Genomic DNA, 72,089 nt, shown 5'->3' on the forward strand with positions numbered 1-72,089 from the left:
TGTTAAAAAATCCAAATTAAGTAAGATAAGCAACCCCTATTTAAGGACTATGCTAAATGTATGGTGTAAATATAAAAACATTCTATGCACCCTTAATTCACCATTAAAGTTAGTAACTGAAAAAGAAAAAAAAATTCTGCTAATCTGAAAGCTCTTGAAAAATTATTTAGGGAGAAGCGGGTGAGTAGATTAAAAGACTGGATGGAAAAAATGAGAAACAAATGAAACAAATTCTTCAAAGTAAGGATTTAACTTGTTTAAACTATGAACAATTAAAGAAATGGACTAAACAATGGATAAAAAATAATAATAAATGTAGAGAATATACGAAATATGAACAATTCCTTTTAACCAATGAAGATATACAAAAGGATGATTCAGTGAAAGGTGTAGTAAGTAAAACCTATAAAGTAATTTTGGAGTTAGAGGAAGATGAGATTGAGGGTGAAGGATTGAAACAAGTATGGGAGCAAGACTTTAAAAAAGAAATAAAACAAGAAGATTGGGAAATGATATGGAAAATGAAAATTTTACGATATATGTATGTCAGTGAGAATAAAAGAAAATTTCTATACAATAGTTTTAAGATGGTATTTAACATTGGTTAAATTGAGTAAAGTGAATACAAAAATTTTGGAAACTAATTACTAAGGAATTAAGAGATATTTTTGATAGAGTTGAATACAGAAATGGCTTTGTTATCAATATTTGATACGAAGATTATGATGTTACAACTAGAGAATTGCTTACTAATTTATTGTTTGCTGTGAAATTAATTATAGCTAGGAATCGGAAATCTAAAGATTAATTTCAACTGGAAGAATGGTACAATGAAGTTTGGAATCTTACTGTAAATGATAAATTGACTTGTATTTTAAAAGTTTAAAAAAGGGAGATAAAAAAAGATATTTTTTAAAATGATATAGGGGGTGGAATTATTGAATTTGTGTTAATAAGAGGAAAAGGTAAAGTCCCACTCCCAACGCAAGGATTAATGCAATTCTGGAAAGGAGGGCAATGAGAAGAAGAGTTCTCCAGAAGATACTGATGGTGGTGGGGAGCAGAATTATTATAGTTTGTACTTTCATAGTAGCCAGCAGATATTTGCAATATGATCTCAAGTGCCTCTTGCTTTTCAGAATTTACCTTGAATCATCAGGCCTTATTTGCTGCCTCCCCCCTTTTTTTCTTGTTGGAATTGTTGTGCCTTTAGAATTTCTTTTTTTTTAGAAGCTCCCACCCTTCTTGGACTCCTTTTCTCATTAGAATCTCCTGCCATGGGACTTTTCTTATTTTTGTTTTGAAATTATTTTAAAAAAATAATCCAGCAGAAGTGTGCAGCTACACTGCTTTTGTTTCCTTTGAAATCAAGAATTCTAGAAGGGCATGGTTACTCTTGTCTAGAGTTCCCCTTACTGCCATTTCCCCCACCAAGTCATCTCTGTTGATCAGAATCAAGTCAAGGATAGCAAATCCCCTAGTTTCTTTCTCTACTTTTTGTAGGAGAAAATTATTAGCCACACAAACCTGAAATTTCTTGGGTCTCATAAATTATTGCCTCTGCCCCTCTTAATAGGAAATCACCTAATCACCTATTCACATCACATGTCTTTTCTTCCTCTAGGAAGTGGCAGGAACCTTTTGATCTACCATATCTTCCATGGGAACATTCATGTTCTCTGCTGTCTCTTGAAATCCTTGTTATTGAAGAAGGTCCGGGACTACTACTCTCCATCCAGTGTCTCAAAAATCTTGTCCATGTGGAGGTCCCGAGACTGTTCTTCTTGTACCAATTCGTCATACTCATTCTGTATGTGATGGTCATGGGATTGCTGCTCTGTGTGGATTTCCAGGGTTTGTGGCCCTGCTTTAGCAACTCAGAATCACAATCCATACAGAGGGCCCGATATCATTTTTGTAGCTCCACATAGACAGCATGCTTTCTTATTATCCTGCTTCCTTGAGTCACAATTATTCTCCCTTCTCCAAGAACTTGCCTTCTACACTATATATTATTCTTCCTTCCTATAAGCATCCACCCTCTGTTGTTCTTCCATGACTATTTGCTGAGCTCTACCCAGAATCTTTTCATTTCCCCTGATGAGATAGAGTGCAAGGACCCAGGCCTCAAGCTGCTGTACTTTCTCTTCAAGAGGGACAATCAGCTTGCACTTCTTGCAGACGTTGCCTCCTACCTAAGCAGGAAAACAAACATTCAACATGTGTTTCAGACCACTGCAAATGCTCTTTTGACACTCATGCTTTTGTCCTGTATGGGCAGTGAAAAATACATCCTGGCCTCCCCTGCAAACTCCCTTACACTTCTCCATTTATTCACCCTGTTCACAAGCTATTTGTCTGGACCTCCCAGAGAATCTGAGTACAACTATAGATCCGAGGACATCTGCTTGCTCCTCCCCCAGCCATGGATGACTCACTTCCTCTCAGCACCAGCAACTCCCCACACACACCTCAGTTAACATCCCCCCCCAAAAAATCACACTAACTTCCAGATAGCTCAAATAACCAGTCACAAGTGAAAAGAAAGAGCCTCACCCTCTCTTGTTTCTTTTATTGACACCCCCCCACAAAACATCCCTGTTTGCTCTTCCTTTCATGAGCTCCTGGTCAATTCAACAGGGAGGGAAACAACAATTTGCAATTTGCAAATCATTTTATATTTAATAATATCATTGGTTATTTTATTTTAATGTCTTCCATGAATTTCATTTAACCCCAAAATTGGATTGATAAGGTAAATTTCCTTGCACTGATTGAGAGTTAATGACAAATTTTGAGGCTCCAAGAAGATGCTGAGCTGCTGCTGACCATTTCCTGAAAGCCATTAGCATTTCTACTCTTTTCTTTCTGCCAGCTCTGGTCTAAATTGTTTTTTTTTTCCTCTTATCACTTATTATGCATTTGCTTATCTACATTCGTCTTCTCCTTCAATGAGTTGAGTTAGACATAGCTCCTGTCCCACCTACTTTACCCCTACTACTACCTTGTTAAGTAAGCCAGGCTAAATTAGAGTAACTGGCTGAAAGTCAGCCCATAGGTTTCATGGCTGAAGGATCTTCCACACCCCAGTCCAATATTCTAACCACTATACTGTGCTGGGTGTTTCATCTACCAAGAAAGCCAGCATCCTCATGAGCTTCCTGAAAATTACACAACATTGACACATCCCTCCCTGCTGTTTGCTAAACTCATGTGATGGTGACAGGCACTTGCTCCATTGCTGTTCAATATTTCATCCATGGAGATAACACATGAACACACGTCCTCCACCGCCCCTCAAATGTGCACACAGCCCCTGCTTTATATAAGCTCTTGGCCATACTTCTGTAAGACTGATTAACAGATTCTTATGTCTGTTTCATTTTATACATCTTGCATATGCATGAATAAGAAGAGCTTTACTTAAAGCAAAATGACGTAAAAGTGGATCGTTCACTTCTTAGGTTCATGCATTTCCTCTGAGAGATTTTTGCATTCACCAGATTGCGTCATAATAGATTCAGCCACCTTTAGCACAGCAGCCCTGGAATCTCCAGGTAAGCTTCTCTGAGTGGGACAAACTGGCATAGGTTACCTTTATATTAAATGATGAGTGGCGATAACCCAGAAATATATTTCTGGATATTATCAGAGAATTGCATTGAGGCTGAAGAGGATGTGAGGCTTAGAGACAAAACTGTTTCCCATCAATAAGTCTGCAATCCCTTGCTAAGAAGCTTTACTCTTGAAACCCTCTTGGGGTTTACTAAATGAATTTAAAGCAATACAGATACCTCCCAAATCCCACAACAGAATTTACAAGTCAGCCAAATAAGCTAGGAAAATTTTGCCAGTAGCAGAAGACAAAGTAGAATGAATCAAAACTAAAAAGGTCTGTACATGTGTATAGGGATATAAACCCTCTTTCCTATCATTTTCAGAGGTGAGAACAAAAATGTTAAGAAGTTTTCTTTTCACTGGGGATATTATGAGAGGTTTTGTGCATTTTTGGGGGGTGAGAGAGAATTCCAAGCCTCTTTTCATGAAAAATTCACAGAAATCAATTTGTGGCAGAACTCCATAAGAAAGGGGAGGCATGGTGGGAAGGATCCCTATTTTAGTTACTTTCCCTCCCTCCCTCCAGTATGTATCTTATGATGAGTTGAGCTGTCACCTCATCCTCCTCTTCCACAAGCTCAATTGCACTCTGTAGAAACCCTATTCTGAACTGTGTGGTACTATAGTAGTCCTTTGGTTTACACTGTAGATGGGGTTGCTCCCGTTCTTCAGAGGACATCGACTCTACGATACACCTCCATTTTAGGGATGAACTGTCCAATAGAAGTCTACTTCCTAGAATTCTGTTTAACATACATTATTTTCTTTGCTGATTTAGTCACAGATGCAAACAGTTTGTAGTAGGTATGGATGTAGGTATTTGTCTCATTTCATTTTGGTTATTTTTATTTTAAATGATGTAACCTGTTGACCCTGACAGGGTCTGCAGGTGCTCCTTCCTTCATCCCTTGATCCATGAACACAGGTGATTCAACACAAACCAGGTTTATTATAATAGGGGTAGGGATTACAGAAATATTGTTCTCTAGCTTTCTTGGGCTAGTTTCATGCAATGCTCCCAAGCCTGTCTCTGAGTCCAATACTCTGAGTCCATCAGCCATTCAGTTTACATCACTGGAAGGAGCTTCAGTCCTGTCTTAGTTAGTTTGGTTGTCCACGCCAATGTGTGAGGCCCCCAGGAGAGACTGTCAATAGGCCTGCACAAAGGGCCAGTGGTGCTGGTCCCTAAACCCAGCTCTCCTTCTGGCTCTTGAGGGACTGACACTGGCATTCCCACTGGTGTTGTCTCTGCCAGCATTGAAGCTGAGCTGAGGTTGGCTCTTGGGGAACAAGCTGACTGGAGATGCATTACTGCTCTTCACATTTCTGCCCTTCTCAGTAAGAGGGATGAGGGGGAGCTTGAGGTGCTTCTCTGCCTGATGTTTGGCTACCCACAGTTGCACTACGAACACAATCCCCAGTTTGGAGAACAGGTTTCTCAATAACCATTCTGGAAACACGAAAAGTTATTTATACTGGAGTTCAAACAACTGCCTTCTTGGTTTCTGTATGAAATTATAGCTCTGTGACTGGAGAATGTTTGCTACTGGGTATTGGTTCTCATACCTAATGCCTAATTTCTAATGGAAATTAACCCTTGTCTATACATCAATTTAATGAAATGACACAATGCAGAGGAATAAAATGGATTATATCGGGAGAATGATAACAATTGTTGTCACCTCTCCATGTAACACAGTGATGATCCAGTAAGTGGAAGATAAGTAAATGTAGTAAAAAGTGGGTCTGTTCTAGTAGTGGGTTTTTTGTCCTTTCAAATGGTGACCTTACATAAGGAAAACAGGTGGCATAATGCCATGGAGGTCACTTTTCAGAGAGATGATCAGTTTATCACCCCATTCTGTTCTCTTTGTACACCAGGGTCTAATTTAAGCAGCTACCCCCCAAACCTTCCAAAAATAAAATACAACCCCACCCACAAGATGCAGAAAGTCTGGACAGTCTTAATAATGTTATGAGGGAGAAGGTGGTAAGACTTGCATATTTTATGGGTACTGATATCTATTAATCATCATTGGATCTCTGATGTGCTGAAATGTGCAGCTTGCTTACCTTAAAAATAATAACAGTGACACTACTACATTCACCTAGTGTCTAGAGATGGCATGTGGAAACAGCAGGAATAGGATGCTCATTAGCAGGCATGGGAGCATAAATCTCACCAAAGTATAAACAACACTTTCGACATATTACATCTCTCTCTGTCATTTAGTTCACATATTCAGTACAGCAATGGCTTTCTACATGATGAATTATCTCTATCACTTTATCACTTGTTTGTGTGAAGGAGCTATCACAGATTTGCAATCATAGATCATTCAACATAGCTACACAGGCTTATCACTTAATAAAGCAAGATAGTCTCCACTGTGATATGAACAAGCTGTGACACTGAATCCCTGATAATGTTTACTACATATAGAAAAATGTTCTTGATAGATCAAAATCAATGGCATATCTTGTCATATGTATAAACCAGCTTTGTGATTTCATGAGCAAATTTCACACCAAAAAAATGGGAAGCCTTCAGCACCACACCTTAATTTTCACCTTGCAATCCCTACCTCTTATTTCCTAATAACAGTAAAAGCTGCATTGAGTATCATAGAATAATAGAATAATGAAGCTGCAAGAGGCCTATAAGAGCATCAAGTCCAACCCTCTGCTCAATGCAGGAATCCAGGCCAAAGTATATCTGACAGATGGTTGTCTAATTTTCTCTTGAATGCAGTGCTCAGCACCTCCCAAAATAATTGGTTCCATTGTTGTACTGTTCTGACAGGAAGTTTCCCTGATATTCAAACAAAATCTGGCTTCCTGTAGTATCCTCTGGGATGATCGATAAGAGATCCTGACCCTCCCCTGTATGAGAAGTATTTGAAGAGTGCTATCATACCCCTTAATGGATTGGTGCCTTGTCGTGGCGAAGGGGCTTGAGTAATTCAGAGAAGCTATGGGCTATGCAATGCAGGGACACCCAAGACAGACAGGTCATAGTGGAGAGTTCTGACTAAACGTGATCCACCTGGAGCAGGAATTGGCAAGCCACCCCAGTATCTTTGCCAAGAAAGCTCCATGGACAGAAGCACAAGGCTAAAAGATATGATGCTGGAAGATGAGCCCCTCAGGTTGGAAGGCATCCAACACGCTATTGAGGAAGAGTGGAGGACAAGAACGAGTAGCTCCAGAGCTAATGAAGTGGTTGGACCAAAGCCGAAAGGAAGTTCAGCTGCAGACGCGTCTGGAAGTGAAGGGAAGGTCTGATGCTGCAAAGAAAAACACTGCATAGGAACCTGGAATGTGTTCAAACAGGAGATGGCAAGAATAAAAATTGACATCCTGGCCATCAGTGAACTAAAATGGATGGGAATTGGCGAATTCAATTCAGATGATTATCATATCTACTATTGTGGGCAAGAATCCCATAGAAGAAATAGAGTAGCCCTCATAGTCCAAAAAAGAGTGGGAAAAGCTGTACTGTAATACAATCTCAAAAATTACAGAATGATTTCAATACAAATTCAGGACAGATCTTTCAACATCACAGTAATCTAGGTTTATGCACCAACCACCAGTACTAAAGAGGCTGAAATTGACCAATTCTATGAAGACTTACAACACTTTCTAGAACTGACACAAAAGAAAGATGTTCTTCTCATTATAGGGGATTGGAATGCTAAAGTAGGGAGTCAAGAGATGACAGAGGTGCAGTTTTACCAGGTTACACAAGGTGGCGCTAGCTGTAGAGAAACTTCCCCGAGATGAATACACCAAACAACTTGTAGTGTTGCTAGAAGAATTACATGTATTATTTACAGCAGTTATATACATATATACAGCCTTAGTCTTGGTTTCCAGTCCTTGGTCATACACAGCAGTTCTACAGGATTCAGTTCACAAATCACAGTCAAAGTCCATATAAATCTGTCCAGAGTTCGTTTACCAGTTGAGCAGTCCCGAAGCCAAGATTTCTTCTCCAATATGCAGCAACATGGAGACAGGCTTCTCTCAGGATCTCTCCAACAGCACTCTGACGATAGCAACAAGACACAGTACTCACCATCCCACACCACCAACCAACAGATTGTGTGTGCTGGATCTGCAAACTTTATTCCTGGATCTACCAATCCAGCGATTCTTCTCTCAGCTGTTCTAATCAGCCCAGCTGTTTTAGATCTGATTATACATGTGTCTGCTGCTCCGATCCTGTTAAATACTTATAGAATTGCATTCAACTATTTCCTCAGGTTGCCCAAAACCTGTCAAGAGATAAAAGGAACAACAGGGAAGTTTGGCCTTGGAGTTCAAAACGAAGCAGGGCAAAGGCTAATAGAGTTTTGTCAAGAGAACAAACTGGTCATCACAAACATTCTTTTCCAACAACACAAGAAGCGACTCTACACATGGAGATCACCAGATGGACAATACTAAAATCAGATGGATTATGTTCTCTGCAGCCAAAGATAGAGAAGCTCTATACAATCAGCAAAAACAAGACCTGGAGCTGATTGTGTATCTGATCATCAGCTTCTTATAGCAAAACTCAACTGAAGAAAGTAGGAAAAACCACTAGGCTAGTCAGGTACAATCTAAACCAAATCCCATATGAATGCACAGTGGGAGTGAAGAACAGATTTAAGGAATGACATTTGGCGGACAGAGTGCCTGAAGAACTATGGATGGAGGCTTGCAACATTGTACAGGTGGCAGCAACAAAAACTATCCCAAAGAAAAGAAAATGCAACAAAACAAAGTGGCTGTCCAACGAGACCTTACAAATAGCAGAGAAGGGAGACAAAATGCAAGGGAGATAGGAAAAGTTACAGAAAATGGAATGCTGACTTCCAAAGAAGAGCAAGGAGAGACAAGAGGGCCTTCTTAAATCAACAATGCAAAGAAATAGAGAAAAATAATGAAAAGGGAAAAACCAGAGATCTGTTCAAGAAAAAGGAACATTTTGTGCAAAGATGGATGTGATAAAGGACAAAAATGGGAGGGACCTCACAGAAGCAGAAGACATCAAGAAGAAATGGCAAGAAAACATGGAGGAATTACAGTGGTGCCCCGCTTGAAGACAATAATCCATTCCAGGAAAATCACTGTTAAGCGAAATCGTCGTCAAGTGAAAAAACCCATTAGAATGAATTGAAAAGCGGTCAACGCGTTCCAATGGGGGAAATACCTCATCATGCAGCGAAAATCACCCATAGAGAACCGCCAATCAGCTGTTTAAAATCACTGTCTTCCGAAGCAGAGGTCCAGAAAACAGCCATTTTGCGAAGGGAGGGAAGCCATTTTACAAAAGGAAGCCATTTTGCCGAGCCGGAAAAATAGTTGTTTAGTGAACAAACGGTTCGTGAAGCAGGCTCCTAATCGACGTCAAGCAAAAAAACCCGATTGGAACCATCACAATCGTTTTGCGATCACAATAGCGATCGCAAAAACTCATCGTAAAGCCATTTTGATGTCATGTGGGGTAAGCGTCTAGTGGGGCACAACGTTATACCAGAAAGATCTGGATGTTCTGGACAACCCAGATAGTGTGTTTGCTGACCTTGAGCCAGACATACTTCTTATACAGAAGGATATATGATAGCACTCTTCAAATACTTCTCATACAGAGGAGGGTCAGGATCTCTTATCAATCATCCTAGAGTACAGGGCATGTGATAATGTGCTCTTGCTACAGAAAGATATGGAGGCAGCGACAGATTTTACCTTCTTGGGCTCCATGATCCCTGCAGATTTTGACAGCACCCACGAAATTAAAAATATTTCTGCTTCTTGGGAGGAAAGTGATGACAAACCTAGACAGCATCTTAAAAAGCAGAGACATCACCTTGCCGACAAAGGTCCGCATAGTCAAAGCTATGGTTTTTCCAGTAGCAATGTATGGAAGTGAGAGCCGGAACATAAAGAAGGCTGACTGCTGAAGAAGAATTGATGCTTTTGAATTGTGGTGCTGGAGAAGGCTCTTGAGAGTACCCTGGATTGCAAGGAGAACAAACTTATCCATTTTGAAAGAAATCAACCCTGAGTGCTCACTGGAAGGACAGATCCTGAAGCTGAGGCTCCAATACTTTGACCATCTCATGAGAAGAGAAGACTCCCTGGAAAAGACCCTGATGTTAGGAAAGTGTGAAGGCAGGAGGAGAAGGGGATGGCAGAGGATGAGATGTTTGGACAGTGTCATTGAAGTGACCAACATGATTTTGACCAAACTCCGGGAGGTAGTGAAAGACAGGAGGGCCTGGCATGCTCTGGTCCATGGGGTCACAAAGAGTTGGACACAACTTAACAACTAAAGAACAACAACAATTATATATACTGTCAGTTTTCTTTTCTGAAGACTAGACATGCCCAGTTCATTCAGTCTTTCCTCATAGTGCTTGGTTTCCATTTCTTTGCTCATCCTTGTTGCCCTCCTCTAAATTTGTTCCAGTTTGTTGCCATCCTTCTTAAAGTGCAGGTTCTGAAACTGGGCACAGTACTCGTAGATGAGGCCTAACAAGTGCCAAACAGGGGAAATATTTCACGGGATTTGGCTGTTAATGCAGCTTAAAATAGCAATTGTCTCTTTTTTTTTCTCCCAGCCACATCACACTAGACAGTAGTGATGGAAGGGAAAAGGGAGAAGGGATGAAAGCCATAGCAGCTCCAAATGGCTTGGGATCCAAGTGGGAAGGTATTTGGTACTTCTTCCCAAATCAAGGTACACAATAGTTAAACCAACAACAACAAAAACCCTCTAAGCTAGTTTGGCCATCCCTGGCCAAATATCTCAACAGCAAATGAAACTGCTAGCAATTTGTTGCCCTTCCATTACATTCAGATCCCCTGCCTTGAGGCCACTGCCTCACTCTAACTAATGGTAGGACCAGCTCTGGGAAGGGACTATCACCTTGGCCGTGCAAAACAAAGTTGTTCAACTTTTTAGGGGCCACAAGGGGGCAGCAAGTTAAGTTGCATCTAGAATGAACATACAGTGGTGCCTTGCTTAACGAGCACACCATTTAACGACGAATCTGCATAGCGATGTCGCTTTTGCAATCGCATTGCGATGTTTAGATAGGCAAAAACCCACATTGCGATGATCGGTAAGCGTTTCACTTACCGATCTTCGCATTGCAATGTTTTTACAACAGCTGATCAGCGGTTCCAAAATGGCCACCGAGTGCCCAAAATGGGCACCACAAGTGTTTTTGCGCCTTGCCCTCGCTCACCGAGGGCGGGAAAATGGCGGCGCTATGGAGGAACTTTGCTGAACGGTGAGTTTGGGCCCCATAGGAACGCATTAAACTAAGTTTAATGCGTTCCTATGTGGTTTTTCGATCCGTTTAGCGATGTTTTTGCATAGCGATGATTAATCCGGAACAGATTGACGTCGCTATGCGGGGCACCACTGTAATTTTTCCCCCAGGAACTGCTTTCACCTGGTCTCAACATGTGTTTTGATTATTCTCGATGCTTGAGGTCAACTGGCAAATTAGAGTAATGTGTTCAGTAATGAGTCTTGATATCTGAGTATGAAGGTTAAGGTCTCTTGGCTAATATTCCTTACTGTCAATCGAGAGGAGAAAAGAATGATGTTGCACATCTTAATCGTCCTTGCAGATAAGTTATATTTCAACTTACAGGAAATCTCATAATGTCCTAGAAATCACACCTCTCGTTCAGATACAGTTGCTACTGCGTATGTCACATTTTATACCCAAATCTTTCTTTGATGATGACTAGGCGTTGCAGAATGATGCATGAATTGTTGATTATTTCCTCCATCAAGACTATCTTATGTCGCAGGGTGGGTGGGATGAGGAAGTAGAAAAGAAAAAGAAAAAAATCCCCTCAGATTTTCATGTCACATTTTCATGTCAAAGGAAATTCTATAGCAATCTTCTTTTTTTCGTCCCTATTTATGAGCTCATGTAGCAAAGCAGAAGAAGAAAAGAAGAGGTAAAAATGTGACATAGATGGAATCTGAATTGCAAATTTTTATCCTAAACTACCAGTTCTGATGGAAGACACTTTCAGAAACACTGGTAATATTGAAATTGGCAATGGGGAATGATTTCTCTAAATTATCTAAATCCAAAGGCCCCCTAACTTTGATGAACTTCTCTAAATTTCAGATGTCCTGAGTAGTTCATCAAAGTTAAATGAAAGGCACATTTGCTTATCTACATATGTGGAAGCAGCATTTATTCATCACTGAAGTTAACCCACAGAAGTCCAGAAGACAAGTTTGCATTTATTTATTTAATTTATTTAAAACATTTAGAGCCCACTGTATATCACAGGACCTCAGGCCACATTACAGAGCTATATCAAAGCGATTTTAAAATGTAAGATTGTTAAAACAATGTCAAATTGCACAATTTAAAAGACAAAATTAATGTATTACCACCTTTGCACTAAAACCTCTCCAGCCACCACCTTCAGTCTCCAAAAGTTCTGAGTATGTTTTGAGCTGGTGTTGAAAATGATGTCAATCAAGCCTCCAAAGGGGAGGGCATTCTACAGTCATGACCAAGAAAGGCCTCCTCTGTGCCTCTGCTTTATGAACTATTTTCAGTGGTTTGGCACAAAGAAGGTCCTTACTCTGTCCTCAAGGATATGTAGCAAATTTTCTTTTTAATTCAGTTTAGGTCACAACTGGATGATACCCAGAGGTCTTGGGGCTGCACATGCCTATCCTTACACTTTGGGAATCGTACCCCACCACCTTCCAGTTTTTCCCCCCTCCTTGAAAAATCCCACTTGAACCTTCTAGTGGCATATTCATTAAAAAAAACAAAACAAAATTGAGATATGAGGGTGGGCTTCTCTTCTGGATAAGTAATAGCTTGAGCATCATCAGTACATCAAGTATATTAACTAATGTAGCATTCCATCAGTTAGGCAAGATCAAGTAATTCATTTCCCTATTCAATACATCTCTAAGACCTTGTATATCATATTTATTGACAATAAATGTTTATAGATACAGTGGTGCCTCGCATAGCGATGTTAATTGGTTCCAAAAAAACCATCGCTATGTGAAACCATCGCTATGCGAAACACCATTTCCCATAGGAATGCATTGGAAACCGGTTAATCCGTTCCAATTGGAACGGATTGCCGTTGTTAAGCGAAAAAACCCATAGGAAACATCGCTAAGCGAAACAATGTTTCCTCCATTGGAATGTATTGAAGCTGACTCAATACATTTCAATGACTTTGCGAAGTCAATTTTTGCAAAATTAAGTGTGTCATAAAAGGGTCGAAAATGGTTTTAAATGCTTGGATTAGCTTCTGCACCCTCTAAAATGGATGCAAAAGTTAATTTGGCTTTGATCTGACTTTTCGTTATTTTTTTCTGATTTTTTTCCCCCAACTTTTGACAGCTGTCAAAATCTGACAGCTCCATTATTTCCTATGGGGGAAGAAAAAATTCATAAAAAATTAACGAAGACTCAGCAACTGTTCTAAATGCTTGGGTTCGTTAGAGGACCCCCTAAGTCGTGTGCAAGCCTGATCTGAACTTTCGTTAATTTATGGTGAATTGTTTTCTCCCCCATAGGGAAGCATGGAGCTGTCAGATTTTGACAGGTCCATTGGTTCCTATGGGCCAAAAAGAAATTCACAAAAAATTAACGAAAAGTCAGATCAAAGCCAAATCAGGTTTGCACATGACTTAAGGGGTCCTCCAATGAATCCAAGCATTTAGAACCATTTTTGACCCTTCTAAGACACTTTTTTAATTGAAAAAAGAAACATCGTTAAGTGAAGCAGGGGACCTAAAATCGCATTCGTTATGCAAAGCATGGTCCCAAACTTCGCTAAGCGAAAATCGCCCATAGGAAACATCGTTATACGGTGCATATTATTTGCTTAAAAAAACACATTGTTATGCGAATTCATCGCTAAACGAGGCAATCGTTAAGCGAGGCACCACTGTATTTATAAAGAAGTACAGTAGGACTCCTGTATCTGTGGCATTGGTATCCAAGGTTTTATTTATCCATGGTCTGAAAATAATAAAAACATTAAAAGAGAACCCCAGAAATAAGTATTTCCATAGTGTAATTATCAGAACTAGCCACTAGAGAAGACCAGAGACCATGCAATGTATAGGATTCATTATTATCCACAGTTTCAGCCTTTGCGTGGGGTGCTTGAACCAGTTGCCTGCAGATACAGGGGTCCTACTGTGATGTGGATTTCTTTTTCCTAATCTGATTCAATAAGCATTTCCAAGAGTGCAGGAAATTCTGAGGCTGGAATACTGCTGGAGCATGTTTAGCAAAGTTAATACATTCTGCCATTCAAATGATGTTGGCAAAACCCTCAAGCTAGAAAATGGCAAAAAATTCTATCTGTCTCTACAGGAAGGACTTATTCCCAGTTTTAAAGTCTGAGTTGTTCCAGTGTTCATTTAGCATATGAAAGTGAGTCAGAGTGAAAGTGGTGTGGCAATATGTACCAGTTTTCTTTCTGTAGAGGTTGTCAAAGGAACATATGTAGGCTCTGCAGCCATCCTCTTGGAAAGGGGTACCAGATAAGAAGTTCCCAAAATGACCCAGGATGTGCAAGATAACAAATAGACCTGTTGATAGAAACTGAGATCAGGAAAGCCAAATCCATTTTCACTGAATGCAATTTCCAGCCTCTTCAAAGACATTCAGGATGGTGTGGATCTCCACATGAACATCCCAAACACAATGCTGATTTTATGAAAGCATCTGCTAGACATATGAAAAGGAATTGCATGAAGAACATACATCATCTGAGATATAAAAATTTTGAGCATGTTACCTGCCCTAAAGGGACAAATCGAAAGGTGACCATTGTCCAAATCCAAGGATACATCCAAAATCAATTTATTAAAATTTAGCACAGGCCTCTGCCCTTTTGTGTGTAAGGACAAGTGAAGGTTTATACACTTTGTCACAACTAATATAATTCTCATCTATATCATGCATCTGCTACAGGCATGATTAAATCTGCATCCAACCTTACTGTATTCTGTGCTGACAAAATTGTATTTGTGTATGTCAGTTCATGTCTGGTTGTTTCTGCTAAAGCTACAAGTATACTTAGAATCCTCAGTTGTCTTGTCTTCACAGGAGTGGATAGGGTGTACACCATACTTCTTGTTGTGTGAGAATATGTCCCAAGATTCTATTGCAGATTTTTCTTGTAGAAAATAAAGTAACAAAGAAACAAAAACTCAGTAGAGTCACAAAACAAAGAAAACAGGGGAGCTGCTGCTTTTTGTTCATGGGCATTTGCCAATCTGAAGCCTTGGAAGGGTTGGTTATGTCTTTCTTACTTCTTCTCTGCTTGTTGTGTGTGTTTGTGTGAACTTTTACACAACCAAACGTGGTTTCCTGGATTTGGGTAATTAGAAGATAGCAACTCTAAGGGAGAGAAGGAAAGAAACTCTTAGTTCAAAGTAAGGATGAAAAGAAGAGTTCAGAGATGATTCAGTGAGAAGAGAAGAGGTGGGGTAAAGAGAGAGTAGATTAGAAGAAAGCAAGGATAGGAAAGATCAAGGAGTTCCCCATTTCTGCTGAGTTGGTAAAGGTGGAATGTATAGAGAACTAGAGAAAGAGAAAGACTACTGAGAAAGTGAAAGGGGGAGAAGAAAACAGTGTTGATTGGGGGAGGAATGAAAAGATATCTAGCCCAGGTGTACCCAAGCACAAGGAAGGGGGGGGGAGTCAATAAAATGAAGAGCACTGAGGTGGGATTAAAATTTTTCTGATCCTGGCAAAGGTGGACCCATTTATTAGTTAAAATTTAAAAATCCCAGATACTATCTTCTGACAATGGGTGACCTTTTTAAAAAACTTATTTAAAGAAAATAAATGCAATCTCAGAGTTGCAATTATTCATTACATTGTATAGTGTGCAGCAACTGGATAGACCAGTGAGTAGTACCCCAAGCTGCAGAGTGTGGTGGAGTGGTTCCTGTAAGTTGCAACTGACTTGATGGTATATAATTATGATTCAATGCATATCTTAAGCATACCTGAAACACTGCATCATTTCTTTTCTGTGTTTTATTATCTCCTTGGGAACCATATGCAAAGTAAAGCTATCTAGTACTATTTCCACTTTCAGGTTATCTTTTAACATTGCTACAGTATTTTCCAAGGGCAAGGATAGAAAACAAGATTTTCCTTTTCCCTTATTTTGCTAAGAATGCTATCGGATTCCTTCATTTTGACAGGCAGGAGAGGCTAGAATAAATGGATGTGGTATTTACATTATTCAAGCCCGTCTCAGCGAAATCTGAAGTTCAAACAATTAATCTATAGAGTGGTAATGGAATTTTAAGTGTATGATAGGCTGATATGGTCTTTGCAGCATTAATGTCAATTTTGTATAGCATCAAAAATGCACCTTATTCTATGCGTTAATGCATTTTTGTTAAATATCCTAGTAACTCTTGCTACTTACAGGATTTTATCCATAGGCTGGCAAATGCTCTAACGGGGAAGAGAATTTCTGGAGAGACTTAGTTAATCTCTACAGCACATGATTTATAATCCTGTCTAGTAGAATCAGAAGATACACCCTCTACAGATCTGCACTGTTGAAGGAATGCAGCAATATTTTACTTTCCTCTTTTTTTGCATTTCATGGGCCTAGGTGGAATGTTGTTATCATTTTTCTTTTCTCTTTTTCATATGGCTGGAAAGATGACATAAAGATTCTACTAAAATGAAATAGTTTCACCACAAAATATTGTATTCCAATGCAAGCCCTTAGAGATTATTTTAGAAACATATTAAAAGCATTGTACTCAACAATAGTTTTCACATATTTTGCAATCTTATATTATTTGCATTACTGTGTGTGCATGCGTTCATGTTACTGGCAGTGGTTCTAATCCAGAAATGCAGTAATTTAGCTTGTGAGATAATTCTTATCATACATGGTGAGGGGAGATTCATTTATTTAAGGAATCACATTATCATGCTGCACATTATCATGCCTGTGTTGCCAGGAGGAAGGATGTCAAACTTTCAAGGTGGATTTGATTTAAATCATGATTTAAGTAACAATTTACATTTTAAAAATCAGATATTTTTACACATTAAATTTAAGAAGTGATTTTTAAAAATTTAAGTTGTGATTTAAATTGTGGTTTAAATTCATTTGCTTTTTTAAAAAAAATCATTGATTTTTATCCACCCTGCAAGCTTGACATAGAAAAGGACAGCCTGAACTTTGACAATACCAATGGCAAGAGTCAAGATGGTTCATAGGATACCCTTTTGGGCTCACTTCCATTCATAAAGTCACACCAAACAAGGGAAGATCCTAGAAGCTGATTCCTTTTCATAACAGTTAATCATTTTTCAAAACAAAAACAAAGCAATTGTCAGAGCTATTTCTCAACAATCATGAATTGTGGTGAGCACAGGAGGGTATTCTGTAGACCTTTTTCAGCAGAGGCCATATGACCCTGTGGGGCCACAAGCACATTTGAACGGGGCAATAGACTGGAAACAATTCTTCACACACAGCCTTATAAGGTTTGTTATACGACTTACAACAATCCTGATTCCGCCAATATTTCTTTCATATTGTGTTTATGATAGTGGCCAAGAAAAGATTGAGAATGGCTGTTGTAGACCATCTTGACTGCTGCTATTGGTGTTGTCAATATTCAGACTGTCTTTTTCTATGTAAAGTTTGGCACCCTTTCCTTCCTGGCAAAGTGCGTACAATATTTTGGGGCAATATCAGGTCATTTCCTGGCACTTTGAATCATGGATACTGAAGCACAATATCCCACATCCATAAAATGGAGGGGTTTTTTTAAAAAAAAAATCCTGGCTTTTAAAAAACAAATACTTAAGGATACATGCACTACACACAAATGCCAGCTGAAACTTATTTCTTGTAAAATTACCTGATGCTAGACGATACCAGAAGATAAGCACACTTTTTGTGTTATGGTTGCTGGAAGATGATAGAAGCAAGAACTGCTTTGATGTGGATATACTCCTTCTGCGCCAAAATATTTTGAAGGATTGTTTTGGACTTAATTAAATGGTGAAACAAAGATGTGAGTAGGTGCGTCACACAGAATGAAGAAAGGTACACACCCTTTAACCTCTCACCCTTTACCTAATGTCATGCCCACTTTGCCAAAGGCAGACTGGAAAGCTATGCTCCAATTTCCAAACCCTTTCCTTAGGGGTAGGCAAGCTGGGGAAGAAAAGCTATTTTGGACCAAAAGCTCTATGAACATGTTGTGTGCATGTTTTTCAAAAGATGTCCCATTGCCTTTTGAAAGAAAGAACAAAAAAGGAAGATTTGGGAGTTCGCGAGATCAAAATCATCCATACTATGTGACAGAGACAAAAATTAACTCATTTGAAATGTAGTGTTGGAGCAGAACTGTACAGATACAAAAGCCGGCCAGAAAAACAGAAAAATGGGTACTCAGTCAAGTCAACCTTGAACTCTTACTGCAGTAAAAAAAATTCAAAAGCAGGTGGGGCCAACCAATTTCTTAAAAATACCAGCAAGAGTGATATTTTCAGTTTATTTTATCTATTTTACATCTGGGAATGATGCTTGTTTCTGTATAGAAATTAAGCAGTTTTAATTTAGAACATCATAACTCAAAAATTCTTTGCCTGAACCTCCCTAAATTCGGCACAGAACAAGAGGACACTGTCTGCTCCATCTGTGTCAAATTTGGTGCTGATCTTAGGCCCAATTTCAAAGGTGTAATTTTTGAGGGGTTTGCCCCTGTTTTAGAATTGCCTTGTAAAATGTTGATTTGCTCTGCTGCACAATAACATAACATCACCACTTACTTCGAGGAATGCCTGTATTCCTCCAAATGATCTCATTAATTTGTTGCTCAAGCGTTATCCATCCTTACTGTAAACCTTTCCCCAACTCTTGTAATTGTGTCACCCAGCCACCCCAGCTTGCCTCTGCAGTTGCAGTGAGCAGGGCATGAGGGAGGCAAGCTTTGAACATGAGTAGGGACTGCACAGCTTGTTCATGTCACAGACTGGACATAGATTTACTCAAAGTCTTCAGACTCAGCCTTTAGAAGATTGTGCACACTTCAGTCTGCAATGTATTCATAACATGAGGGAGAAAAACAGCTATTTGCGCAGCAGTTGAGGTAGATAAGTTTGCACTGAGCAAGCACATCATGAAAATAAAAACTCTCAATGTAGCTCAGAAAATTTACAATGTGCAAAGCCTCAGAGGTCTCTCCAGTACAGATCACAGTGTTATATATAAGCCCTCATTCATTTTTACAGAGCCAGGCAGGGCAAGGCAGGGCCATCCACTTTGTTTCTCATATCTTGATCTCATTCAGAGTGAAATTACTTTGCATTAGGATGAAACACTCATACTTGGCCACACAAACATATGCAAAAGAAAGTGTGGAAAATGCAGCACTAGAGATGGACACAAAATAAAAAAAAGAAAGCCTTTGAGAATACAAAAAAATGAATCACCAAATGCATTCAAAATTTCTTAATTCGTTGATTTGTATTTGTATGAATCAATACCCCCGACAAATATAAATCAATGATTGTTTAGTAATTTTTGATTTTTCTATTTGTTGGGCTAGAAAACATCACCAGGCACCTGGGGACACCAAGACTGCAGGTAAGCTTCCTCTGACTCTCCTCTACAACCCCTCTGTGTTTGGTGAAGATTGTGTTTCGGATATCAGAGTTATACACAAACAAAGAGCCCCACCCACAAAAGTTGCCCACAGGCACCTAGAGACACCAAAATTACAGAGTCTCATGACTCTCTCTACAATATCTCCCAGTTTGGTGAAAATTAGATTTCCCCAAGCCAGCCACTAAAGGGCACTTTCCTGGGGCAACCCACTTTGTGGGTGTATAATGTGGATGTCTGAAACCCAGTCTTCACCAACCCTGGAGGTATTGTAGAGAAGAGTCAGAAGACTGTAATTTTTTATGTCTCTAGGTATTTGGGGAGGCTTTTTAAGTTAAAAATGAATTGATAAATCTTTTTGTCAATTGTCAGAAATTCATAAATTCATGGTTCATCCACCTTGACAAATCATGAATCAAAATGAATCACCATTTTTCTGATTCATGCCCATCATTATACAGCACTATATCCTTTGCGTCAGGAAACAAAATGTCTTATATCAACTCCAATTATATTTAGCAATGTTTTGAGAGTAATCCTACAATTTTGTCTTAATGTGAATCAGTTTGTAGGAGCTTCATGATAGTGTGTCCCTCTTCTCATAGCATGACTGTGAAGAGATCAGAAACATTCACTTCTGTTTCCACTTTTAAATAGGCCAGAGTTCCTTGTCATACTTGAACATAGGGCATATTGGTTAGTTTAAACAAGCCAGGATTAAAGAATAATTTATTATGATCTTGGATTGCTATTCATCATAGCTTAAACTCATAAGAATTTTTCAAGTTTCAGCATGACAATATCACAACTCTGTTTTGTTTAGAAGTGTAAAATACTTGTAATTTACCCCTCAGACTGTTTTCAAGTTAGAAACAGATATTATAAATAGTTTGTAATTAGAGTTGGAAGTCTGTTAGTGTTGGAAGGATGTAATTCAGGCAGACTGTCATGGTTGAGACATGAGGCTTCAGAGGAATTCCATGCTAATGTCCTCAAGCCCAATCACAAAACAAAGCAAGCTAATTACACGAGGTGAGAAAAGCTTGTGCTGTGTACTCAGACACTTTAAGCAGATAAATAATTCCCTCTTTCAATGATGGATTGCCTGTCATGGTTGTTTTTGCCCTTAAGAATGTGGAAGAAGGAATTGTAATCTAAATGCTCATTCACATAATGCAAAAACATTATAAACCAGGCCATTCTGTCAATGTTCGATTGTAGCAAGAAGGCAAATATCCACTTAAAAAAAAATCTCCTCTATGCGTGTGATTAGTGATAAGTGGGATTTTCATTTCAGTTACCATTGGTAAGAACTTATTCAAATCCTCAAACTTCTTTATGTTTGGGGTGGAAATTAGAATTAAACATTTCACAAATTTAGGAGAAAGTCAGATTATCAGATTGACCCATGTAGGCCCAGCATTTTGAATGTTTAACCCTTAAGTGTCTGTCTTTGAGCCTCTGTCTTTTCCACCACATGACTGCTGAATGAAGATTTCCACCCCTCATCTTTAATATTCATCTTCCAACATGGGAGTTACAGCATGGTCCTTTCCACATTATAAGTGGCTGCAGCTACAGAGTCTTTCAGGTCTAGATGGGGAGATTTTTTTTTTCAGGTTTTCAAAGAATTGACCAAAATCCACAGATTTCTTCTTTCTTGGAAGGCAAAGAATGTGGGGTTTATTATTTTGTTTTGGTACAGAAGAAAGTAAAATGGGCAGATTTTCCCATCTTTCAGGGAGTTCCAATGACAAAGATACGTAAATGTTCCATGATGAATCTAAAAGATTTAGCAAGAAGCTTTGCTTGCAAAAAGCCCTTCCACAATACTTCAAAACGGTCAAGATCTGATGACCTATTTGTCCTTCATGCAATGACATATCTTCTCCTGGAAAGTAATTACAGCAATCCTTCTAGAGACATAATATCCCTGGAAAGTTCTGTCTAATTGGGCTAATCAGATTCTAATAGGTTTTCTTTCTGCTTATTTGCCTGCATTTCAGATAGGTATTGATTAACATGCTGCTTTCTGGTGTATGTGACTTACCTCTGAATAACAGAAATAAAACATGTTCTGCTGGTCTACTGAAAATTAAAATCTCAAAATTATATCATCCCTTGTTTGCAAGAAAGAGGATTAAAACATCAGTTTACCTTGCCATATAGCAACCACCCACAATGATCACAGGCACCAACCTCAAATCCATGCATGAATTGCTGGAAATTTAAATCTGGGTGCAATTGGAAAATATAAGTTGTACTCTAGAAATGTTACTTCCCACTGGTTAAATTCAAAAACTGAATGCATGTTTATCCTGCTTTGTACAGTGTTAGAAATAACACATTGTGCAATGCGCAGTATGAGATTATACTGTTAGTAATTTACATCAGGAAAGGGGCTAATTGAGCCTTTGGTTGAGTAGTCAAATTGGTTCCTACTAGCTAAAGCTTTCTCTTGTTGTGACAACTGCAATCAGAAGGTCTTTGAGGACCATCTTTAGTAGTAGTTACTAATCACACAGCCATTCACCACACTGCTGGTTTAGGGATTTTGTCAGCAATTACTCTTAATAGCTAGAGTCCCTTGGAAAGATCAGACACCATGATCAAAATGTTTAGCCCAGCTTGCCAGAGCAGTGGGCTAAAATAGTACAGTACCTTGTATATTCTTTAGAAGCCCCGTGGTTCATTGTATGTCAATTGTTGATTAAACATATAGTAACAAGGATTATAAGTAAGATTAAAGAAAGTCAAGTTAACGTTTGTGGGGGAATCTCTTAAATGGAATGGGGACTTGGTGGGCAATGTAAGTAGCAATATATTCAGAAAGCCAGTCCTAGCAATTTAGCCTTACCTGTGAGCTAGTTCAGAAATCACTATGGCTTCCATGTGGTCATTACAAGAGATCTTGACAGAACCACCGTAGCTCACAGTGGTGGCAAATTTCCTTGATGTTGCCATTTGTGTGCACTGGCAGCTCAGCAGAAACTGTACGAGGCTGCCAGAATGTGTGAATAAGCCTTAAAGGAGATAAGGCATAACAGATTGTGTGTTCTTCTCACCACAGGAAAACCTTTTGCTCTTGGCTTCAGTATGTGTTTGTGACTACTAAATGTTTCTAGAAGGGACCTAAATAGCCTGCTAGTCTCAACATATCTCTCAAACATGTGCTTTAGTCTTGCCAGCTGTTTAGCCATCGTTGTCCATTTTCACTCACGCGAAAAGGTAGACATTTTACCAACGACTTGTCTCTGTGGTTGAGTGCTTGTGTAAGACTCTTCAGACCCATTCAAATGATAATTGCAACTGTTGTTCACTAACCTGAACATGGGAAGCTGCCACCATCAGTTATCATGTGATCAATCATCATGGATCATTTGCTTCAGTTAATTATTTCAAGCTAAGAGGTGATAAATCTACCTTGGGTGAGACATTAGACAATGTCTATTAGCTATCATTCAACTGAATGTACAACTTACTCTTTCTGATTGTAGCTGTTATACTGATGGGCCCTACTCTCACTCATGCACTTTTCTGTCCAAGAATAAACAAAGCAAAGTTATTGTATCTTAAATGATATTATAACAACTTTAAGCCCCTCTGTAAAACCATTCACACATATTGACAAATGAGTGGAGGGAGGAGGATGCACAGTGCAGGTTCTACAAGTGCCATCACAGGAAAAAAACTGCAGAACACAGTTCTATGGAGTAATGACTCTAATGACAACTTGCAACAGGAAACAAAGCAAGGACTAATTCATGGATCACAAAGGACAGAAAATTATGGCACCTTGCAGTTCTACAATGCCTATTGGGCTTGTTCTGTATGAGGGTTAGGGAAGCTTATCATCCTCCCGGTATTTAAATCCCTGAGAAATGGCTAATCTCTCTGAAATTGGAAGGAGCTAGAGTCCAACAACCAGGCCCAGGAAGTGAAAACAAGTTACCTGTAATTAATTCCTTTTCCAGTACCACAAATACAATAACATTACATTACAACTGTAGTGTTATAAGGTAAAAATATAACTTCTTTGGCAGTGGAGCTTTAACTCTTGATTACTTTTGTAGCCATGGTGTGCAGCTTCATTCAATCGTGGCTTTGAAATATCATATGAAATTGTGTTGCCTCTCATGCTATTACCTCATGGTCTGTTGTGGGTACTGAGGCAGCAATGTACTAGAGAGAGGGCTTTTTTTTCAGCCAGTAATGAACCCAAGAATGAACTTTTTTTTTCTCCTCATCTGTAAGATGGGAAGAGTTTTCTCAACAAGAACGTTCACATTGGGGAGACTCCTTTTGCATGTGTCCTCTCTTGCTGCAGGGTCTTTTGAAAAGCAGAAGCATTTGATGGATTGTATTCTCAAAGACTTTCATGGCTGGGATCTGATGGTTGTTGTAGGTTTCTCAGGCTCTTTGGCCGTGTTCTGAAGGTTGTTCTTCTTAACATTTCACCAGTCTCTGTGGCCGGCATCTTCAGAGGACAGGAATTAGAACTCTGTCTGTGCTCTTTTGCAGTTTTGTGTTAAGTATAGCTGTAGGATCAGCTTTTTTGCGTGTTGAGTATAGCTGTAGGATCAGCTTTTGTCCTTTTCAGGAGATTGGATGATTATGGTGATCAGCGTATTTTCTGTTGTGGCTGTATTGTTGTGATAAGGGGGAGAGATGATCTGTCACTGTGATTGATGGGTGTCATTAGCTAGTATTTTGTGTGCCGTGATCACTGGTCCTTGAGGCTGGGTAGCGTTCGTTGACCTTTTGCAGGCTTTATTTTCAGTGCTGGGAGCCAGGCTTTGTTCAGTTTTAGACTTTGATAGGTTGTTTGTGACGTTCACTTATCAGCCTGTTGTTTTGTGTGTATAGACTTGGAGGGGAGGGGGGGACCTGGAGAGATCTTATACTGTGTGTGGAAAAAGGCTCTAGGTTTGAAACAACCTATCTTGGCTAAGAAATATAACATAGGAGAGGACGTCCCTAGGTTGCATTGTTCGGATGATTTTATTTGCAGTTTTGAAATGTGAAATTAAATAGTTACTTCTTTAAAATGTAGTATGTGTGATAACTAACAGCCATTTTAAGTGCCTTGGAAGTTTAACTATTTTTTAGACACACACCATGTATTATTTATTTTAAGATATAAATAGCAAAACAAAGATGAAGGAAATGAGTGAGCAAGAGAAAGGTGGGAACTACTTTTTCAGACTAACCTCTCAAGTTCTGTCATCAACATCTTGAGGGGCACCACTTCCTCACACCGAGCATTGCCTAAAAAGTACAGTAGATATTTGAGCTTTACTAAGTATCATCTCAGAGTGCTAGGGACTGTGTAACCTTTGTGTAAGACACATTGCAATACACGCCAATGACAAATCATTAGCATTCATGTTTTTCTTTGTGCTTGCACTTTCGTCTTAATTTCAACAAATCAAACTGAAGTGAGGGGGCACAAATTCACTCAGAGCTTTGAACAACTGCTTTGGAATGATTAAAAGCAACAGACTCCAAACACTGCATTTTAAAAAGGACATCTGCCATGGTTCCTGTGATTCAAAATGTTTGTGGACAATCCTCTGGGACTGCTGGGCAATTTGTTTCTTTTAATTTGCAACCACAGAATAGGGACAAGATTGAAATATGATCTTCCAGTGGAAGGGGAGGGGGAATTATAAAGCCATCTACTTAAAAATTATTGACCAGAAATACATAAGGGATGCATTAGGCAACATTCAGGGAGATTGTATTTAAAGTAATTGCACTAGACATTATGCATGCTTATTTATGAATTTTTAACGGTTGCTTTTCATCAAAAAATCAAAGTGGCATTTAAAATAATTAATTATTCATATTGATGGAAATGGCAAAGTTGGCAAAGCACTCCCTCGTACTTTAATTGAAGCTAAATAAATAAGCGGCTTAGCGGCAGCTTCCATTTCTTCCACGGTTACGCTAAGGCGACGTTAACACTGAACAGATCTTGAGGCACTGCTGAAATGAACAGCCTGTGCTGTATTTTAACATTTAAAATGGAGAAATGCAGTCCAAGGGAATATATAGGACACAGTCACATAGTCACTGAGAAGATACACTGGATCAAATTCCTGTTGCTTAGTGTGGTGAATGACACTACAGTAGGCCTACTGAATCAATGGGGATTGGGTAAGTTAACTCCTCTGTAACTCCTTTGATTCAAGTGGGTCTACGCTTAACTGCTACTTGCTATGTTGAATCAAGCCACAGTTAACATAAAGTAGTCCCACTTGAATCAGTGGCATCTATGGAATTGTTGACTCACTAAATCCCCATTGGTTCAATGTGCCTAATCTCGTGCAATGTACTATGCTAAGCAACAGGATTTTGGCTGCTCTTTGGTGAATGACAAAACATTCAGCTTCCTGAGCATTTTATTTTTTTTCTTTTAAAAGCAAGTTCTTAGTCCACAGGTGTACAGTACCTGAAAATACCATGCCAGGCAAAATCTTGTGATTAAAAGGGGTCGAGAAATCTCTCTAGCTGCTATTGCCTAGGGTTCATTCTGTGACCTACTGAAAAATGAATAACATAGCAATCCTAAATCAGAGCCTCTGATATATCCAGTGTCCTTCTAGACCCATGACCTAGCATTATCCTCCCTTCCTCCTGCAAACAAAGGTTGTGCTGGGGAGATGTTCTAAAACCTGGAAGGCTTTGAATCCAGCTGTTCCAAGGCTTTCATGATCAGTCTGCACAACTTTCAGTCCACCCACTTTGTCTTTTTCCTATTGTTAAAAAGTTTCAATACTAAGGATGGAAGAGCTACAAAAGTTCTCAAGTAACAAAGAGTGGATCTGAGGCTGGTTGTTCTCCTTCAAGCTCAGGGAGGCAACTTTGGAGGGGTAGAGATTAGAGATAGGCACAAACCAAAAAAATGAACCAGAAAGTTAATCAAAAATTGCTGATTTGTTGGTTCGGGTTGACTCATGTTCGACAAAAGCAAGGAACCAAAACAAAATGAACCAATAAAACTTTCAGGAATAAACTTAAAACCTGGCTACTTGGGCAGCCTTTCCCTCCTGCCATATCTTAACTGTCATATCTTAATTACTTATATTTCACCATCCTGGACTTATAATATATCTTTTTGGTTTTATTGTTTTTAAATATGTAAACCGTGCAGAGTAGACCCTTGGTCTAGATGGGTGGGATAGAAATCTAATAAACAAACAAACAAACAAATAAATAAATACAACTAAAGCAATGTTTGGTTCATTTTACAATTTTTTCCCCCTCATCCCCAGCAACCTGATCCTTTCAATCAGAAACACTAGGTAACCCTGGGAGAGACCTAGGGACTATTGGATTGGTTGATCAGGCAGCCAAACCTGCGGTTCAAAGGGCTCTGGTAGAGTTGCTTGTTCTTACTTATGGTTCAGTGCCTGTGGGCTTCATTGAACCACAAACCACAACAAACTGCCATTTTGCTGATTTGTGCCCATCTCTAGTAGAGAATTTGAGGTGTGGCATTGTCCCAGTGGCCACTATCTGTCCCCTAAATCATACAAGAGAAATCCAGAAGACATGTTCATTTTTTATTATTTACTCAGGTTGCATAATCCAACACTTCCTGATGCTGAATATAAGAAGAAAAGGAGAGAGAAATCCTTTCCATATGAACAACTAGTCACTGTATATACAGCTGTCTTGTGCAGTTGCACTGGGGATATTCAGCATCCCACTGTATTCATGTACATTCTGTTGGTTTTACTGGGACAATATTCAGCTTAGAATCCAGGGGCTGCTGAGGCAGTCACAGAGCATTCCAATTGTGGAGCACTTGTGCCTTCTGGACAGTATGAAAACTTAATGTATTTATTTATATAGCAGCAGATATGCTTATGGTACATTACAGACTTCAACAGAGGTGGTGAGTTTTATATGATCGTTGGAAGTTTAGTGCAACTTATTTCTGATAGTAGCCATAAAAGCATGTCCCACCACCCAACAAACTGCCCAAACCCCATCAAACCTAAAGGAAAACCCTGTGTTTTCTATTTCAGTGCAAGAAGGTGAAAAACCTGTATCACTCCCAAAGTTAACCTGGAATCCTGAATTCTGCCTTAAATGGCTTTAAGTTTCAAGTGACAACATAGTCACCCCTAGTCTTCTTTCAATGTATGCCTATTAATGACTAAAAAAAAAATACAGCCTCAGAAAGATTAATTGGATTCAGAAAAAGGAGTAATAACTGGAGGAAGAAAATCAATAATTTAAACTATGCAGATGACAGCATGTTGCTGGCAGAAACAACAATAATGTGAATCAGCTCTTAAGGAAAGTGAAAAAAGAAAGTGCAAAACCTGGATAACAACTAGGCATTAAGAAAGCAAAAATAATGATTGCAAAAGAATGTTGGCAATAAAATAATTGGAATTTTTAATTGATCCTTTTTATAGTTAGCAGAGTATCAGGTACAAACAACAACTGCACAGAGAACACCTGAGAGAAAAGCTACAGTAATCTACCCCCTTTCACAGTGACTACCACTTTATATGTTAAAAATCACTTTGGAAGCATTTTATGTGAAAACTGAAAGTATCTTTACTTACAATTGCTGTCTGTAGTTACAGTCAGAAGAAAAATATGAAAAATTGAACCTCTATGTGTGGGAGAGACCACTCTGTGCTTTCTTCATGCTCAGAGGTCAGGGAAGGAGAGAGAGACTAACAAACAACAGAAGTAAAGCAAACAAACAGGAAGACGGGAGAGGCAAGTCAGAGGCAGGAAAAAGAACTTTAGCAATAAGTTAGCAGCAGAAGATAATTGCCTTCGGTTATGAAGATACCCTTCCACTATTATTCAGCATCCATATAAGCAAGATTGTTATTATCTCAACAGAAATTAAGAAAACTAAAGGTTTTCTATACCTTGTTTCAACTGTCAATCCAAATGAATGCAACTAGGTGAAAAATGGAAGACATGAGACATGGAAAAACAGCTATGAAACAACTAGAAAATATTCTCAAATACAAGTATGTATTCTGAGAGATCAGGACAAAGATAAGCCATAGTGTGGCATTTCTAATTACCATGTACATATATGAAAGATCAAAAGTTATTCAAAAGTTTGGAACCTTTTTGATTTCCTTTTTAAAGCAAAAAATAGACTTGGTCTCTGCAGAGTTTAAAAAATAATAATAATTGTGTGCTGTCAAATCAATTCATACCTATGGTGACCCTTTTCAGGATTTTCTAGATGGAGAGTACACAGAAGTAGTTTACCATTCCCTTCTTCTGGGGGTGCTCTGGGACTGTGCAGCTTTCCCAAGGCCACACAGGCTCCACTTGCAGGAGGCACCGTGGGAATCAAACTCCCAAGCTCCTAACTCACCAAGTTATCCAGCCAGCAGACTAACAAATTATAAGAGTTTCAATAGCTTTATAATTTGTTAGTGGATTTAATGCAGTGTTTGGTGGATGATGACACAAGGATAGTAGATGAGTTAATCAGATTTTCCAGATTTATAAATTAGGGGGATAATGGACTGATAAATCAGTAATAAACCTATTGTATGAAGCAAGACATTTTTGGCTCTCTTCATTAAGATTTGTATCTTTCACAGGCAAAGTGATTTTCTGAGAGCTAAGCCCTCTATAAGTTACTGTGACCTAGTTTTGAGAACCAAATTCCAAAAAAATATATAAGTTTTTATTTGAAATTAAAAGGTACTGTAAGGGGAAGAAATGCAACAGACAGAATTAAAATGGATCTTGGGTGGTTTCAGCTATTGCATATTAGCCAGTTAATGAAGGAAATCAAAGAGGAACTAGGAAACTCTTTTCAGGTGCAAGACCTTACATCAGGCATATAAAGTCTATGACCCATTGACATAATTGGTCCAATGATGCTCCCTAATCTGTCCAGCAAAAAATGTTCTCTTTTGCATGTCCTCTTTCTGTCATTGTAATGAGAGGTATAGATCAAATCTAACTCATTGTGTAAAAGGATTTTTCATGGATTTTAGGTAAGAAGTCCAGCATTATGAGAAGGCACACTTTCTTTTCCAGGACAGGGTTAAGTATGCAAAAGTATAGCCTATTCAATTAATGCACGTGCATGCATTAATACAATTAATGTACAATTAATAAGAATTGTAGGGTAGTGAATAGACTGCTGGACTAAGACTCAGGAAACGTGGGTTCAAATTCCCATTCAGCCATGGGAACTCAGAGGAGGGGGGCAATGGGAAAAGATTTCTTGAGCATCTCACTTACTTCAGAACCCTGTTGGTATCAACATAAGTCATAAAGAACTGAACATTACATAACAAAAACAACAGCATGCTCATAAACATCTCAAGCCTCAATTGTACATATGTCACACTTTAAAAGAAAAAAGAAATATAGAGATACACAGAAATTCAAACTAGAGTTGGCTTTAATGTCTGGAGGAAATGAAAATATTCTCCCAGTATCATGTTGCCACACAATCATCTTTGGGGTGAATAATTAGAATACAAGGTTCAATACTTAATTTGGCTGTGGATTATTTAGTATTCAGTTTCTAAGACACTGTATATCGGGGGAGGGGGAATCTCCAGTGTTGAACATTAGATTATTTTCTTTTGTTTCTGCCTTTGGTGATGATAGCAGTGATGCTGAGCATGTGCTGACCGTGTTCTGGAGAACAGCAACAGAAGGGCAACATGGAAATACCTCAAATAATGACTCGTGGCTTGGGAAAAGAAGCTTGCCCCCCCCCCACATCTCAAATTCTTCAACTGACCTGGGTTCTGAGAACTGAGAGGTTCTGGAAGTTACGGCCCCCAAAAGGAACTTTTCCAACCTTTTGTCAAATTGTCTGTATGGCAGCTTCTTGTGTACCCTCCACAGATTTGGCAGTTGGTTTCCCTGACTGGACCAGTAAAATTATATGTAACTTGGAACCTGTATTTCTGGTCCAACTGAGATAACCATAGTTTAGTGCTAGGAAAAGAGACAATTCTGTGAGTCCTCAAATCTGTTCTGGCCAGGTTCATTATCATGTATAGTATATGAAATACAACCAATTCTTCCTTTCCTTAGCTGTGTTGTAATATGAATATATAAGCCTAATTTCCTCTCCTCCATCTCTATTAATAGATATGAAGGGGCAGCTAAAGTGCCTTTTGGGGTCTTCTGACTCTCTGATAATAATGAATGAAAATGTAAAAGCTGCAAGATTTAACATACTTCTACTTCCTTCCTTGAATGGTGTGCATTTCCATCATTATTAGGATGGCACCCATTAATTAGCTCATTAACTTATCTGCACTTCTGCCTCAGTGGTTATGGTGCACAGAACTGTCATGTCGTTCCCTCCATCCATTGCTCTTTCTCTGTCCTATTATTTTCCATCCTCTTCTCCTCATGCCTTTCCCCACGAACAAATTCAGAATTTTTCTTCCACCCATCTACCATCCTTATAGCTTTTGTCCAGTGATACTATGTACAAATTGCTCCAAGTGGTTTATGAGAACTAGCCTAGGACCAGCAGATGGCATTGATTCTAACAGCTGTTCTCTGGCCATACATATGGCTCCCCCCCCTTTTTCTTCAGCATGATTCCATGGTGATTTGACTTCACCAAACATCCTACCAACAAACACCCATTGGATGTCATCATTCTCAGCTTTCTCTTTTCAGAATCCCTACCTCCTTAGTTTTCAAAGGAAAAGCTGAAGTGTTCTGAAATGGTATTTTCATCATTTAGAACAGTGGCTCTTAACCTTGGGTTACTTAGGTGTTTTTGAACTGCAACTCCCAGAAATCCCAGCCAGCACAGCTGGTGGTGAAGGCTTCTGGGAGTTGCAGTCCAAAACACCTGAGTAACCCAAGGTTAAGAACCACTGGTTTAGAATTCACTCAACCCACCTTACAGCTCTTTCTCATATACTGGGTTTTTTCCCCACCAGTTGGAGTCTCTGTGAGACTAACTCCCCAGCCTTCAGCCCAGTTAACCACACAGTTATTTTCTTCCAAGTAAGCATGGATAGAAATGCACTGTGAGGCTAAAACCCAATGCCCATGAGTCTGGAAGGAAGCAATACACAACACGTGTTTGTTTTAAAGACAGCAGTCTCAATTTATTGTGTTCTTATAGGTGAGACTCAACAATGTCGAATTTTTGTCTTGTACGGCAAGGCTTTGAGATTTCTTAAATATGTTTTACCATTTCAGCATCTTTGTTGCAAAAACAAACAAATCCTTGTATTTTACATAAAACGTACAGTTTGTACAGAATGCTTGAGTTTTTACAATCTCACATGCAACCTGGAGAAAGCGTGGCTGGAAGAGACCTCTCTGGACTGGGGTGACTGTCAATCTGTCCAGCACTAACCAGTCATTCCTTCACTGCCTCTGAATTTAAAAGCAGAAATCACTGAGCCTTTCTGCTCAGTGCTTTTCCCCTTTATAGATTCTTTTGAAGTCTCTTGGTGAAGACAGTCAGTGGTTTTGTTAGTTTGCTGCTTGATCTGTTCACAACTGTAAGTAATGAAACCTCTTTATTCTTTCTCCTACTAATGCATCAGAGTTATTGAGACTGCAAGTGCCAGTTAATGAGAGAAAGGAGTAAAACCTGGAAAACCTGAAGCTATTCTGCTTTGTGAATCCCTGTGCTTCTGCTGCACAGCTAAAGGAATTTCACCAAAAACTCAAAACTCTGCAACACAAAATACATCTTTTTCCCCTCATAGATAAACATGTTTTGCTACTAAAGTGAACATCCTGCTGCATCACAGAGACAGAGCAACTATGTGGGAGTAGATTGATGAGCTAAAATAAGAGGTTCAGCTAATAGCTGGCTCAGGTACAAGGAGTTTCATTTAAAATTGTAAAGTAAGCAATACTTTTCTTGGTGTACATTTTCTGTAGTTCTTCCATAGGACGAACCTGAGTGGAGGCAACAGTGGTGGAAAATCACTTTCAGGGACTCAATTATGATTGTTAAAAGCCTGCCTGAAAATATGGGTCTTCAGCTGTCGGCAGAAGGACAAAAGGGAGTGGGTCAGCCTGATCTCTTGAGGAAGGGCATTCCATAACCTGAGAGCTGCCATGGAGAAGGCCCTCTCTTGTGCCTCCATTAACTGTGCCTGCACTGGCAATGGGACCTAGACAAGGGTTTCCTCTGTCAAATGCCGAGAAAGCTTATATGGGGAGATACAGCCCTTCAGGTAGCCTAGTCCCAAGCCATATAGGGTCACCATAACTACCACAAAATAGACTTGATTCTGACCATTGATCTCTGTTTTCCTGGATTTGGCCTGTCTTCCTTTAGCTGTGTACCTACTGTCCTTACTCTTGCTTTATGCTGTTTTGCTCAGGTATATACCAAGGCCCTGCTCAGAGAGAAAAGACACAAGCTGATCAATTCAGTGGTCCAATGGTCCAAACCATCTCCAGATTTCCACAAAATGACTTTTGCAGAGGGATCAGCCATATCATTTAGGAACTCCCCAAAAAATCCTCTGGAATCCATCAACTTCCATGAAGCAAATAATGGTAATAGACTCCCTATCCTTTCAGTGATAAAAAGTCATTATAAATTTAATCTCCAGTCTGACAAGGACTAAGTGCTAGATGTGAAATACTTAGTTATCAAATCACTATGAGTTACTCTGATACTTTTAGGTTTGTTCCCACCAAAGAAAAGCTGATCTTTTATTCTGTGGGTACATTAGGATTGTTCATGTTACGAAATACTGACTGTAAGGAATAGTTGGCCATCGCAGGACACAACTCCAGTGATAGTTTTTTTTTCTTGAACCACTTGGTTGACTAGAAAGTTACAAAAAATCAGGCAAGTAGACATGGAAGGATAAATTCAACCTGCCATTGGTTTGCAGGCTGTGGACACTTGACTCTAAATACCTAGATGTCTTCTTGTTGATTATTCTATGACCCTAATTGGATGAATTTATTTTGCTCCTAGAGGCTGAGCAGCAAATAGTGGCCCCATCCACTCAAGGTAAAGAGAACACTAAACAAGGCCAGGTGAAAATTTAATGTGGAATGACTTAAAAGCAACTCTCCTTTCCCCTAGTGCTAAAAATATGACAACCAGCTATGAAAGATTAACAGTTCATTGCCCTTCATCCAGAATAGGATGATGAAGCTGCCTCACTCTGGATTGTGGTAGGGCCAGGCCCCCTAAGACTGGCACATGAGCAGTCTCCTTATTGAAGTGAAAGTGTCCATAAGCTTCATCTTTCACTTTGTGTGAGTTGTTCTGCCATTTCAGTAAGGAGCGATTTTTAAAAAAAATGGAATTGGGAGGCTGCAATTAAAACAATTCTGGCTCTAAAGAAATCAACACTTGGTAGGCTGTGCAGTTGCAAATTATGCAAATTCTCTGAAATGCCTGGGACTTCAAACCCTAAGTCTATTTACGTACCTAAATTCTCCATTCTCCACTTTAGACCTGCAGGGAATTACAAGTCACAGTTGAAGCAGAAGGGAGTCCAGAAGAATTAAACCAAGGGCTTTGAAAATGTAAACATCACAAGCATGCAAATTCTGTCACTTCAGGGTTTTTTTCGTAATTCTTGTAGCAGTTTTCTTTCAGAATTGGAAGCAGGGAACAATGCAACCTTCCATCCTCCTGCTTGAGTCACTAATAGCTGCAGTACCCCTCTACTTAATGTTGCCCTTGGAAACAAAGGGAGAGGTACTTAGAATGAAATAATGAGGGAATAAATAAAAATGTACCAGGCTGCTTAATAACTAATAAATGTATGAAGCAGGTAATTAACATTGGACCAATGATTCCTGGTCTAGAGGACAGGGCACATTAGTGTACTATGGGAGAAAGTGAAACACGTGTTAAACGAATTAAAGCAGCATGGTAAATGAATCCTGCACTTTGTGCCCCTTGGAGGAAGGGCCTTGTGCACACTTGATTTTGATGTTTTCATATGTTACAACATTGAGATTATTACAGCCTGCCTGAAAATCTACCCCCATTAAAAAAGCCTGTTATTTGGTTGGCATTGCTCCTTCAGAAGTGCATTGAGAGGTGCTATCTAATAATGAGTGGAATAAGGCAGTACAGAACTAAACGCATCCACTCAATCCACCAACTCCCTAGATCATAGCTAAAATCAAGGAAAAGTTTTCTCCATGCATTTCAACAATGAACCCTCTAATTTTCAGCCCTGGTGGACAGGGCTCCTTTCTCATGTGTGGCATTGCCCTGCATGCACATGCGACTCTACCCCCCCTGCACACTGGGTTCTGTTGTGAACTAATGCAATCACTGCAAGGAGGAGGAAGAGATCTGTGGAGAAGGAAGGAGAATTATGTGCACACACACGCATGCCCAGCTTAGCGGTAACCTTGCATCTCAAGTTCTAAATATTAAACCAGAAGGGGTTACGCTAAACCTATGGAGAACAAAAGCAAAACACCTTGCAGAATGGATGACTGCTGAAGGGTGTCTCCCACAAGGACAAGCCTCTAGCCGGACCATCTGGAAGTCACTTTATAGACTTCAAAGCAAAATAGGAAGATGAAAGTATAATTAAGCAAAATTGGGCTGTTTGGATACAGAACACATTTTCTGGGACTTTAGAAAGATTCAATCAATGCAGCACTTATGTGCATGCAATTTATGCTCCACTATGAGTACAAAAGAAGATCTAGCAAATGGCTGGGAGAATGCTATTGAAGTAGCTCGCTTCTGGTAAAAATTTGTCTAATTAATATTTTAATTTGTTTTAATTTCATCTATATTTTATTTAAGTCCATAATTTTAAATTGTGTAACACTCTGATATGAATAAAGAAAGGTGAGGAGTACATGGCGATTACAAAAAATGAGTAAAGATACATCAGAACTGTCTGATAGAGCCCAAATTTTGAATCAGTTGTTCCCAACCTTGAGTTCCAGATGTTGCTGCACCACATCTCCCAAAATTCATAACCATGAGACATGAATGGTGGAACTTTTATGAGCTGAAGTCCAACAACATCTGGGAATAGATGACAAGCACAGATGAATCCCAGAAATATTATTCTTTCCCAAATTCCCATTCACTTGCAACAACTTTCAGAATGATGGTTGCCCATCTCTCTTAGAAATGACTAAGGAAATTTTGAGCAGAAGTCCTTCTGACTGCGAGAACCTCTCTTTTAGCACACATTCATTCACTGCATCAGACAATACTGTTAGAAAAATTTGCATAATCAATATATTGGCAGTTGCTTTTTATTTCTGACAGAATCTTTCAGTTTGAGTCTTTAAGATGGGATCTTTCTTAAAACAGACCTACATCCTGACTTACTGGAAACCAAATACTACTATTGTTATTACCTTGATAAATGATATTTCTTTATACTGAAGAGAGTGTGGCTACTTGCCTCCTAATGATCTTCACCAGGTCTCTAAATTTTGTAATAACATTCTTTCTTATATTGACAAATGTACAAACTCAGTTTTCTCTGTATCTAACCACAACTCAGTCTATCCTTCTGGACAGCTGATGTGGCATGTTCGGTTATAGTGTGAATTGTAAGAACGCTATGCTCAAATTTGCTCCAACAATGCTGGGACGGATTCTGTCTCAGTGATGCAGCATGTGTAGAGGTTCCTTGGTTCATGCTCTTGTATTTCCTGATAGAGTTTGGCAAGGACTCACACCTGAAACCCATTGAGAGTCACTCTGTTCATTGTTCAGATAAGCTAGATAGATAGCTGGTCCAATTTTGTTGTAGCCAGATGGACTGACAGCACAAGGTAACTTCCTACAGTCTATCATCCATCTCACAAGGCAGTGTTTAGTAAAGCACTTGTTGGCTGTTAGGTCAGGTCTTGAAAGAAGCTGTACAAGACTGGAAATCATGGAGAGAGCTGGCTTATGGAATTTCCAAGGGTTGGATACGACTAAACGGATAATTCAATTTGAGGTCAGGTCTTTCCTCTCAATTCAAACATGGTCAAAATGGTCATACATATCCTGCTGCATTTGTGGATAGATTGCTGTCATAATGTACATGAAATGCTTTTCTAACACTTGGCTGCATCTTTGGGGCTGGGAGATCTTAGCTTTTTGAAATCTGCTGCACCCTGAACCACAGCAAATGAGTGACTATGAGACTTAACTGCCGATTCAGCTTCTCTGATGTCCTTATTCGCCCACTAAATTACTCAGACAGCCACTCCACTGACTCTGAGCTGATGCTATGGAAAGAGAATGAATGAGAATCCTCACACTGGAGAGCAAATGAACCATTTATCCCAAATTAAATCATTTCATCTTGGTTCTGGCAGCCAATGAACCTGACAACTTCTGAAGCCTCACAGTGGCTGCAGTACTCCTACAACAGCTTTTCAGCTCATACAGGTGTTATAACTGCTAGCAGAGAGCCTTTCTCTATGCCTGTTCTGCCCAGTTGCCTTCTGGAGGTACTTGGCTTTTTACAGAAGGGAAGAGAGGAATTTCTGTTCCTTCTTCTTTAAGGAGCTTCATGGTGCAGTAGTCAAACTACAGTACCACAGTGAAAATTCTGCTCACAAACCGAGTTCAATCCCAGGTAGCTGGTTCAAGGTTCACTCAACCTTCCCTCCTTCCAAGATCAGTAAACTGGTTACCCAACTTGCCATGGGGGCAATTTGTAGCCTCCATAGTTAAATTGTAAACTACCCAGAAAGTGCTTTAACCATTATGGGGCAGTATATAAGCAGCACTCTTTGCTATTCTTTTAATGAAAGACTCTGGCTAATGGATGTTGACAGGGCCTGTCAACTAAAAATGGAAAAGAAATTCATGCTGACTAGTTTGTGTTTTTTTTTAAAAAAATAGAATTTGTGCATTTCAGTTCTTAGTGAGTTTTTTAACATCATACATATAGTTTCCAGTTTCCCATAATTGGAAGGAAACCATATATGCCCAGTTCTTTCTTTTTCTAATTATATGTAAGATAATGCGCATGAATAAAATTGTACATATTTAGAAGAAAGTACACACTTTAGCTAATGAGGAAGATGTGTAGAAATGTATTGATTTGAAAATGCATTGAAATGTTCATATTTGGAAATGTTTTTGTACCAAAAGATGCATGAATTTCTGAGGGCGGGGGGAGGTCTTGCAACTCAATAAGGAAATTGGTCAAGGCACGAAGGCTAACGAGATTCTGAGAAACATACCAAAACTAAATCTGGCAGGAATCACAGCCCTCTTCTGCAATAATGACATAGGCATAGATAGGAATAACCACCACAACCATTTGGAGCCTTCCGAAACTTTTAAGACTTGTTATGGCCTCTTGTGGAAAATGGATCACAGGTGGATTCAAAAAAATACAGCATGAATAATGATATCTGCAAAAGCACACCGAAATTGTATGTTGTGGTGTCCCTGCCAAAATCATGGAGGGGGCTGTGCTAAAGTTCTGGGTATCATCTCCACTCTTAAGAACAGTTTATATCTAGGTTGAAATGAATGCAAAACCAGAGAAAGCACATAAAACTTAGTGGGTGAATGCCTTTGCTGTTAGCATTCATTCAGACCTAGCATTCAAAGTAGGAGACCAATTATCTGTCCAGCTTTGTCCCCTTACATGTGTAGATATAATGTAAAAGCTGCTGACATACAGGAATGGACTATGCTGGATGACATGTAAAAACTGAACGTCTTTGTTTTCCCTATTAGCTCTGTTTCCATAAATGAGAGCAAGGCTACAATCATCTGAAGTAGCACGAATAGGCACTTCTAGTGCTTGCAGTCTTTGTGTCCTAAAAAGCAATATCCCCCTGCATCAATTTCCTTATCCAACTTCCTTTCATTAGGTCTATTATATCATATCACAATTTGGATCACAGGAGTACATGGTGAGCCATTTAACATCTAACAATATACTGTCATTAGGATTATCTCTCTATTTTTGTTTCTTTTTGAACTACTCCAGGCCAGAATTTTGGTTTAAAAAATTATTCAGAACGTCCTTGATGTTATAATGTTAAGCACCTTCATTGGATTTAAAAATAAATGAACATATTTCCAGTATTCAGCATTAGGATACACATATTTTTAATTGTAACTGGCTGGATAACTTAAGAAGTTAGGTATGTGGCCGTGGAGCCAGAGGTTGAGAGTTCGATTCCCACTGTGAAAAGTGAGAATCCCGTTAGCCTTCTTGCCTTGACCAATTTCTTCTCAGGGGAAAAGCCAGCTTGTGTACCCTTTGACAAGCTCCGTAGTCCCAGGATATCCCAGAAGAAGGGAAGGGTAAATAACTTCTGAGTACTCTCTATCAAGAAAACCCTGAAAAGGCTCACCATATGACAGAATTGACTTGAGGGCATGCAGTTAATCATTCTATTTTTTATTGATACATTATTTTGTGGTAAAGAATAACTATTAATAACTATTAGTATAACTATTAATAACTATTAATAATTATTAGTAATAACTATTATGTCAGGGTATAGAATTTTATAGGCCTGAACCCATATATGTTTCATTAACGAGCTGCCATTATGTGCAGATGAGAGAAAAGCTGAATCATCCTAAGCTGATGCAATGAGGTGAAACCAGAAGGAGCCCAGGTGCAGAGATGAGGTCACCTGGAACCCGATTGGACTGGACAGAGACAAGATTATGTATAAATATGGACTGTGTCTGTGAAATGTTCTCTTCTTCTGATGTGATTTTCTGCCACGCATGCTGTCGGACTGTGTGAATACTTCTAGATGTGCTGTAGAGACCTGCCTGTATATAAGTGTACATATATGTAAATATAACCGTCAAAGAAGAACTGGTAAAGTGTCTTCATTTACTCTGCGCCAGAAGCGTAACATATTAGTAAAGAATAACTATTAAATGCCTTATCATTATATATGTGAAGATTCTCAGTCATCCAGGTGAGGTTATCTGGAAGTTGACTCATGACAACTGGACTTCTTTCTTATTAGGTTGAAACATTTCACTACGCATCCAAGTAGCTTCTTCAGTCTGAGGAGAGTTGGTAGGAGGATACATCAGGAATCTCCCACCAACTGTCCTCAAACTGAAGAAACTACTTGGATGAATAGTGAAATGTTTCAACCTAATAAGAAAGAAATCAAGTTGCCATGACTTCTTGTTGTCATTGTTTTAGTCTGTTGTATCACTAGACATGGTAGAAATATTGGCTACATTCCTTATTCTTAATGACCAGCTCATTGGTTTAGGAGAATTCAATTCCCCATTGTGCCTCCATGACAGGGACTGGAATTGATGCCCCTTCCAGCCTGTGGTTCTAAGATTATGATGGTGGTGGTGCTGGTGGTGATACAGGTTGTCTTATCAAGACAAAAAAATCACAGAAAAATGTTAGAGCCCTAGAGATTCCTCATTTCCAGATAGGAGCAAGACCTTTTTTCTTCATTGAGGTTTCCTCAACTTGAGCAGAATGGTTGTAGCATTCTTTCCATTTGAACAGCAAAGCGCACACATAGAAACACAGTAAGCATACAATAACAGATTGCTAAGAAAGACACAAACAATCCATCTAATGCTTCAAATTCTTAAGTAAAGCAAGAAACAAATTTCATACAGTTACACAACTTTGCATAAAATGTGCAGTTTCACACAAAAAAGGGTATCTTTTACACAAAGCATTATTCTTGCCAGTGCAAATCCTATAACTAGAGCATCAAAAGATTCTTCACCATAGTCTGTAATGAGGAGAAGAATGTTCTAATTCCTTGCCCTGACATGAAAATGAGAGAAGGAAATATTTATGTCCCTGCACAATAGAAACAGACAACTCAAGGAAAATGTTTAAAGCCCTAGGACAATGGTTCCCAATTATAGGTCCCCAGATGTTCCTGGATTAAAACTGCCAGAAGCCTTCACTAACTGTGCTAGCCAGTATTTCTGGAAGTTGTACTCCAATAACATCTGGGAACCCAAGGTTGGGAACCACTACTCAGGAGTATTCACCTCTGGTTGAAAACAAGGCAGGGGGCTCTTTTCACTCTCGCAAATCCTTTGTGATTTGTGTAAAATATCTTCATTGTGCCTTGTCTTTAGAAAGCCCAACACACATTTGTGCTCAGGATACACAGAATGACAAGTGTTTCAAGTTCCTTGATAAAGTGGCAGCCATTTTAGCAAGATTTTGTGTTGCCCCATCCTTGCTTGGGACAATTTACAACTTGGGATTACACAGTGTTGTGCGAAACATGGAAATTTGTGCAAACACAAGGTGTTTTTTTTAACAAAACATTGTTCTTACTCATGTAAGAACAGTATCAAAAACCTGAGGGGATGCTACATTCCCTTCCCCATAATCCTACCCCCTTTAAAAAGAATTTTAAAAATCAGGGAAAAGAAAAAACCCTGAGGAGATACACCACCATCCTTGCTGGAGAGAAGAATGCTGCAGTTCACTTTTTATTCCTGTGGAATTGAGAAAAGCAAAGATTTATATAATTGTTCCTAAGAATGGAAGATATTTATTGGGTTTGTATTTCCCTGTGAAAATATCGATATAGAGGAGGAAGTACACCTTGCTCCATAAAAAACTGTGTGCATTTACCTGTGTTTCCCCAGACTGTTACTAAAGTTGACACAACACATTAATAATGTGAAACTCAGCAAGTTACTCGCAAGGTTAGAGAAATGATTATAATGGCAATCTGACTCCTGACAATGCATGAGTGCCACAATAAGTTCTTTTAAAATGTAACACCGTGAATTCTGTTCTAAATATATTTTCTGCTGTCACCACATCACTTCTGGGAGAATGTGTGGGCCCAAAGCCTGTGGTTGCTCAGCCACATAATGCTAAGCCATCATAGTGTTCCTTCCAAAAACAGCCAAGTTTGGTTGCATTTAGGTATGTACTTTCAAGTCGGAATTGACTTATAACAACCCTAATAGTGCTTTCAGGGTAAGTAAGATATTAAGGAGTGATTTTACCAGTTCCACTCCCCCAGTGAGTTTCCATGCCCAAGTGGGGGTTTGAACCCTGGTCTCCAGAGCCCCAGTTCATCACTCGATCCACTACACCACACTGGGTCCACTATGGTTGCTTTTAGCTTTAAATAAAAAGGAAATGTTTGAACTAGGAACATTAGGGCATTGGACACCCTCATTTTATCTAGTGATCTTTCCAACTCTTTTCCTTTTTCAAAATCCTACTTGGGAAAAGGTAGATTTAATTTCTATGACATTTTCTAATTTGAATCCTTGTAGTATCTTTCTGGGTGGGTAGTATCTTTCGCCACCACACACATCTTCTATAATTTTAATAATGATAATCAGACAGAGCTTTAGCACAAGAAAAATAAAATATGTGGCTTTCTGTTCTCTACCATTATTGCATTTGTGTGCAGACATATTCTGAGATTCTTAATTAAAACATTCCCTTTTCCTGCAGTCCCCTTCATAACTTAGTATGCTGTCCTTTCAGAATTTCCCCATCCCTCATTCTCAGAGATGAAATGTTCTTATTTTCAGGATAAGCTGTAGAAATTCACTGTTGCCATTTCTCTCAGCGGGTGGGTGTTTATGGAACACATTTACCATGTTGTGTTTTCATTTGGTTGGAAAGCAAACAAAGAACAGCATGTGAATTTACAAGATAACACCAAGGGCATGATACCTCATCATTTCTCCCAGATGTCTCCCTGTGTTCATTTAGCCTTGCATCCGAGCAATGGCATGCTGGGAAATTTTTGAAGCACAGACTCTACTATTATTGTTCCTGTCACCATGCCCCCCCTCCCCAGGAGCATCCTCAAATGCTTTACGTTGCAGTAAGGATAGCTCCTCCCAATATTACATTGTTAGAAAAATCTATCCCACTGTTTCAGCAAATGTGGAGATTGCCACTCAGCTCAATGGAAATAAAGATATAAGGGATACGAGCATTCCAACTCTAGAAACTCTGACTCCACCACACTGCTTCACATGAATCCTTGCTCAAACATCTGCAGACATTTCAACCCAGATGGAGAAAGTGGGGTCTTGGCTAGATGGAAAAAGGAAGGCAATCTGAGGGATGTTTCTTAAACCGTTATAGAACCAAGCAAGTCAAGATAAAAGCCTTGGACAACTTTTATAAGGCCAAGGGTATGTCAGGCCTCTAATAGATGCATTGAAGTCTCTCAAATCTGTTTTCTCCCACTGCAATCAAATACTCTGAGCAGTGAAATGGCTAAATTCTGTTTACTGTACACTGTTGCTTGGAGCTGATTAGGAGAAAGTGAATTCTGCATTGATATGCTGGGGGAAAATTAGCACATAAATTAGATCTTAATCAAGTAATTAATACAGTGGCACAGAGAAGTCTTTACAAATTGATTGTACTTTGCATGTGCCTACTTCATAGCATCATGCAGATCACACTGGGTCCATCATACAGATCACACACCATGGAAAAACCACATTTTTGAGAATATAGGTCCCAGAATCCTCCAAGTAGTATGGCCAGTGGCCAAGCAGACAGAGGGCTTCTGAGGATGATAGTCCAAAGGTTATACTTCCCCATGTTCTACAGTAGACTTGAAACACCATATGTGCACATAACTGTGACAGTAACTTGACATAAAATAATTAGCAGAGAAAACTGTTGCAGAGTTTTCAAATTTGGCTAAAAACCTTGAGCTGCACAGCAGAGGTGTAAGGACTTACACAGCAGAATTAACTTTATGTCTCCAGATTTTATCATTAACTAGCACTTGCAGCCTCAAAAACCTATTTTGAGACACTGGTAAGAGAAAGAATAAAAGGTTTAATTCACTCGCAGTTGCATAGATCAAAAACTACAAGTGTATTGTACAAAAACGAATGGTTACTGCAACAGACCTCAACCAACTACTCTTTCTGCTTCGAGCAGACTCCTAACAGACTACATTCTTACTTCATGCTAACTACTAACTGCCAGCAGAAAAAGACACTTAAACACAGAGGCATGGATCTCTTAGAAATTAGAGGTAGGGAAGGGACAATTGGTTACTGTTGGATTGATTGACAGTCACCCCAGCCCAGAAAAGTCCCTCCCAGACAAAGTTACCAGAGGCAGCATACAAGGTTGAAATAGCTTCAACAAAACCCTTCAAGAAAAGAGATATGTCACTGGCCATGGCAACTTTGAAGTTCTCAGAGTTATAACTCATGCAATATAGTTTGTAAATGCTAATTATCAACATTAGCAATGATACTATATAATAACACCAGAAAAACATGAAATAAAGCCTCTCCCGCATATCTTTCATCTGAGGGAAGAAAAACCAGCTTCTGCTTTGAAAAGGAACCTGAGGGAACAGAAAGACAATTGTACCTGAACATGTGCAGAAGATTTCCTACCTTTAGCAACAATTTCCTTTGTTTATACAAAGCCAAATAAGAGGTCTCCTGAGAAATAAATACTCTGAAATTCAAAGGGGATTACTTTTCAGAAAGTGGATATAGAATGGATTTTGGTCTCTCTCTCTCTCTCTCTCTCTCTCTCTCTCCTCTCTCTCTCTCTCTCTCTCTCTCTCTCTCTCTCTCTCTCTCTCTCTCTCCTCTCCTCTCTCTCTCTCTCTCTCTCTCTCTCTCTCTCTCTCTCTCTCTCTCTCTCTCTCTCTGTGTAGTTTGTCAATTTTCCATTCCAGGTAGTACTACTAGACATGTCTACTCAGTTATTTGTCTCATTAACTAGAATCCTGTTTTGCAGGTTACATGGTGTAACTTGTATGATATAATAACCTGCACACATACTAAAAGGCGCCTTCTTCTTGGGAGGAAAGCGATGACAAATCTGGACAGCATCTTGAAAAGCAGAGACATCACCTTGCCAACAAAAGTCCGAATAGTCAAAGCTATGGTTTTTCCTGTCGTGATGTATGGAAGTGAGAGCTGGACCATAAAGAAAGCAGACCGCCGAAGAATTGATGCCTTTGAATTGTGGTGCTGGAGGAGGCTCTTGAGAATCCCCTGGACTGCAAGGAGAACAAACCTATCAGTTCTAAAGGAAATCAACCCTGAGTGCTCACTGGAAGGACAGATCCTGAAGCTGAGGCTCCAGTACTTTGGCCATCTAATGAGAAGAAAAGACTCCCTGGAAAAGACCCTGATGTTGGGAAAGTGTGATGGCAAGAGGAGAAGGGGACGACCGAGGATGAGATGGCTGGACAGTGTCTGCGAAACAACCAACATGAACCTGACCCAACTCCGGGAGGCAGTAGAAGACAGGAGGGCCTGGCGTGCTCTGGTCCATGGGGTCACGAAGAGTCGGACACGACTAAACGACTAAACACACACACACATACTATGGCTATCTCATGAAATTAAGAGCTTCCTTCTCAGCCTCCAGGCTCAGGGAATCTCTAAGGATTCCTTTTGACCTGAGGAAGCCCTTGGGAGCCATGGAACTGGAGGAGATGTGGACTATTTAATGCCTGAAAATTACCCTTGCCTGTCCTGCTCCTATTCCTTGGTCTGCTGAAAAAGCTATGGCACTGCTGTTAGTGATGATGTCACACAAGTTACACTGCATAATTTGTGAAACAGGACTCCAGCCATTGAGTTCAGTGGGTCTTACTTATAGGCAAGCAGGTAAAGGACTACATCCCAAAAGCCATTGGGATGGTCAATATTTATTTATTTAATTTATTTATTTAAAATATTTTTACCCCACCTTTCACCTTAAAAGGACCCAGGGTTAGTACTCCTAATATTAAGAAATTGATTTGGGGTCAGATAAATTTAGACACCAGATGATACATGAACAGCCTCTCAACCTATACTGTATACAATACATGCAATCCTTGGGCTCAATGGCTTCTTCTGTGCATGCAATGGTTTGTATGTAGCATTTCTTCTAAAGGTTTGCCAAAATTCAAGGCCAACAGACATTCCAAGGAGATTACTTGTCTTGGGGTGGGTGGGGGGAATGGTTGCTGCCTTAACCTTCCTGACAAATTTGGTTTAAAAAGAAGTAATGGCTCTTCTGTCAAGATTTAATGCTTTCTCCCCTTAAGGAAAATATTAAGTGTCACAGCAAGTCTTTCCAAATGCAGAGCATGTAAGTCATGGAGGTTTAGAGGATTTGTAGCTGGTTAATGTAATCTTAGCTTTATAAATTCCCCGGATGTTAACCGGGACACATGAATAAATTCTCCCTTTTGGCGAATAAGTACAATCCTAAAGGGGCGGTGAGGAGGCCGGGGGCCAGGAGTGCGCTGATTGATTGATTAATTATGCATGCAAAGTTAGCTCCAGCAAGAGCAACTTGTCAGGCGCCGCTAACACAAGTGCTGCTTGACCTAGAGATGGTCTCATGTCAGCTTCTGTAAAGCTGAAAAGCGTTTCTTTTTTTTTCTTTTTCTTTTCTTTCATGAAGGTCTTTCAAGTCTTCCTAGTTAAACTCCAGCTACAGCATTTAAGAAAGATGGGCCCGGCATGCAGAGATGCCGAGACCTATTCACAACAGCGCCAAAAGGTGCAATTCATGACCATCCTGAACATCTCTTGTGTGTCTCTTATGTTCTAAGAATTTGTGTAGATCATAAAGTGGTAAAGATGGCCCTACTTTTGGTAGAGTGAAGGAGCTGTCTGGGTCACCGTGGGTTATTTTGGGGGGAAAGGTGGGACATAAATAAATAAATAAATAAATAAATAAATAAATAAAGAAAGAAAGAAAGAAAGAAAGAAAGAAAGAAAGAAAGAAAGAAAGACAGACAGACAGACAGACAGACAGACAGACAGACAGACAGACAGATAGATAGATAGATAGATAGATAGATAGATAGATAGATAGATAGATAGATAGATAGATAGATAGATAGATAGATAGATAGATAGATAGATAGATAGATAGATAGATAGACAGATGTCCCACTGTTTTATCTACACTTTTGTGGTACCAGCCTGATGAAGACCTCTACCAGGTCAAAAGATGAACTGCTGGATAGCTCAATGTTTTAAGGATCTGGTTGAGGAGCTAGAGGTTGGGAGTTCAGTCCCCACTGTGCCTTCTTGAGAGGACCTGGACTTGATGTCCCTTCTAGCTGTGCAGTTCTAAGATTATGATTAGAGATGGCGGTATTCATATTTGTTTACGAATATGAATATCCCCACACAGGTCCGCTGTGGACACGGATGGCACAATTCTACCAATGGCTCCGCAGGAGGCAAGAGGGCAAGCCTTGCTGCAAGGCTGAATAGTGGCAAGTGGAATACGTGCTGCACATCTATTGGTAGAATCACCCTGCCCACATCTGCAGCAGATTGGTGAGTGGACCGTCCAGCCCCATGGGGTTGGACCCTCATTAATGCCACCTGTGTGGGGATATACGTATTCATAGACGAATACGAAAACCTCCATCTCTGATAATGATGATTGTGATCTTTAGTAATCTGCTGTACTAAAGGTATCACCAGCTTTGTCTTCAAACTGTTTACAAGGACCACATTTTATTATTTAAAATATTATGATTCTAATGTTCTCATGATTTAAAATTATTTAAACTGTTCCATATCTTTTAATTGCTCACATTTAAATAATTATATATGTGTTATAGTATTTAAATTGATTTATACTGTGCTTGCTGTATCTTACCCTGAGAAACCATGATATAGAGTGGGATAGAAATGTATTTTCATTAATTAATTAATTAATTAATTATTGTGTCCGGACAGAATCAGGATTCAGGATGAACTTAAGGGTTGGGGAACTGGTCAAAACACACAACATTCATTCATCAGGAAGTAGTAGGATGTTATATATTTAAGCAGAAAAGATCAAATGCACAGATATAAAGTGGGTGACACCTGGTTTGGCAGTAGTACAGTGGTGCCCCGCATAGCGACGTTAATCCGTTCCAGGATTAACATCGCTATACGGAAACATCACTGAACGGAACAAAAAACCCCATAGGAACGAATTAAACCCTGTTTAATTCGTTCCTAGGGGGCAAAAACTCACCGTTCAGCGAAGATCCTTCATAGGGCTGCCATTTTCGCTGCCTCGGTAAGCGAGGCGCGAAACGGGCGGCCATTTTGGAAACGCTGATCAGCTGGGCGGCGGGCTCTTGGGAAGGAGTGCGGGGACCTCCTCCACCCTCCTTCCCAAGCGCCAGCCGGCCTTTCCCCCCAGCTGGGTGGCGGGCTCTTGGGAAAGAGTGTGGGGACCTCCTCCACTCTCCTTCCCAAGTGCCGGCTGGCCTTTCTCCCCAGCTGGGCAGCGGGCTCAAGCAGCAGTGGTGGCGGCTGCAGGGTGGGGGGTGTCCCAAAGGCTTCCAGGCAAAGGCCTAGAAGCCTTCGGGACACCCCTACCCTGCCTCCGCCGCCGCTGAGAGCCTTCTGAGCTCTCAAACGGCTTTCTCCAATATCAGAGGGGGGCCCTTTGAGAGCTCGGAAGGCAAATGTCGGCAGTCTGCGGTGGCTTCGGGGTCCTTCCGAGGCTGCCGCCCACCGCCGGCATTTTCCCCCAGCTGAGCGGCGGGGCTTCAAAGCTCCCGCCGCTCAGCTGGGGGAAAATTGGGCTATGGGGAAAAATCACAAAGCGATTTTCCCCCATAGTCAACATCGTAATGCGATTGCAAAAGCGATCGCAAAATCCGCATCGGTATGCGGATTCGTTGTTAAACGGGGCACTCGTTAAGCGAGGCACCACTGTATATGCAAAAAGTGTCCAGGGGCCTTAACAAGCCACAAGCTAAATGTGAATCAAGAATGTGATGCAGTAGCAACAACAAGCAAACAAAAATCCTAAAAAGTGTGCTGCTTACATACCGCCCCATAGCGCTTCAAGCATTCTCTGGGTGGTTTACAAGTTAACTATGCAGGCTACACATTGCCCCCCCCCCGCATGAGTTGGGTACTCATTTTACCAACCTTGGAAGGATAGAAGGCTGAATCAACCTTGAGCCAGCTACCTGGGACTGAACCCCAGGTTGTGAGCACAGTTTTGGTTGTAGTATAGCAGTTTATCCACTGCACCACGAGGCTCTAAACCAAACCCTTAGTAGAGTTATCAGCTTCATCAATTAGTAGTGTTTTATCACAGTGGTGCACCAGATCAAAGTGATGGAAGTTTCTGAGTAGAAGAGACTACGGTATCATCTGCCATTAACTTGCCAGGCTTACCTCTTTCATCTTAAGTTTAGCTTCAATCTGTATAAGAGCTGGAAGAGAAATGGATTTTCCCAGGAACAGTATATTGCTGCTGGTGGTCCATGAGTGGCTTTGTTTTGAGTAGGCAAATAAGGGCTAGTAACATTACAAAATACCTGCTCCTCATTTGCCAATATAGACTCACCCAGCTACCTGCATTTTTAGTATTTTGTGGTAGTGGTTTTGTGGGGTCAGGCTATAATGATGGATGCATGCACTTCCAAATTTGTCTCTGCGCCATTGGCATGAGCAGAAATGTAGCATACAAATCAAAGGAAATATTAGTAATATTCTATTTTGTTTCACGCAGCCCTCTCCTGGAGTGCTGTATTCAGGTCTGGGTATTCCGATTCAACAAGGATATTTACAAACTGGAATGTGTCCAAAGGAGAGCAAATGGGATGAAAAATGAGCTGAAAATGAAGATGAACTGTTGAGAAGTTGGGCATGACTAAAGAAGCCAGAGAGTGAGGCAACAACCATTTTCAAGTGGATGCTGTGGCAAATGGAACAAGCTAGTTTTCTTTTGAACAAGAAGGTGGAGCCTGAAACAGTAGTACAAGTTCTGAGAAGGAAGATTTCTCCTTAAGGTTAGAAGGAGTTTCCTGACAGTAAGAGCTGTTTTGCAGTGGAAGAGACTACCTCAATGAAACCTTCATCATTGGAGGTTTTAAAACACAGGCTAAACAGCCATCTATCAGCATTAGCCCTGGATTTCTTGCATTTCTGGGGACTGGGCTAGCTGGCTCTTGAGGGTTCTTCTGACTCTAGAATTCTGTGATTTTATCATTCACTTGGAGCATTGGTTCCTAGCCTTGTGCTCTGCATATATTTTGCACCATAGTTCCTGTGCTCCCTGACAACTGAATTGGGTTTGCTGCATGTTGCTGCCTAAAACATTTGGAGTACACCAGATTGTAGAAAGCTGATGCAGAGGATAACAAATGATCATGTACATTCTTTAAAACAAATGGCTCTTCTCTAAGAAAAGTACCAAACCCCGCTACCTGCTTTTTTCAAAGTTTTCTCAAATGTTCCAGCACTGAGCATTTAATCTCTTTCTTTCTCTGCCTAATCTATTTCAGTTTCTAAACTGAAGAAACTGTGTTCCAAGATAAAATAATCTTGTACTGGTTTTCATGCAAGATTTCATTTGCTGGAGAGCTTTAATCAAATATTTGTCTAAATTAATTCACAGGGAAAGTATATAATAACGAACATGCATTCCTTGTAAACCTAAAGATATATGCTTCAGAGAAGCTTTTCTTAAATTGAATTAAATAGGCACAAGAACAGTCTCATCCTGATTTCTTGAACCTATTCCTCCCTCCCAAGAAATTACATTAAAACAGATGGTTTTCTAGTGCATGTTGGTTGTGGCCATGCAGTTTGATTATCAATCTGTGTGCAAGCATTATCTGCATGCAAAAGCAGAAGCAAGATGAAGTCATGAGATTTAATATTGCAGTGATATGTACCATTAAGTTCCTATTTGCTGGTTCAGAATGATGTAAGACCTGGCCAAAGGAAAGATAGCATCCTGTGGAAATTGTCTCAGCGATCCAAAACTGTATAATGTAGATAATGGTGAACAGAAGGCAAAAGAATGGGAAATGATGCTTCGCCTTCCATCCTGACAAATCACTCAGCAATGTGCACACACTGTGAGGGGTCCTTGTGGTCACCTGAAGGGACGGTGCCCTTCCCTTGTTCTGAGTGTTTCTTTATTTTGAATGGCTTAGATTTTGAGTTCATGAAGAATATATGAGCAGCTCTGTTGGATCAGACCCAAAGCCTATCTTTTCCAGCATTCTCTTCATACATTGGCCAACCAGAGGAGACCACTATAGCCACCATAGCATCCTGTCCTTCATGTCCCTCCCCATCAACTGAATTTCAGAGACATGTTGCATCTGGTACTAGAGGGTAGAAAGAATACCAAAAAATCATTGAATTTTATCAATTTAGGCAGTCCTGACATAAGATGCCTTGCAAAGAATTTTAAAACCTCATGAGATTCCTCACCTCTAGCTAAGAACACCCCAGGACCTCTACCTCGCCCTGTGTCTATAATTTGTGTAGAACCTCTATAGCATCTTTAAAAACAAAACAAAACAAGGCAAGCACACACAGAGAACATACATAGTACTGCCAGTTGTTAAGAACACTGCACACAACCCATCAGTTAGTTCAAATTTTCTTTGAAAAGTAGCTGTCACCCTACTTTTAAGGAACCATGATTCTGCACAAAGAGCCCAACTTTTTACAAACACACCCAGGAAATTCTACACAAAGCATTCCTGTCAACACAACAAGTGGTTCAAGAGCATTAAGAAATTCCTCACTATCTTCTCTTTTGTAGAGAATAATGTTGCAGTTCCTCATCTTTCCACCTGGGAAGGAGACAAGGGAGGATTTATACCACTAGAGCTGGACAGCCATCATCAGGCTAAACAGCAACTAAAACTTTTATCCATCAGGAATCTGTCTCATTTTTACCACTGCCAAAATTAGTAGTCAGTACTACATCTCATGGCAGCAACCTCTTCAATTTAACTGGCTCTTTGTGAAGAAGTATTTCCCTTTTCTTGTTTGAATTTGTTCCTTACCTTGCATCCTTTTGTAAGTTTCTATTATTTGTGGGCCCAAGCAAAATAATCCCCAACCATCAAGAAACCACACCATTTGTAACAGTTTAATATTTTTGTTGAAATATAAATTGTGAGTGCATAGTAAAAGGCCACAGCTTCAGTTGGTTATATGCAAATAGCATTGCTGCAGCATAAAGAGCAGATCCTGTATAGGGTGACCTGCCTGCTATCCAATACACACCTTTCTAGACCGTTGCTGGGTAAAGAAGGAATAACAATCATAGTTGGGTATACTCCCAGTGCAAGACCATTAGAGGGACCCTGTGGCATCTGTTGTAGGGGACTGTGGTGTCTTTTCTAACCAGACATTGGGACATGAGCCCCTCACTCCTTGATCCCCTAATGGGGGCATCTCTTGCCTAGTAAAGGGGCAAATGCCCCCCCTGCTGCACTGAGAATCAGCTGTTATGTGCAAATTCCCCCCATCCACCCAACTGCAACATTTGTCCATTGGCTCTGGTATACTAGCTGTACTTGTGGTACTGGAATGAAATGGTGTCTTACTGAGTAGTGGTTCACATATTGCCCTTATCTGCCCTGATTCTGAGGTCATCCTTGGAATGATGTCCACAAGCTACATGAGAGAGGGTCTTCTTCACTGTGGTACCTCATTATGGAATGCCTTCTACAGAGAAGTTTGTTTGATCTTTAGGAAACTTCTTTAATTGGATGGTATGAAACATCCTGTCTTACCCTATCATGTCATTATGTCAGAATTTAATCTATGAAAGTTCTAAGCTATATGTATAAATTTTTCTATTAAAATCACAACCTGTTGTTCAGCTGCACTTCTCTAATTAGCTATTTCTCATTTGAATAAGTGGAAAGAGATCTTCACTAACCAAGCATGGGTAGACTTAATTTCCTTCTTTGAGTGTTGTCAGGCAATGACAATTTAAATTAGGTAATGCTTTCCCCAAAAGTGGAGTAAAGGTTTTAACAGTTTCTAATTCCTTGCCTTTTGAATTAGATACTTTAATAAGAGAGGTGGATTGGTTTTTACTGTAAATGAGAAATGGTTTGAAGTGTCTCCAGTGATTCTTGTCTGAATGGGTACTTATATGGAAAAACATCAGGGAATACCTGGATATTTCCTGCTTAAGAAGAAATACATTCAAGACTCTTGTTATAATCGCACATATGCTCAAGAGCTTTTACTTTTTTCTGATTATTTTCTGCTGGTTTGTGTTTGTGGCATGTCTACCTCAAACCAAATCACACAACTGTTGGTCTCTCAATTACCAATATAAAAAAGTGAAAGGTTTTGAAGCAACTTTATGTTACTAGTGTTTGTTTAACTCTTTTGTAACAAGACAAAATTTTAAATTCCCCAGAAGCATGATTTGTGATTCAATTCACACACTACGAGACCTATAAGGTGAACATGCTACAACACTGCCACCTGCCTAGCTGTAAACAACCATTTGCCATGTATCATTTTTTAAAAATCGTGATCCAATTTTCTTTTGGGTTTTGACATCAGAGAACTTTTTCTCTCCCAGCGTATTGCATTAGGTGAAAATTTGTCCCATGCTTGTGGCAACACAACACAAAGAAAAACAGCTGAACCCTTGGAGGAGAGCAAAGCAAAGCGTGCTGCTTATATACAGCCCCATAGTGCTCCAAGCACTCTCTGGGCGGTTTACAAGTTAGTTATGCAGGCTACACATTGCCCCCCCCCACGAGCTGGGTACTCATTTTACCGACCTCAGAAGGATAGAAGGCTGAGTTAACCTTGAGCAGGCTACCTGGGATTGAACCCCAGGTCGTGAGCACAGTTTTAGCTGCAGTACAGCGGTTTAACCACTGCGCCACGAGAGAGGAGGTATTCCTCCTCTTCAAACAGAGAGGGAATGGTAGATACTTAAAGCCCCTGACAAGCTGCAGAAGTGAAACACTCTGTAGGAACACAAATTTTTATGGGTTCAAGAAATATAAGAAGTGAGCATTAACCCTAAGAGCTATGCCTCTTAGAATAACCCAATGTACCAAAATTCAGTGAAACTGGAAAATGTCCTAGAACAGGTTCTACACAAGTTTTATAAAAAAAAAAAAATTAAATCTGTACCTGTATCAAAATATTTTAGACAATCTTTGTTTTTATGACACAGAGGCCAAAATCCTGTTGCTTAGTGTAGTAAATCACACTAAAGTAGGCCCACACAATCAATGAGGATTTGTTGGGTCAACTCTTCTGTAAGTAGTATTGATTCAAATGGGCCCATTTTAACTGCAACTTTCCTTCTCATACTAAGTCACAATTAGAGTAGGCTCGGTTGGATTAGTGGAACTTATGAAGAAGTTGACTCATCAAATTCTTCTTGATTCAGTGGACCCCCTCTAGTACACTAAGCAACAGGATTTTGACTACAATGTGGCTTATGATAAGCTCAATATAATAATCACTGCAAGTACATATATATTTTCACAACAGAACATAAACATTAGCAGCATTTGCACATACAACATTTGCACATACAGCATATAAAAAATCCAGTACTTTTTACTGTCATTAAACAATCAATTATTAATTAATGTCTGATTAAATTAAACTGTAAATATAAACTTCATGTTTTCTGAATCCATATTAACATCATCAGTGATATCCAAAATGTAACAAAGAATAAAGCAGTAAAATAAGCCATATTAATGCTGTATTGAAAAGATTCAGATCTACTGGCACTTGAACAGACTTGTTGCAATTAATGGAACACCTTTCTAACGATTAACCAAACTTCATTAATTTCAGTCTGTCTATTCTGAACACCACTGGTGTAACTAAATCTGTTTTGAATCAATATTAGTAAGAGAAAGAAAGGATTACTTAGGTATAGTACAGTTGTTGTTTTAGAAGAAGTGGCTGTGTTCATCTGCGCAAGTGTGTGGATCAAGTCCATTTCCTCAGATGTAATAGTGAGACTACATGACTGTCATATCTATACATGGCTCTATGACACTACAAAACAAAATGCCCAGTGGTTCATTATGGTTTATTTATCAGCAGAAGAGGTGTTTGGTGCTTCAAATCCCTGCCTCCTCCAGCAAGAACCCACTCAGAGGTAGAGCCTGGAGGAGGCAGGGCAGGAAAGCCAGGCCCCTGCCTCCAACTGGGTGCCTGCTATAGAAAGTGGGGCTTTGAAGTGCCAAACATCTGTTCAGCTGATAAATGGACCAGCAATTCGTGCCCCTCTGTACTGAATTCTTTTCTACAAAGGATATGGTTTTTAAGAATTCAAACATGTACAATTCATTTAAAAGTATTCTCATGCACAGGTTTTGTTTTTTGACTTCCTCTGCCAACTTTGACCTTTCTCTTCTGCGACATTTAGTAAAACTGATCCGTATCTATTAAATTTGCCTAGCACTATAACAAGGTGTATTAAATCATTCCTAGAACTGATACATGGGGATTCAAACAGCTGGCTAGGAAGGAAAATGATATCTTATGCTGAAATGTCATTGCCATTTTGTGCTGCCTTTTCAAGATGTAAGAATGAGACTTATTTTACATTTTTTTTCCTTCGGTATGACACAGACAGTACTGTCTGCCAAATCACTTCAAACCAAAATCATTCACTGGAGATCTTGAACTGACAGACAATAATAATGGTTATTCCGAGACATGTAAAAATTTAATATCTCTAGAAGATGGTTTTCTAGTGAGTGCATAAGTCTGCAAAATGTTGCACTGATATTTCCTTCTCAACTTCAATATGTATTTTATTTTACAATCATTATCATCACCATGTGCTGGCAACTAAGTTTGGATTCATGATGAGCCTTTTCAACAGTCATTTCCAACATTGGGTCCCCAGATATTCATGGACTAAAACTCCCAGAAGTCTTCACCACTAGCTGTGCTAGCCAGGATTCTGTAAATTTTAGTCTGAGAACATCTAGGCACCCAAGGCTGAGAACCACTGCTTTTCAGGGTTTTTCAGGTACAGAGTACTCAGAAGTGATTAATCATTCTGTTCTTCTGGGGGCACCCTTGGACTGTGCAGCTTCCCCAAGGCCACAAAGGCTGGCTTTTCTCTCTGGATTCTTAGTAGGGAATCAAACTCCCAACTAGCTCCACAGCAAGACTCTTAGCCCACTGAGCTACCCAGCCAGCTTCTAAATGCTCCTTTGGCTTCTATCCTTATTATTTAGTGAAATTACATTTTTTCCTCTTTGTGCAAGTATATCCTTGTGAATGAAAAATGCTCCTTTAATTTTGAAAATTTTAAGTGTAACCTGCAACTAAATGTTGCAGTGTGGAAGATAGGATGTCGCTCCCTCCTGACAGGGTGCAGTACACAGAAGCGTCCTCCAAACCAAACTCAGTAGTCTTAAAGCTGCCCCTGAACTGGTTGTTCTGGGTTTTTCGGGCTTTTTGGACGTGTTTTGAAGGTTGTTCTTCCTGATGTTTCGCCAGTCTCTGTGGCCGGCATCTTCAGAGGACTCGAGTGGGAACCGAAAAACCCACAGCAACCATTAGATCCCGGCCATGAAATCCTTCGCGAATACATTGCCTCTGAACTCTTTGTTGTTTTTGCTGCAGCAGACTAACACTTGAAAAAACAGATTCTCCTTTGTTCATTTTCTCCCCGTCCAAATTTTGCAGCCCTTTCCCCAAATGTTGTCAGCACTAGTCTGGCCATTTAGAACGTTTCCATCCTTTTCATATTTCTTCAATGTTTCTTTGAACTTCAGCAAATCCTCCGTCTTTCATTAACCCCTAGTAAGCTTCCCACTGGTGCTGGTACAGCATTTAGCCCTCGAAAGGCATTTATAGGACTGAGATTGCTGCCAGTTTCGTCTCCTTTCATTCTGAAGTTACACTCGCCCATTTTCAAGGTCTATAATCTTTCCTTTTGCAGCTCCTGTGTGATTATGACCATACATCCAAACAATAATTTCACAGCATTTTTTCTAGCAATGATCATCCTTGCAACAATTCTGCCTATTTCTACATATTTTCAATGCTATTTCTCCTATTCTAATAGCAAAGCAAAAAAGCAAAGTGTTGTGCTTATATACTGCTCCATAGCACTTAAAATACTCTCTGGGTGCTTTACAATTTAACTATGCAGGCTACACATCCCCCCATGAGCTGGGTATTCAGTTTACTGACTGCAAAAGGATGGAAGTCTGAATCAACTTCAAGCTGGCTACCTGAGGCTATTGGGATTGAACTCATGTCATGAGCAGAGTCTGTACTGCAGTACTATGAGGCTCTCGTAGCATAAAAATGAAACAACATGTAGAAGAGAAAACAAATAACTGATCAAGTTTATCAATCTTTTGAACTTGTGAAGGGACTGTGAAAATATAAAGGGTGCTTGCTGCAAGAAATGAGTTGAAGAAATATTTTCCCATTGTGGAAGACATGAGTCCTTGCAATGATAGGGAAGCCAGAAGAGTGGAATCTGCATTTATCCACCTCTCTTCCTCTTTGATTTCTTCCCACTGTTTTCTCTCTAGACCTCTCTCCAGTGTTTTACTTATTATGTTCACTTTTGTCCACATTTGCAAACTGATTTGGAAGTGTGTATTTTAAAAACTCATATATAGAATGAATTTATTTGTCTTATATGAGCCTCATATCCACAATGGTAACATGTGGAAACCAGATTTGGGCACAGTGACCTTGGAACTGTGAACTGGATGAAACTGTAGTGCTACCTCGAACTCAGATGTTTGCTGAAATGCATGTAGCAACTAAAAGGATGGTGTGCAAACAGAACTGTTTATAAATTTTTTCTTCCTGCTTGACTAGCTTATGAGAGGTTTGTGAACTTTTTTCTGTACATTTCAGGACTTTTCCTGGAAAATATGCATGTATTTTTTGGACAAAACATGCTTTCTGTCCCAAAGTTTGTATTGGATACAAACTACTTTGCATTTTGCACACCCTCACCAAAATCCTGTCAGGATTTTATCCACATGCAATAGGCATCATGCCAGTTGCTGTGACTAACTGCCAAGAAGGCGGGCGCCTGCTGGTTGTGCACCCAGTAATGGTCCTGATCCTTTGTATATATGGCCAATGCATGGCAGGCATCTCACCTTTTTGCTGCAATTAGCCATGAGAATGTAGGTGGTTCTTTTCCAGCAGGATTTCATCTTTTGAAGAAAATACCTATTTTTATCCAAAATATGTGGTTGTGGGGCAAAACCCACTTTTTTTGTAAACATTGCTGATGATAAAACAATAACAAAGCAAAGCAAATGCTGCGGTCCCTGCCAAGTCCCAATGTAGGCAACAGTAGAACTAATAGGATTGTGAGTGGTTTTAAGGTAGGGAACCAAGAGAAGGGAGGTTGTTAATCGGGGTTGCTTAATTTAGTTTACCTTACCGGAGGCTTTACTTTGTTTGGGCAGCATTTTAGCTTGCACCATTTGTTGCCAGATCCCCCCTACTTTCTTCCCGCCCTTTTCACTGGTAGCGTCGGAGTCAATAGGGACTTTTTATAGCCTTATCCAATATGCATGCCATTTTCTTCTTTTGAATTTCAACAGTCACAAGGTGCTGAAGCTGGTGGGTCAGAGCACCCACTGGCTAGCATGCACTAGTGTATAGAAAAAAAAATTATTATTATTATTATTATTATTATTATTATTATTATTATTATTATTATTATTATTATTATTATTATTATTATTAGTATTAGTATTAGTATTAGTATTAGTATTAGTATTAGTAGTAGTAGTAGTAGTAGTAGTAGTAGTAGTAGTAGTAGTAGTAGTAATACTAATAGTACTACTACTACTACTACTACTACTACTACTACTACTACTACTACTACTACTACTTATTATTATTATTATTATTATTATTATTATTATTATTATTATTATTATTATTATTATTATTCAAGGATAATTAAATAAAAATAAAAATAAATAAATAAATGAAATACTAATAACAATAATAAAAACTAATAATAATACAATTAATTAAATAATAAATTAATAATTTAAGAATAAGATAATATACATTAAATATAATACAAATAGTAATATTAATTAAGTATTAAATAGTTAATGCATTACCTCAATTAATTTAAGAAGCCATTATTGGGCTATTTTACATAAGCTAACTGTTTATTAATTTTAATTATTGATCAATTAACTGGCATAAATTCATTGGGATAGTTAATTGAGTGAACAACAGATTTCATATAGTACGCCCTGACATAATATTTCTGATAATACATATTTATTGATTATAGAAAGCAGTTATTAATAGGGTGCTTCAATCAGTTTATTTTCAAAGGGCAGCTATCCTGATCATTGTTGGTTAAGTGGTAACACTAGAGGGAGTTAAAATTGGTCTTAAATGAGAGTATAGGGGCTATTTAGCATCTAGGCTCTGTGGCCTAGCTAATTAGGTTGGGGGCTAGTGGGTGACCTTCCCACTTATTTACTGATAGCCTCGGGAGAAATGACATTGAGGAAAGGGCAGGGAACCAGGAAAGGGAAACAGCTCACCAAGAAGAGGCTGGCACCTCAGGTGTCTCCACGACAATCCTCTTCTGATGAGGAATCCTGACCAGTATGGCAGGAGTGACAAGAAAAATTTTTTAGGCCTTAGAGGCTCAAAGGTTGGCTCAGCAGCCTCCCCAGCTGGGCGAGCTGCCGCCATGCTGATTGGCCAGGCAGTCTAAAAGCTATAAGAAAGCTAGATTAAGGGCTATGGCACAAGAGCTAATGGACAGATTTGCCACCCTTGAGTCTGCCCAGGTCCCGGAAGTTACAGCCAAGTGCGATGCAGACGGGGCGTCTGTGACCATGAGGGCCCGCAGTGTTGAGAAGTGACAGTCATTGACTCTTGTAGCATCTGAGCCATCATCTGTCTACCAAGAGGAACAGGATGAGGTGGAGGAGGTTGGCTTCAGCATCCCACATCCTTGTGAAGATACTTGTAGGGCTATGGTGTATTTGGGTGAGTCTGCTATTGCACCAGGCACCTAGACACCTCTGTCCACATGGCCTTGGGCTGGTGGTACTCCAATGAGTTACACTGCAAACACACCCTACACCTCAATGAACATGGGGTTGTCTAATGTGGCTTCACCTTATGCCAATCCACGCTTTGGTGCCTTATGTTGCCCCTTCTACACAGGCTCAAGCCGAGTTTCCACCTAGTATAGGGCCCCGGCCTTATCCATCAGTCCCTAATACAGGATATAACATGGTACTTTTGGGGGCTTTGCCTTATGGAGATTACTCCATGCCTTTGGGAGATCACTTAACACCAGCTACAAAAGATTTAAAGAAGCGATTACACCGATGTGTTCGACCTACTCAATAGAAAGGTTAATAAGAAAGACCTAGATAAAGAGGGAGAAGGAGAAAGAAAAATGGAGAAGGAAAAAGGCAGATAGGACTTTGGCCAACTGGCTTCCGGGGTTCCTGATTTATACGGTCATCATTGTCAAGGCCCAAACTTGGAGTGCTCAAACCCTCTTTCAATACCTGGACATCATATATAGGACCTACACAGATTTTGCTGGCTAGGCTTGGCTGCAGTATGATCAGGCGTTCCGTATGTGGAGTGCTATTCAGCCAAACATGTACTGGACAAGCCCCAGCCGTGTCTGTGGCTCCAGCACATGACACCTGCCAGGCCAAATACAGGGGAGATATTTGATAGTGGGCACCTAAATAGGAAGACTGCCAGTACCCAAATTCACCACCTTGGTGTGGGGCAGGCAGATCAACCCCGCTTGTTTTGCTTCCAATACAATTCTAGAGGATTTTGCATGAAAAAGCTGTGTAGGTTCAGGCATGAGTGCCTTACCTGTGGGAGACAGCACTCAAATTCCTCTTGCTTTAAGGCAGGTGCCCAGCAGCAGGACAAAAATGTGGGGGGTGCCAGGAAACCTAACAGTGGCAGGAGTAACTGGAAAAGGGTCCCAGCCCAATTAGGCTTTGAGTTTTGGAGGACAGGTTGAGGTCTTACCCTCATAAGGACAATGCCAAGTATTTATTAGATGGCTTTAGGTACGGGTGTTAAATACCAGCAGTGGGTAAACACAGGGCTTTTATGGCACAGAACCTCCGATCAATATCGGGCATGGAAAACACTGTGCAAAATAAGATTGATAAGGAAGTAAAAGAGGGTTCAGTCCCCAGACATTTATCAACACCACCCATAGAGAACTTACGAATCTCTCCACGGGGCATACTGTAGTTCCCAAAAAGGCCCAGGGTGAGTTCCATTTAATACATCATCTGTTCTTTCCAGAGGGGACATCAGTTAATGACACCATCCCCCCAGTATTATGCATTGTTAGGTAAAGGTAAAGGTTCCCCTTTACAATTTTTGTCCAGCCGTGTTCGACTCTAGGGGGCGGTTCTCATCCCCCATTTCCAAGCCATAGAGCCAGTGTTTTGTCCAAAGACAATCTTCCGTGGTCACATGGCCAGTGCGACTTAGACACGGAATGCTGTTACCTTCCCACCAAGGTGCTCCCTATTTATCTACTTGCATTTGCATGCTTTCGAACCGCTAGGTTGCATTGTTAGGTACACCTTATTCAATGAGGCGGTGAGTATGGTTAGGAAGTGTGGGGTGGGGACTGAGCTGGCAAAATGTGACATTAAATCAGTGTTAATGATTTTGCCAGTTCATCCCCTTGACTTCAACTTATTAGGCTTCCAGTTTAGAGTCTCATTTTATATAGACAGGGCTGTACCCATGGGCTGCTCAGTGTAATGCTCCACTTTTGGAAAATTTGGCACTTTCATTGAATGGAACATTAGACACAAGGTGCATTGTAATTCCATGGAAAAAATGGAGGAGCCAGCCACATCTGTAACTTTTCTGGGTATAAACTTAACACAGTTCAGCAAACATTAAGGTTACCCCAGAATAAATTGCTTGACCTTTGGTCCAGGTTAGATGCTCTGCTGCATAAGAGAAAAGCATCACTTAATGACCTGCAAGAAATAGTCAGGCATTTAAACTTTGCCTGTAGAGTAGTGGCACCTGGATGAGTGTTCTCCAGGTGCCTATGTGGAGCCATGAGGGGCCTTAAACACATAGGACTAGGGTAACTCGAGGTATGAGGGAAGATCTCCTTGTGTGGAGTCAATTCCTTGAGAACTTTAATGGGATCTCCTTTTGGAGAGCTGACATGGAGCTGCAAGCAGATTTCCAGGTGAACTCGGATGCGGCTGGATCTTTAGGATTTAGCATCTAATTCTGAGGTAAGTGGTGTTCAGGCACAGATGCGTGGCGTCAGAACGGCACCACGAGTGACCTGACCTTTTTGGATTTTTTTCCTCCAATTGTGGGTGCACTCTGGCTCTGGGCGGAGGAATGGCTTAACTCAGTGGTTCATTCCTGCTGTGACAACCAAGCAGTTGTTTATATCATAAACAACCTTACATTACAATTGGCACGGGTCATGACCTTGGTCAGGGCCTTTACTCTGTGGGCATTGCAATTTAACATATTGGTGCATGCCTGCCATGTTCCAGGCATAGACAATAAGATAGCTGATGCTCTATCACACCAACAGATTGAGCAGTTCAGGGAGCTAGCATCAGAAGCCAGGGAGCTGCCAGAAGTTCTTCCTTCAGAGGTCTGGCAGATTGGTGCGAGGATGCATCAAGAGCAACAGGTTTGGCCCTGGCCCTCAGAACAAGAAATGGTTACCTGGCCATGAGTAGAGAGTTTCAGGAATTTAGGAAAATGATTGGTCTGGAGCAGATTTGGCCAGCTCCGGTTGAGCATTTGCAACAATTTATGGTATATCTTAATAGGAAAGGGTTAGCACCAGATACTATCAAAGGTAGGCTATCAGCTCTGGCATTCCATGCAAAAATAAATGGTCATAAGGATTTTTCAGGGGATTATAGAATTAGAAAAATGTTAGAAGGATGGTCTAAGGAGAGAGAGCGAGAGAGAGAGAGTGAGGGACCCTAGAGTACCCATTTCCCCTTCTCTGTTAGAATGCATATGTGAGCAATGGGTGCTCCTGTGTAGAGATGAGTATGAAAGAGCTTTATTCAACTCAGCTTCCCTAATAGCCTTTTTCAGCGCCCTTAGAATTCGTGAATTGGTAGCTGGGAATAAGGCAGACAAATCTAAGTTAGCTTTACAATGGAAGAATGTTAAAGTATTGGACAGAAGAGTAGAACTTTCAATTAGACTATCCAAGGCCAATCAAACAGGTAAGGGGAGGCAATTAGTCCTTGGGCAATGCAGCATAGAGTGCATATGCCCAGTCAGAGCCACGAGGGCATACTTAGAATGGCGAGGGAAAGAAACAGGATATTTCTTCCAACATGCTGGTAAGTCACCTTTGACCAAATATCAGTTTTGGAAGTTGACTGACTTAGCTTTAAATAGGGTTGGTGTTTCAGGCATAAAGTTTCACACCCTTTCATTTAGGATTGGAGAGGCATCCACTGCAGCAGCCCTGGGTTACAGCCCAGAAGAAATTAAACATTTAGGCTGGGGATCATCTGCAAGTTATAAAAGATACGTTAGGACCCTACCTAATTGTAGGCAGGGGCATGGCTTATGTCTTTACATGTCCCCTTGGGTCTGGAAAACAAAAGCAGTTAGTGATTGTCGGCCATAGTTATATCCACTGGGCAGACCGCTATGCTGCCATATCCCCATGGGGAAGCAATTTGGGGCTTGGAGCCTAGGCACACATTACCTGGAAAGGGCTGAAATGTATGCAGTGGATCCAGCTGTGCAGGATGATGGTTTTTGGACAATTCGTACCAGACGTGCTGTTAGTACACCTCGGAGGCAATGACTTGCCTAGAATTTCTGGTAAGGCTTTGATCCTGGACATTCTGCATGACCTTAAGTGGTTGAATGCCAGGGATCCTGTGATGTGGATCTTATGATCCACAATTATTCCTCAGATAGCCTGGCGAGGCTCTGGGAGGATTGGTGATGTTAACGGGACATTAACAGAGAAGTATGCAGAGGCGTCTGCAGCGGCCTTGGATCAGTGATAGGTCACCACAGAATCCAAGTGGACAAACCTGAATTGTTCAGGAGTGATGGGGTCAACCTTTCGGATGCAGGTCTGGAGGTCTTTTTTGAAGGCATCAAAGGGGGCCTGCTGGTCAAGCTTGAAAGGCTCTGTGGCAGGCATGGGACAAGCATGGCTAGTTCCTATGCTGTGGTGGATAGTGCAGAAATAACATGTATTTTTGGTGTGTCCCAATGTAATTTCAGATAAGCCAACAGTGCATCTGACCTCCAGGCACTGCGGATCGTGTGATTTCAGTGCCTGTGGCAGGAAGATGCACTGGGCTACATCCGGACCAACAGTCATCAACTAAAGATAGCTTGAGGTTTGGGGTTGTTTATTAGCGGCTGGCTGGGTCCCTGCTGTCCTTAGACCGCTGGAACTTGGGGCCAGGGACTCACCCATTTCTTGATCAAGGGGTATTTGGATACCTCTGCCATTTACCTGTTTCCGCGCTACATACAGCAGGCCCCCTCTTTTGCCAAAGGATGGCAAATTTCAAATTTGGAATTTATCAATAAAGTGTGACCCGTATTTAATCCATATCACTGTCTCACATATTTATTTTGGGGTTGGGAGGGCAAAGCCCTAATACTTTTGTTCTCATAGAGGAGTGATGATTTTTTTTTCAAAAGGTTGACTTGATGTATTAATAAACTTTTTAAAAAAGAAATTGAGGTTGAGAAGATGTGTGAGCATTCCTTCCTTATAACATACCACATAGCAAGCTGACTGCCCACTTAGCAAAGTATATGTCAAGTTCTATTAACAGAAAATTGTTATCTCTAAATTTTGTTGAAAAGTTACTGTGGAGGGGGACCAGATGGTGAGGGAAAGGAGAATTCCCATGGCACAAATGCCATCTGACATGAGGAAATACAACCACCTGTTATGATGTGCAAAACTATGTTAACTCATCTTAAGACAGACAAAGCTACATCTTGGTAGTTTTTGAAGTCTATGTAGGACTTGTGATTTCTTCTTTGCATTTTTGTAGGGTGATTAACTGTGACCCAGAATGAACAATTTACCTGACATAGACTGATTAACATATCTGTTCCTCTTAATGTTCTTCTTTGATTCATATATACATAGATATAGCTATCTGTCTGAAAGCAAGGCTTCCTAATGAGTTCCAAACTATTTCTTAACAAAAAATAAAACCACACAGAAGGAACTTCTCTAACATTAGCACTTGCACAGAAGTTATTAATAGCTCTCCTGAGAGCACTTGTCTCAGCCCACATCTCCCACCCTATCAAAAGGTCATGTTAATTAGAGGACCCTTGCTGGGAATGAGTCAAGGTGTCAATCATAAGGACCCACAATGGCTCTTCAGTTTGAATCTGGAGACTATTTTTATGTATATGGAAGAAATACTGCTCCACACTCCACAAATTTCTTATAAAGAACAGATGGGCATATTCAAAGGAGAATTTTAAATTGCTCCTAATAGTTTGTCTTCTGTTCAGCCAACAGCTTAGTGTGCAGCTTTTCTTTTGTTTATGATGTACTATCTTTTCCGAAATGTTGAAAGCAGAGATTCCTCGGGTTCGATCACCATACAAACTTGAGTGACACACCCTGGAAGTGTTCCAAAGCTTCTTGACTGTGGTAAGAGTCTGAGAGCAGCTTGAGTCTGTGCATTCCTATGGTGTAACAAAATCTTTCAGCAGCTCTAGGGCCCATTTGTACAGAAGCTTCTGTGAACACAGAGACATTTTGCCCTGCCTCAGGCACACAAGCAGATGGCTGCCAACCCTCAGCATACATGGCCTGATCTACATTAGCCATTTGCCAGAAGGTTGTAGACTGGCCCTTCTTTTAAACAGAAAATTGTGGCTATACTCTTTAAATTGAATAGGACCAACTCCAGCCCTAGTCAGTCATGATTCTAAAATGGAGGATCAACAAATCCTTCATTTTCATTTATTTAGGCTGTTGCAAGATACGTCCTTGAGGATTTTTCAGCTTCCATGAGATTCTCCACCACCAGGTGAAAGAGAGACAACAGGTGCTATTTTGTCACATCAAGGTTTCTGCAATCTTCTTTCTCTTTAAGAAGCAAAACACACAACAGTAAGCACAGAACAACTCTCTGACAAATTTAAGAAATCTAAATTACTACTCTGATGCTTCTAAACCCAAAAAAGGTTCGTCTGGTGATCCAGCAGCCATTTTCTATGCAATTAGAGTCACACTGTCACTCATATTCTTTTCTCAATTTTGCTTATTTGTGCAAAAGAAAAATTAAATAAATAATAAAATTGAGTCATCTTGAGCTCTTTCTCTTGCTGAGCTTTCCACACAGTGTTTTGTTGTCTTACAGAGTTTTGAAAATAATTATGCACTTCCTTGACCTTCCATCCAAAGATGAGAGGAGAAAGACTTTACATCTCTAATTGCAACACACAGAGAGAGTTCCCAAGGATGGTAGGGGTTCTCTGCTTCAGAAAACAGCCCTTTACCTAAAACAAGGGTCCTCACACATGGGAGGTGAGTGCTCTTCCCGTCCTACTGTGTTGATTCAGCATACTTAAATCATGGCTGAGTGGAACCTAAGGCTGCACAAAATAATCAATGACACTGTGATAAGGAATAATTTCCAGGGCTGAAGCAATCCATGATGAAACCATCTACTGTGAGAACATTTACATGCCTTTTTTGCAGCCATGGGTTGGATCTTCACATAGTCAGTATTTGAGTACAGCCCTTGGAGTCAGTGAGATAAGGTCGTTATGACTTATATGTGTCAAAAGATTTCAGTTCCTCTGTTCTAAATGTGCATAGGTCTGGACTGAAAAAAAGATGGGTGGAGCTGGATTTGACTCTTTCAATGAAAGCAGTGTTTCTGCACCTCCTGAGACTTTTGAGATGAAACAATCTTTGCTTAAAGAGTGTATACATTACCAACAGACATGGTGAGAACACTTTGAAATGTGAATGGCTAAAATGAATGCAATGGGAGAAATATGCACAAATACACTTCAGTCAAAGGTGGCAATGGGAAATGTTTAAATTAAGTAACGTGTACATTAGAAAAATATGTGAAAATGCATGTGAACTTCAGTGCAGGAATATACAAGAATGAAATCTCACAATCCAATATGCAAACATAACTCTTCTGGATCTGTACCAGATTGTACCTGGTCCTCATCTGGCCCTATCCATCTGCAATTTTTTTTCATTTTCAACCATTTCATTTGGTAGGCATTGTAGTGTAAAAAATATTTGATTTATTATAACAACAACTACAAAAACAACTCATCTATGAATGTCCAAAAACTGCACAAACAGATTACAAAATTAAACATAAGAGTGGCAAAATTAGTGTACTTATCCTTATGTAAAAAATATAACTTGCCAGCTTCCAAAAACCTATAAGAAAATCAGGTAGAGAAACTGTCAGAAAATGATGATGTCATGACTTTGTGGGATTGCCAGATCCAAACTGAGAGACACCTTGAACATAACACACCACACATAGTGGTAATAAAATGAAGAAATGTCAGGATCATTGATATTACAATTCCAGGAGATGCCAGAGCTGAAGATAAAGTTTGCTGCTTATGTATTACCCCATAGCATTTCAAGCACTCTCTGGGTGGTTTACAAGTTAATTATGCAGGCTACACATTGCCCCCCCTACCAATATCAGAAGGATAGAAGGCTGAGTCAACCTTGAGCTGGCTACCTGAGACTGAACCTCAGGTCATGAGCACAGTTTTGGCTGCAGTACAGCAGTTTAACCACTGCGCCATGAGACATTTCAGTGGTCCCTGTAATTATTGGTGCTTTGGGAACAATATCAAGACATTTCACACAGTATTCTAAGCGGTTGCAGATCTCAGAAATAACACCACCAGAGCTACAAAAAAACCCAGCAATATTAGGAACAACATAGATACTGCACCAATACAGTGGTGCCCTGCTTGATGATGATAATCTGTTCCAGCAAAATCGCTGTAAAGTGAAATCGTGGTCAAGCAAAAAAAAAAAAATCCTCATTGGAATGCATTGAAAACTGGTCAAGAGTTCTAATGGGGGAAATACCTCATCGTCCAGCGAAGATTGCCCATAGAGAACTGCTGATCAGCTGTTTAAAATCGCTGTAATGCAAAGCTTCCATCCAGAAAGCAGCCATTTTGAGAAGGTAGGGTAGCCATTTTGTGGAAGGAAGCTATTTTGCAGAGCCAGAATAAACATCATTTTGCAAACAAACGGTTTGCAAAGCAGGCTCCTAATCAATGTAATGAAAAAACCTCCATTGGAACCATCGTTTTGCAATCACAATAGCGATCACAAAAATGTCATCGTCAAGCGATTTTGATGTCATGCGGGGTGAACGTCTAGCCGGGCACCACTGTATTTAACAGATACTTCCGTTTTTGGTTATATAATACCAGTCAATTTTTTTTATAATTTAGATTGACCATGCCTGTATTTTTAATAATAATAACAATAACAATAACGGTAACAATAATAATTTTGTCATTGTTTAGTCGTTAAGTCATGTCTGACCCTTTGTGACCCTATGAACCAGAGCCCTCCTATCTTCCACTGCCTCTTGGAGTTTGGTCAAATTCATGTTGGTAGCATGTTGCAGAGCGAAGGGCCTAGAAATAAGTAAATAAGATAACAAACAAACAAATAAATAAATAAATAATAAATACATGTAATATAATTATAGACATATATAAATAAATTAATTGCAAAACTAATTAAGTTAATCAATTTATTAAATAATTAATTCAATAGGGTATAATTGATTGATACACTATATTAAAATGTTAATTGTGACGGACAGGTCAGTAACCACTCCTGTCCATCACAATGGAACCCTGATTCAAGAGCCAATGGCTGTGCAGAAAAGGCGGGAATAGGGATATATAAGAGAATGGATGACAGTTAAAGAGCAGTTAGAGAGAGAATTGCAGGTAGAGAGGATTTCAGTTAGAGTTAGGGATGAGTTAATGATATGAGTTTGAGAGAAGCAGTTCAGGCAGTTAGGACCAGTCTTGTGTTAGAGAAGAATAATAGAAAAATAGGGAATAAGAAAAGAAATGAATAAATACTTGAAGTAACATGATTCTATCTAAGCAAATATAAATGTTATAAAAACACAGTTGATTGCATAAATAAAATAAGACCATCCATGATTTACTTTACATGATTTACTTGTGAACACTTTAATAAACATTGTTTAATTGAATAACACTGATTGAAGAGTCCTATTTGATATAGTGAGGAATATCTCCTCTGGTGGCAGCAGAAAAGGATTGAAAAATAAATGTCACACCCGAAAGTGAACCTGGGTTGCGTGGAGAAACAAACAGAGGAATGGGTGCATCAATTTGATTGATTAGGTGGCATAAATTAATTGAGCATAATCAATTGGATTCAATTCATTGCTTCAAATTAATTGGGTACAGTGGACCCTTGACTTACAGACGGCTTGACTTACAGACTTTTTGAGTTACAGACTTCTCTGGCCGCAAAATTTAGGTTTGACTTGCAGACCAGAAAAAAACCAAAATGGAACAAAAACGGCCTGTTACGGGATTAATCGGTTTTCAATGCACTGTAGGTCAATGGAGACTTAACCTACAGACTTTTTGACTTGAGAACCGCCTTCCAATACGGATTAAGTTCTCAAGTCAAGACCCCACTGTAATTGAATTCAGCCAGGCATTTGATTATAGGAGTAATTCATTTAGCTAGTGGATAAAGATAGAGGCAATTACGCCTTGATTATAGCAAAGCAAAGTGTGCTGCTTATATACTGCCCCATAGTGCTTCAAGCACTCTCTGGGTGGTTTAGAAATTAGTTATGCAGGCTACACATTGCCCCCCCCATCGAATAGTCTATTACAAGTTGAGCTAATTAAAGCACCTGAATTGAGAGGTAGTTTGCAAGACCTTCCTTGTATAAAAGAAAAATGCTCTGGTGCTACCCAAGAGTTATTAATTAAGGCACACAAGGAATATCAAGGGACCACCATCAGGAAATAGTTTAATTAGCATCCAGGCATTAGTTACTGGATCTTTTATTCCTTCTTAACTAATACATAACCCAGCTTGACAATGACATTGAGAAAGGGGCAGGGCAACAGGAAGGGGAAACAACCAACCAAGAAAAGGCTGGCCCCTCAGGTGTCTCCTCCACAATCCTCTTCAGATGAGGAGTCCTGGCCAGTGTGGCAGAAATTGCAGGGAAAAAAATCCTGCTTTGGAGGCCCAATGAATGGCGAGTCAAGCTCCCCAGCCCAGCAAGGTTCAACCATGCAGATTGGCCAGGGAGACTTAGAGCCATCACAGGGCTAAACTGAAAGCACTGGCTCAGGACCTAATGGATAGGTTTACTCTCCTTGAGGTCTGAACAGCTCACAGAAGATCCTGCCAGGCTAGAGGCGGACGGGGCCTCATCAACCCCAAGGTTTTGAAGCATGGAGAAGGGGAGAAGGTCTTCAACTCCTGGGGTGTCTGAAAAAGCATTGACGTGCCAGGAAGGCCAAGATGAGGTGGAAGAGGTCTGCTTGGACAAACTTTATCCAATGGAAGGGCCTAGTGGGGCTTATACTTCAACTGGTGAGTCTGTTAGTGCACCTAACATGTATGCACCTTTCCATGCATGGCTTTGGGCCGGTGGGGGTGCATACAACTACATGGCGTACACACCCTGTAACATGCAGAATTCAGGGCTAACCAATCCAGTCTGGCTGTGTGCTAATCTGCAATTCAGTGGCTGGAGTATACCTTACGCTACCTCTGCCGTTCCCACACAACTGGCTAATGCAGCTAGTGCTGGGGTTTGGCCTTACACATCGGTTCCTAGTACAGGATACAACACAGTTCCATTAGGGGCTTTGCCTTATGGAGACTATTCCATGCCCCTGGGAGACCATCTAACCCCTGCTACAAAGAAGAAAATATGGAAAGGCAAATATGTAGACATATTCAAATTACTCAACACAGATGCAGAGAAGAAAGGTTTAGATAAGGAGAATGAAAAAGAAAAGGAAAAAGCACAGAAGGAAGAAGCCAGACAGGACTTGGGCCAATTGGCTTCCTGGGTTTTTGATTTATGCAGGAGTTATAGTTAAGGCCCAGCCCTGGAGGGCTCAAGCCCTCTTTCAATATTTGGATACAGTGGACCCTCGACTTACATACGACTCCACTTACAAACTTTTCAGCCTACGGACTTCTCTGGCCGCAAAGTTTCACTTCAACTTGTGACCAGAAAATCAACCTACGGACTGAAAAAAAAAGCGGGACAGGCAGGGAAAGCAGAAAATTTGAATTGCTTTCAGTTGACCGTTGGCCAACAAAGAGAGTGGTTTTCTTCCTTGCTCATCGTGGCAGATGGAGAGTGTTTAGGGAGAGAGTCTTCAGAGAGTCTGCCTGGTACTGTATTGCCTGATACTGCCTGGTGCTGCCTGGTACAATGCTGTATACTGTACTATGGACTGTCTTTTTTGGATTTTTTAAAATTATTTTTTATTTTTGAATTTCTTTTTTTAAGGACAGAGGCAGCCTGTTCTGGGTGAGTACTTTACTGTACATTTACTGGGTTTTTTTCTGCAGCTTGAGGGGTTAGGGCTAGGTGGGGGGCTACTGTATGTTTCTGTGCTCTGATGGGTCTTCGCAGTGTAGATTTAAAATGTGAAAAGTAGACTATAATGTTAAGTTAAAATTAAATCTGAAAATTAGACTGTACAGTAATTTTTAAATGTAAAAATGACTGTATTTATTTATTTTTGCATTCTGTGGCTTCTAGGGTTTGTGTATGAGACCTCTCCTTTGTTTTAAAATATGTGGGTTTCAAATGTACAGAAATTTTTCTGTGAGGGCTTGTGGTTGATGGCATGGTGTAAAATGGGATTTTAATGCTTGCTGATTTTTGAAGCAGGCAGGCTGTATGATACAGTACCTGTACTGTACAGTAAAATGCAGTTTAAGACTCCAAAGTCTTTTTTTTTCTTTAAACCAGAAAATTTTCTGTGAGGGCCTGTGGTGGTTGTAGATGCAGGCAGGCAGGTTTTAAAATGGCAGGCAGGCAGGCAGGCAGGCAGGCTTTAAAATGGCAGCCAGGCAGGCAGGATTTAAAATGCAGTTCAGACTCAAGTTTGAAGTTTAAGTTTAAGACTCCACAGTCTTTTTTTTCCTTAAAATCAAGGACTATGTTGATTTGTTGATGCAGGGTTTGTGTACTGTGGTGAGTTGAATCACAGTCAAGGCTCCAAAGAAAGAAAAGAGCAAGCCCCCCCAAAAAAAAAGACCATCTCCATTGAAACCAAAAAGGAAATCATCAAAAAGAATGAACAGGGCATGTGTTTGACTGAACTAGCTGCTGAATACCAGATGGCAAAGTCAACCATCGGTACCTTACTGAAGAGGAAAAATATATTGAAGCACATTGATGTGGCAAAAGGAGTCACAATCATAACAAAGAATAGGCCACCCCGATGGAAGAAGTGGAAAAACTTTTACTGGTCTGGATCAATGAGAAACAACTGAAAGGAGACACCATCAGTGAAGCCATGATCTGTGAAAAAGTGAGGAAGCTGCACAGTGATTTAATGGAAAGAAACCCCTCTGGAAGTGCAGCGCAAGAAGAAGCCACCAAGGGGTTTGTTGGTTCCCTCCTCAGGGAATGAGAGTGGAGTAACTCCGCTAGAAAATGGCTTCCCATCTCCGATCTTTACTCGGGTAAATTTTCAGAGGGAATAAAAATCAGGTTGCTGCCCAATCTTCTACCTTCTGGAGCCCACCAACTGCTTCAGAGAGACCTCTCCTGGTCTCCCCTTCAGTCCCCCCATTTCTAGAGGGATTACAGACCAGGCGGTTCCAGCTTTTCCTGGGAGCTGTTCCCGGCAGCTGCTGGCTTCACTGCAACCAAGCTCCACCTCCAGGAGGCTGCAAGTTCTGACCATAATGCTGCAGAAGCCTTCAAGGTGGAGTTTGCTGAATTCATCAAGGAAGAAGACTACATCCCCCAGCAAGTCTTCAACTGTAATGAGACAGGGCTGTTCTGGAAGAAGATGCCCA

At 40.1% G+C, this 72,089-nt stretch overlaps 1 long non-coding RNA gene across 1 annotated transcript; it reads left to right on the forward strand.

The window, feature by feature from the left end:
* The first annotated feature begins 13,336 nt into the window (after window positions 1-13,336).
* Window positions 13,337-43,803, forward strand: LOC144588998 (uncharacterized). Its single transcript, XR_013544815.1, has 2 exons — window positions 13,337-32,814; window positions 38,796-43,803. It is a non-coding gene; the product is annotated as an uncharacterized LOC144588998 (long non-coding RNA).
* The last annotated feature ends 28,286 nt before the right edge of the window (window positions 43,804-72,089 follow it).

This window comes from Pogona vitticeps, chromosome 4 (assembly GCF_051106095.1).
Source record: "Pogona vitticeps strain Pit_001003342236 chromosome 4, PviZW2.1, whole genome shotgun sequence".
Lineage (NCBI taxonomy): Eukaryota > Metazoa > Chordata > Lepidosauria > Squamata > Agamidae > Pogona > Pogona vitticeps.